General features: G+C 37.7%; 2 protein-coding genes and 2 long non-coding RNA genes across 10 annotated transcripts; 1 reads left to right on the top strand and 3 right to left on the bottom strand.

Moving 5' to 3' along the window:
- Nucleotides 1–12358: 12358 nt before the first annotated feature.
- Nucleotides 12359–14787, bottom strand: LOC110866356. Of its 2 annotated transcripts, XR_002551359.2 has the most exons (4): nucleotides 14732–14787; nucleotides 14324–14380; nucleotides 12547–12777; nucleotides 12359–12436 (listed from the first exon to the last, which is right to left on the bottom strand). It is a non-coding gene; the product is annotated as an uncharacterized LOC110866356 (long non-coding RNA). The 2 variants fall into 2 exon arrangements; XR_002551361.1 differs by lacking the exon at nucleotides 12359–12436 and having other exon boundaries at nucleotides 12491–12777.
- Nucleotides 14788–15593: 806 nt separating this feature from the next.
- Nucleotides 15594–16435, bottom strand: LOC118480610. Its single transcript, XR_004863554.1, has 3 exons — nucleotides 16362–16435; nucleotides 16018–16109; nucleotides 15594–15659 (listed from the first exon to the last, which is right to left on the bottom strand). It is a non-coding gene; the product is annotated as an uncharacterized LOC118480610 (long non-coding RNA).
- Nucleotides 16436–19953: 3518 nt separating this feature from the next.
- LOC110868130 (ATP-dependent DNA helicase DDM1) lies at nucleotides 19954–25726 on the top strand. 4 transcript variants are annotated; one of them, XR_004863552.1, is made up of 16 exons: nucleotides 19954–20085; nucleotides 20201–20284; nucleotides 20998–21258; nucleotides 21333–21422; nucleotides 21888–22234; nucleotides 22323–22512; nucleotides 23013–23188; nucleotides 23277–23334; nucleotides 23417–23606; nucleotides 23761–23856; nucleotides 23942–24036; nucleotides 24405–24524; nucleotides 24624–24756; nucleotides 24887–24985; nucleotides 25068–25172; nucleotides 25258–25726. XR_004863552.1 is itself a non-coding variant. In XM_022117221.2 (16 exons), exons 2-16 carry the CDS (start codon nucleotides 20216–20218, stop codon nucleotides 25498–25500), a joined length of 2259 nt encoding a protein of 752 aa, XP_021972913.1. In that variant the 5' UTR covers nucleotides 19955–20085; nucleotides 20201–20215; the 3' UTR covers nucleotides 25501–25726. The 4 variants fall into 4 exon arrangements, 2 of the variants coding, with proteins under 2 accessions (XP_035831629.1, XP_021972913.1); XM_022117221.2 differs by having other exon boundaries at nucleotides 19955–20085; nucleotides 24624–24743; XR_004863553.1 differs by lacking the exon at nucleotides 25068–25172 and having other exon boundaries at nucleotides 24887–24984; nucleotides 25461–25726.
- Nucleotides 25727–53731: 28005 nt separating this feature from the next.
- LOC110868131 (7-methyl-GTP pyrophosphatase) lies at nucleotides 53732–56250 on the bottom strand. 3 transcript variants are annotated; one of them, XR_002552202.2, is made up of 9 exons: nucleotides 56108–56250; nucleotides 55915–56001; nucleotides 55371–55445; nucleotides 55079–55162; nucleotides 54867–54936; nucleotides 54685–54776; nucleotides 54335–54376; nucleotides 54085–54161; nucleotides 53732–53994 (listed from the first exon to the last, which is right to left on the bottom strand). XR_002552202.2 is itself a non-coding variant. In XM_022117222.2 (9 exons), exons 1-9 carry the CDS (start codon nucleotides 56126–56128, stop codon nucleotides 53917–53919), a joined length of 630 nt encoding a protein of 209 aa, XP_021972914.1. In that variant the 5' UTR covers nucleotides 56129–56249; the 3' UTR covers nucleotides 53732–53916. The 3 variants fall into 3 exon arrangements, 2 of the variants coding, with proteins under 2 accessions (XP_021972914.1, XP_021972915.1); XM_022117222.2 differs by having other exon boundaries at nucleotides 54085–54165; nucleotides 56108–56249; XM_022117223.2 differs by lacking the exon at nucleotides 54335–54376 and having other exon boundaries at nucleotides 54085–54165.
- Between the last annotated feature and the right edge of the window lie 7858 nt (nucleotides 56251–64108).

Here is a 64108-nt window from a genome sequence, read left to right as displayed (position 1 = left end):
ACGTAAGCGACAGACTGGCGTGGCTTCACCTCCACAGCCGACATGCCTGACACACCTGCAAAGGTGCAGCATGTCGTCAGTCTATCCGTCCACCTCCTCCTTCGCTCCTCGGCTATAAATACCAACCCCAAACCAGGTTTGAGGTATCTCTTCACAACTCTCTCACTACTACTACTATCACACTTTGCTTCCCAAGCAAATTACTGATTCTCACGCCGGAGAGTGGTAACAAGGAGCACCCCCCACCCCATCCTCCTTGTTACGAGTCACGGTTTGTTTCCTTGTGCAGGAGATCAACCAGCGGACGATCTAGCCAGCGATCCTCGAGAGGAAGGGATTAACCCTTCTTGACGAGACCAGTGTGTTAACCCTGCCGGTTAACCATTGTTTCATCAAACGGGTTCAGGTCAAAACGGGTCAATTAAACAAAGGGTTGTTTTGGTTTGGGTCAAAACGGGTTAGGGTCGAAACGGGTTAGGGTCGAACGGGTTCGGGTCAGAACGGGTTTCGGGTTGGGTCGGGTTGGGTTGTATTGGGTTGGGTTGGTTTAAACAACAGTTTTTAAAGAAAAAAAACTTGTAGCAGCAGTAGATCTATCTTCACTTCTTTGTATACATGTATAGACGCACAAACACTTCATATACATGTATACACACAGAAACATATACAATTATACATAGTGTATACGGATTTCGGGGAAGATTGGGTTTGGGTTAGAACGGTTATACAATTATACCCGAAATCCATTTTACGAATTGGATTCAGCAGAGAACAGTATTACAATCTTTATGATAAAACCTTAGTTTCTTAATCAAAATTGAAATTGAAATTAGAACATATGTTGAATAGTAATTGGATATAAACAAGCAATCCATTGAGTTCCGATTAAAAAGAATTAGAGATTTAAAAAGCAAATAAATACAAATCAAATTCAAACATACTAAGTGAAAAAGAGTTCCGATTAAAAAGAATTAGAGATTTAAAAAGCAAATAAATACGAATCAAATTCAAACATACTAAGTGAAAAAGAGAAGAACATCGTTTCTGCCGGCGAGCGACGATACTTCATAAGTCATGTGGTTCTAATTCAGTAATCGCTCCACCCAATCTCTCGCATCTGTCAATCTGTTTGGGATTCGTAATTGTCGGCCATTTAGTAATCATTTACACACTAACCAATTACACCGTCGATCTGTTACAACTTCCCACATAGCATCGAAACACCGTCGTTTGATATGTCATCAGGTTTATGGTGTCAGCCATTGGAACACAGAGATACGCAAAAGAGACGAGAGTAGAGGAAAATGTGTAGGTATCTGATTTGGCGGTTTGGTGAGTTTTTTATAAGAATCAATTTGGTGTGATAGTGATGAACTCAGATAAGCGTATGAGAAAAAAGAGAAAACCCTAGGAACTCTTCTAACCCTATCCACCCGTTTCTTTTTTCTTCTGAACTCAATAACCCGTTCCAACCCGTCTCTTCTCACTTCCAAACCCAACATGACCCGTGAATATGATTTTAAAATTTTAGAATTATCCAGTTGGACCCGTTAATCATTAAAAGGAAGCCCAAATCGACCCATAGTAAATTAAAAATGACCCAAATCAACCCATATTTATTCATTCGGGTCATGATTGCCCCATCTAGGAATAACAGAAGATTATAGATTCAGAATTTAAAATACATGAACATAGACATAGGAAAATAATCATCCAGCACATATGATGCTTAGATGATATACTTACTAACTTGACAATGTCCACTTGTTCATCATCAAGAGTTCGGTTTTGTTGAATATATTACGTAAGTTATATGAGTATTACATAGAGTATACTATATCATACATGTCAAGCATGAGGTAGAAGATTAAAGTCTTCATTTAGGCACCTCTAAGTGTCATAGAATTCATACATGAGGTAGGAAGAACGAAGCTTACATTTAAGTACCTCTATTGTTCACCACTACACTTGTTGTTATAACTTATAAACAACAAGGAGGGTCATGAACTTACAAGAAATAATGAAATATGAACATCTAATCTATGGAAAACATCAAGAAGTGGGTGGATTTTTATGAAAGATAGCCCAAGCTAGTCTAACAATCACACATACATCAAGCTTCAAGCTTGGACACTTCTTGTGGCTAAAACCCTAATTAAAACAGAATGTTTGTGAGGTTTTAACCTCTGATTTAACATTTCTCAGTCTTGTTTTTTAAGCCTAACTAATCATAGATGTGGTTATAAGCATTAGGACATAGGTTTGAGATGAGTTAGACTCAAGTTCAACTAAGATTTACATGTTTAAACGAAATCAGAAACAAACAGTCCACTTTGAAGCCTTTTTGACGACATTCCAGGGCTTGGTTTTCCATGGAAAGCCTCTGGAAATGTTCCTAATGTTGTCCCAAGCAAGTGAGAAAAAGAATGGATGAAAAAACGTTAAGAAATAAGAAAGTTATGCAGACTTTTGTAACTTGGTATGAATCTGCTCGAATTCGTGATTAATAGCTGATTAGAGGAAGATTTGAGAGTGTTTTTGATGATTTGCAAACTGTAAAATGCTTGGATTATGTTTGGGTTTTATAGGAAAGTGTTAGGTTAGGTTATGGTTGAGTAATAAATGTTAAAAATGAGTTTAAAACTCAAATAAACACAAATATCCCGCTAAAACGCGCTGAAAAGGGGTGTGGTCGAGGCTGCCAGGTTCATTTTAACGAGTGTATAAATTAAATAAAGGCCGGGTTTGTTCAATAAGAAGGCCGCAGCTCAGCTGGTTGTGCGCGTAGTTGCTGAAATTGGTGATTCGCCCGTGGTCAACAATTTTTGTTTATTTATTTATTTTTTTGTTTCTTTTATAACCTTAAACTTTCAGCAATTGATACAAACAGTCCATGTAAGTTTAAAGTTTCAGAAATTAACTCTAACACCCCTTGACTTTAATTAAAACTCAAGTTTTGTTATTTTTAAAGGAACTAACTTTATAGTTTAAACTAACTAGGTTAGTTTGTATTTACTAACTCTAAAAATTAACGAGACTAACTAGTTTATTATAAAAATTAAACTTTTAAATAGTAAAATTAATTAATTTAATTAATTAAATAAAATCGTATAGGTTAAATAACCATATTTATAAATGAATTTAAATTAGGATAAAAATCTTTAAACGATTATTCATTTCACGAAGCTTTCGAGTTTCGAGAATTAGGATCCGAATTTCATTATTAGATTAACGAGTACCAAGTGTCGATAAAGAATAGAAAATCCTTGAATAATATTTCGTTCAAACGAGAATTTAATTATCAATTGCACATAAGACTAATGTGAATACACGAACATGATTAAAAATAACTTTGCTTTCATTATGATCAATAGTTTCGAATTACAAATGAAACAAAAGTAGATTACAAAGAGAGTACAAGTGTTTAAGTATGGAAAGTACAACACGACTTGCTAAAACAAGAAAGTGCGAAAGTGCGAAGCGTTACAGTCGTAGTCGTTGAGAAACTCTACCCATCAGCGTTGACGCATGTTGAGCTCCTTTTGGCTAAAGATGTGATGAATGCTCTTATGGTCGGTGAAAACCACACACTTAGTACCGTATAGGTAGTGTCGTCATATCTTTAATGCAAAAACAACCGCACCAAGTTTAAGGGCTTGGGTAGTGTAGTTCTTCTTGTGTATCTTGAGATGTCTCAAAACGTAAGTGATAACCTTGTCTCGTTGCATGAGAACACAACCGAGACATTGGTTAGGTGCATCGCAATACACGACGAAATCGTATTTACTATCGGGAAGAACGAAAATAGGAGCATTACAAAGCATATCCTTGATCTGATTTCTGACCTGTTTGCACCAAGTAAGATGGGGTAGTCTCTCCGACGAGACCGGGTAAGATGGGGTATATGTTATGTTACATAATTATCGAAACAATACCATGATCTGATGTCTGACCTGTTTTTGGAAACATGAACCTATTAAAATACATTGACCTTATGAATGGTATGTATATTACAGTATATGAGACGTATGATTGTATATATATATATACATATATATATATATATAACTATATCGAAGAAATCCAAAGGCTATAATGATTGGCAATTTAGGAAGAATCACAAGCATGTGTGTCAATGATAATTCTAGATTTTTTTTTATCATGAACCTCTCGTATACATCTATAATCCCGATATCAAACGTTATTTCATTTGATCATCCGTCTCATAACTCGTGCGACAAGATGAATGACCGGAACCCTTTAAGCTGGGACGCCATCAAAAGTATAAGAATTTCCAATGTGTTACCTTAGATTATTGACACATTAAGAAACCTGTAACTAAAAGTTGTGCTAGGCACAAAACGTATAACTAAAAGTTATGCTCATGAAAGTCATTCTACTATTAAGAATATGAGAGTAACCTACGACTAGATGCACTTACATTAGTATATACGCTGAGAAGGATGAAGGAATGTATGCTTAAAAAATTAGGCATTAAGATGGTGAGACCTGATCTTCCAAAGCACAAGATCATGACATATGCCATGGAATGGAAAGAATGAAAAGAACTAACAGAAAGGAAATTTTGTCTGATTCATAAAAGGAACAAATGGCAACGAAATTCTTGAAGCACTAAATAATTGATATAAATTGTCGTAAGTATACGACAAAATTCTTCGGATAGGTAAGAATGGTACTAGATCTGGCTTCACCAGAATCTGTACCAATTTCTCATTTTAATATGGGACTAGTCAGTAAGAACTGTGATCTAATAACGACGGTCATACCATAAACCATTAGCAATATGGACGAGTTAGCAGATACTTTGACCAATAAGTTGATACCTGGACATAAGGAAGAAGAGCATGGAAAAAGAGGAGTCATATATGTTTCCATTAGGGAAACAAATCATATTCATCAAGATTGTCTGAAACTGACACAGACACCTGAAAACAAAACAAAAACAACCGAAGATCCCAAGAGAAACACGAAGGCATTGTTCTCACAACTTAAGAGACAACAATGATTCCTGAAGTGATTGTTGGTACATTTCTTGTACATGATGTTGACGCTAAAGTATTATTTAACTCTGGTGCAAACCAAAGTTTTATAAATACTAAGCTCGGTCGAGCAATCAATCAATCTCTAACCAAATATAGAAAAGTCTGGAACCCCAACAATGTTCGTGGAGTACTTCAAGAAGGAAAGATGAAACTGCTAGGATACAAACTTAGTGCTACTTTATTTCATATAAACCTCGTTAGATTCGATTTAGTGTTAGAAATAGAATGATTAGCATCCAACATGCTCAAATCTTAAGTGACCGGAATTCAGTTAAGATTCGTAACCAACTGGAAAAGTGATTACAGTCCACGGAGACATGATAGCCAGGCCGACAAAGCTCATCTCTGCAAGGAAACCTACAAAAGCGAGGTATAGTGTATATGATCCCTGTGATCATTTACACAAAGGAAAGAACTGCAAGATATTCCGGTAGTATCGGGATATTCTGATGTTTTTCCCAGAGGATCTACCATGACTGTCACCGATCGTAAAATAGAGCTCAAAATTCACCTCATACCAGGAACAACACCGATTGTTAAAGCACCTTATCGCTTAGCACCAACAGAAACACTCTTGCTAAAGAAGCAATTAGATGCATCGCTGGAAAAATATTTCACACAACATCTCCGTAGGAAGCACCAATATCATTTGTTAAGAAGAAGGGTGAATGGATGCATATGTGTATCGATTATCGGGAAATAAATAATGTTGCAACTAAGAATCGGTACCCATTACCGAGAATTGACGACTTATTCGATCAAATTTGAGGAGCCTGATTATTCGAACTACGCTTAGAATACCATCAACTGAAAGTATAGGTAAATGATATTCCTAAGACTGTTTTCCGAACTAGGAATAATCATTATGAATTTACAATCATGTCTTATAGTCTAACCAAAGCCCCAACTGCATTTATGGACATGATGAATAAGATATGTCGAGTATACTTGGATAAATTTGTAATCATTTTTATAGATTATATACTCATGATGAAGATTATGCCAAACATCTTCATTTGTTTCTAATACTGTTGAGGAAAGAAAAGCTTTATGCTAGACCCCCTTAAGTATGACTTTTGGTTACTAGAAGTAAAATTTCCAGGTCATTCGATTAACCATGAAAGAGTGCATGTGAATCCCGCCGAAAATTTAAGCTATCATCAAGCCCTAAAAACTCCCGCAGAAGTTTCCTAGGATTAGCAAGATACTATCAACGTTATAACCAAGATTTTTCCCGAATAGTAGTTTCGATAACTAGATTGACATAAGGAACTGAAGATTCTTAGTACTATGATGCATGATTTAGAATTAGGAGCAGCTAAAACGAGCACATACTCTCAAGATTAAATTTGTAAATAGATTTAATGGAATAATTAAGAGTACCCAGGAAACAACAATCAAGTAAGATGCTGAAAAATTAATAGGAACAAGGAAGGAATTAGAAAAAGGATTAAAAGACGTGATACAAGAGTTGGAGAAAGATATAAATGGATTTAGAGATTCCATAAAAAGAGAAACTGAGTACTTATTCAAGGAAACTTACGAGAAAGGATTCTCGAAGAAGCTCATAAAACCAAATATATGATGCACCGTGATAGTGATAAGAGGCATCAAGGTTTGAATAAGAATTTCTGCTAGATAGAAATGAAAAAGGATGTAGCAAGTTATGTCTCTGAGTATTTAATTTGTTAGCAAGTTAAAACCGAACATTAGAAACCTTTAGGTTTACCACAACGGTTAGAAATGCCAGTATGAAAATGGGATTGACAACAAATGGATGTTGTTACCAAAACAAACAATAAACTGTAACGACACAATCTGGGTGATTGTTGATCGACTAACCGAGTCAGCTAATTCCTACCAATGAAGGAACCATTAGTATAAAACACTTAGTTAAGTTGTATGTGGACAAAATAGTCTTGTTACATAGATTCCTGTTATCCATTATATCTGATCGAGACAGTCATCTCACATCTCATTTCTGGGAAAGTTTTAAAAAAGCCATTGAAACTTGACTAAATCTAAGTACAACTTATTATGAGCAGGATGAAAGAACAATACAAACGCAGGAAGACATGTTAAGTGCATGTGTGATATATATTGGTAAAAGTAGGACAATCATTTGCCACCCTAAGAATTTTCCAACAAACAAATAGTTATCATACAAGGATTAATTTTGTCTCATTTGAAGCACTTTATGGATGAAAGTGCCACCTAGTATATTAGGCAGAAATAAGAGAAAAGACGACTATTAGGTCATGAGATCGACAAAATTTCATATCGGAGAAAGAATGCTATTAAAAGTTTCTCCATGGAAAGTGGTAGTGCGATTCGGTAAGAAAGGAAAGTTAAGTCCAAGATTTATCGGACCATTTAAGATTATCAAGCAAATTGGATTAGTAGCCTATCAACTATAGTTACCGGAAGAAATGACAGTTCTAATATGATAGATGGTGGCGCTAGGGTTCCGACGAAGGTTTCAGAATCTGATTCGGATGGATGGGTGTTCGGTGAAGAGGGTGAGCTAGTGGTGGTGGTTGTTGTGGGTGCACGTGGTTACGATTTTTCTTTATCCAGTTGAACAAGTCTGTATCCACCATTATCGCCTTTTTTGAATATGAAACCTCCACATCCATGACCAGGGTTGATAAAAATTTAGGGGTTATGGTTTCAGACGAAGATGTAATGGTGTGGGTCGTTGGCGGTAGTCGATGTGGGGTGGAGTGGCAGTGGTGGTGGTGCTTGTTGGTGGTGTTGAGGTCATGGGGATGATGGTTGTTGGTGGTGTCTGGTGATTAAGAAAAGAGAAGTGAGAGAGTGTATGTATTTATGTGATGTGTTTATATGCATACTAGGTTAATGCCCGCGTAATACGCGGGCTTCAACCAAAACTATATTATTTACTTTGAAATGAAATGTTTTGTACAAACACATACATCGGAAGAAAAAAACAGAAAACTATTCAAATGCTTGAAGGCTGATAACATGCTTAGGTGAGCACTACATTATAATCAACATTAGCTCTCCTTAGTTCACCAGCAAGCTTGCCTCCATCCTCCAAACCGAAAAAAAGAAAACTAAAAACAAAAAACAAAAGAAAAAAAACCTAGGGTCTTACAAGTTATCAACCATTTACAACAATACAAAGACTTCTATTTTGTATGTTCAGTATGAGCCCTAACAATCTACTTCTATTTGATGATAACAAAACATAAATTTAACGAAAACGGTAACACAAAGACCACACACTCCCCTGCCAAGATCACTAACTTTGAAAACTTCATTTTTTTTCTTTTATATTAAATCAAACATAGATTTGGGAGTCTTAAAGGTAATCAGACAACATTACTAGTGTTCATATCTACCTCCTATCAGTTACACTCAATGGTTCCAGAACAGTCACCGGAACCCTAGTCGTCATCATCGAAGGGCGCCGTTGGGGTTCGCGCTCGTCACCATGGCCTAAACCACATACAATCAAACATATACCAAAAATAATAATAACCCATATACAAATTGACCAAAAAAAGATGAATTTAAATACCTTTTTTTGAACTTGGGTCGACTTTAAACTTGAAGACCGCAAGGAGACGGTGGTCGTTGACGAATCATCGGAGAAATGGCCCTCATCATCTTCGCCTTTTATGAGTAAAAGATGGCATCTTTCGCCTTTTCTTTACTGTAAATTTACGAATTTAAACACATTCAACAACAAAAACAAAAAGAAAATTCAAAATTGTTATTGAATTATTAAAGGATTATATTTAGCTTTCCAAACAACAGATAGTGTCTATCATCAAAGGCCGCGCATTGCGGCAGCGATACTCTAGTTATTCATAGTTGGCGGCACGCTATATGATTAGCTAATAATGCGTGTATCGACGAATGCGATCTATCTCAATGTAACTTTAATATAAGCACTCCGGTTACAAAAAAAAATGGAAAAAGACCCAAGTAAAAAACAAAAGAAATGAAAAACCAATTATGTAGGAAACAGTACTCGAACATTGGAAGTTCTGGAAGCACAAATTAGGGCAGACCACCACGCCACTCTTTATCTTGTCAATGACTTCACCATAGATGTATATATAAAGATAATTGGTCGGTGGCACTTGATGTGATAGCCACCGACCATGGTTTTTAAGATAGTATATAATATAATATAATATAATTTGACATTAGTCTTTAGACCAAAGAGTTCAATGTTTTTGAATTCCCTTTCTATATCTAGTTTAAACACTACACTTCTAGTGGCAGGAAACACAAGTAAAGGTCATTTGTGCACAGGCCAATGTGTATGTTAATATCTAAGTTTCAGAGGAGTATTTTTGAACTACTGAAGATGGCTTCCATGATAGTAAGCACTCCAGTTTCATTCAGTAGTATGTCCACTATTTTGTATGATAAATATGACCTAGTTTCCTTAATAATATAACTATACTTAATCAACAAACAGTAACTCGAGTAAGTTCACTAAAGGGTAAATGAGTCAACAAAATCAGTTTTAAAACATAAAACAAAGAAAAGAGTCATCTCCTTATTAAGAACTTTATTACAAATAAAGTATTATTTGAATGAATTTCACTTATTTATTCAAAGTACCAGGTTTGCTTGCGGCTTGACTCATGATCCTTGAAGCTCTAAGTTAGGCTGGACTGCTACCATTAGTCCTCCTTGTTCAACTCCAGGGTTGTTTATTCACCTGAAACACAAGAAGAGTTTGAATGACTTATATATAAATTTTGAAATGCTACACTTATTAAGAAAATGCATGTACATTAGTACAGATGGAAACTCAGACCTATGTAACAAACGGATCAATTTGGGATGTGTTTGATCTCAATCGGGTTAAATAGAAAAGGCTAAAAAGAACAGGTCAAAACCAGCTCAGAGATGTTTTTAAAGCATATAATCCTAAATTTGTAAACCATTTTATTCAAAGATTCAGATTATAATCATAACCATATTATTTTTGTAACCCAAGTTGGCGCTTACGTAGCCCGTTCCGACCTATACAAAAAACAACCAATTTCAACCCGTTACCCTTACCATTCCCTGCATATTAGCATCATACCCTGCTGCGGGACCGTCGCGGAATTTGGTTCATGCTGAGCCTGCAGAAGTTATCACGTTATGTATGGAAATGTGGCAAAATAAATTAAATAGCATAAAAGGTAACAATTAACAACATCCAATTAAATATCTCAAGAAATCACCTGGATCGCTAGGCAGAATAGCCCATCCTGGTTGAAAATTAGCAGTGATATAACCAGGAAGAACACCAAGTTGATCACCACCCCATGTAGAACCCAAGATAGGCTCACTCAGCATGTTGATGTTCACACTGTTAGCATAGTATTGTTGTCCTCATACTGGTCCCCATGTACCAGCATAAAGATGAAAACAAACGAATTCATATACAACCGTTATTAGAGATTCAAGATTTGGGGGTTTCAAAATTGTCAAACACCAAGAACGAATCATTCTTCAAGTGCTACGAATGTAACTGAATTAGATTCTTCAACAAATTCAGAGCCTTTGAGAACATATTCATTGCCATTAGCAAGAACAATTAGGTCATCTTCCCAAAGATGATGCCAAACAAACCCATTTTTTTTAGCTCCTGTGGAATATATATACAAAAATAGTGATTAAACCAGTAACTACAAATCAAATGTAACATTCATTACAAAAAAGGTAACCTCTTGCAAGACCAGGAGTACATTGAAGCCATGCATTTCCTCTAAGAACATTAAGCTTTTCAATCACATCTGCAATAACAGTTTCCAAAATCAAAATTAGTGGTTAACTATCTCATCAAAACTCACAATGCATTCATTTGCAAAATAATGTGTATTATGTATACCTCTTAAAAAAGACATTATGGTGATGCGAGAGCAACCTCGATGAAGTGTGGATGTTCAAACTGTCAATCTTACAGTCCTTTCGCCTCTTCTGCTGCCACTCCGGCTCCATTTCCTACACCGGCTATGACTGTCGCTGCTGTTATTCAGGAGACCTTTCACACAGACATTTCATCGAGCACCTTGTATGCAAACTTTTAAAGATAATGAAAATACAACGTGTGACTCAATTCAGCCCCAAAATCATAAGTTTATACAACAAATCATTAAATCCCAATATACACACCTGTATATGATTAAAAACACATCTTTCCATTATTATTTCCTTTTTTATTTAAATATGGTATTGTCAACTTTATCTTTTATAAACTACATTATTACGTATAAAAGATTATACCAAATCATGAAGTCTCACCTTACAAAGTACAAATCAGGCAGCTTTTGTATGCTCCTGCTTGAACATAAACATTTATCCTTCAACCTTAACCTAACTGATCAAAACAAAATACGGTTGGGAAACAAAATTAAATTAATAAGAACAAAAAAAGAGATGACAAATAAGAAATTGAAGTGCTTACCTTTGATTATGTGGATAGTTCTTGATGATATGCAAGAATCGTTCTTGAGCATTTGCAACAATGATTGGGATGAGAGAAGTGGAGAAGATTCGGCTATCATAAAATAATATCATTTAAGTTTAACCTAATCGATGAAACACACTGATTGTTTCAAATCAAAATTTTACAAAGAAGATCTAAAGTAAAACATCAAGAATAAGATTTTGATACCTTTGATTTGGATGGTCTTTGAATATGCTCTGGAAATCTGATCTCGATCTTCAAATAACATTAATCAATACATAACAAAACCGATTAGGGCAAACCATTCAAACTCAAACATAAAAAAAGAAGATCAACGATTCAGACAGTGATTGTTGACTAAGATCCGGAAGAGACAGATTGAGATCCTGGAGGCAGATTAGGGTTTTGTTTAAGGAGAGGAACGATGATTGAGAAATATGGAGAGAGAGTATAATGAAGCGTACAATAGAAGCATTCTCTAATCCTGGTTGAAACGGTAATGCGATTGATTGATGAGAGAGATTAAGAAACTTACCAAAGAAGCTTGATTCAATACTCAATTTAGACCTATGTCACATGTACTTCCACATAGCTGCTGATTTGGCTTAAACCAATGGGTGACAAGTGTCCCCCAATTATTTTGTTTATTATATATATAGACTAGGTTATCACCCGCGAACTTCGCGGGTAGAAAAATTTACTTTATATTAATCGAGTTATGTCATTAAATAAAATAAAAATACATGTTTTCAAACGTAATTTTTTTTATAATTGTTTTGAATTGAAAGTTGTAGTCAATGGGTTGCGAGTAAGGTCAGAAACTTCGGGCAAGAAAAGGAGGCAGAAACTTGCCTCTCTGAACGACCCATGAAACAAAAAAAAAACTTTTCTTTTTTATAATAAAATATACACATGAAGTTGTTCGAACCTGCAAAACAAACTCATTTAATTAAATTTATAAGTTAATTAAAAGTTTAAATTAGAAAATATAAACAACAAAAACTTTATTCATTAAAATATACACATGAAGTTGTTAACCTGAGCTTCACCAACATCTCTGCATCATCGACATCGCAGAGTACATCCAAAATCATTTAACATCCTAAACCTGTAACAATTACCCAGATAAGAGACTTAATCTTCCAAGTACCTCGAATGGTTTGTCGGATCATTCAAAATCCAGTATGTTTAACGCAACTTCACAGCTCTATGAAACAGTCGGCTCTGGATCTTTGGAGAATTCCTCAAATAGAGATATACATTGGTCATCTACAAAAATGGTTTATTAAGGTCAGAAACATCAAGTTTTTCATAAAAGTGTCCCGAGTCAACCCAACACAGCCGTTTTGACCCTAAAAACCATGTTTGACTACCTACCCAATATAGTCCATTTTCCACAAAATATTATTAAAAAGTATAGTAGATTTTAGAAGCATGGTTACCTTATATTTTTGGTTTTAAAAATGTGGCAACTCTCTCTCTAACCTCTTTTCTCTGTATTAAATTATTCTTTTTTCCTTTTCCTTTCAGTTTTTCGTTCAGAATATAATTCAGATTATAACAACCTCTCATTTTTTATACTTAAATGTGAATCTAATTGTTCAAACTTATTTGTCTACAATCAACAAAATCTCATATAACCAGCAATTTCATGCACAATCAAAGGTGTCACAATCAAACACAAACATAATTCAATCTACACATTTCTCAAAACACAATCTCTAACATCACTAACCTGTAGCAATTATTCAAAACCCTAACTAATGTGTTGTGCACTCACTAATATCTGCTACACATGTCTCACTTATTCGTCTTCACAACTTCAAACACATCTTATCTAACACCTTATGCCAATCAACAAAATCTCATATATACATAAACCTTGAATATTACTCAAACACATCTTATTTAATGAATCAAAATAAAAACACATAAACCTTGAATATTACTCAATTTATGACTATTATCCCACAAAACAAAACTTTGTCAACAAATTATACTAACTTAGGCAATGGTAAACCATAAAAATAACAAATTAATTTAGATGATTAGCCTTGCAGAAAACCCAAATCGGGAAAGTTTACCAGAATCGTTAATGAAAAAAATCAGACTCAGATTGGGTTACTCAAGCGGATATTAATCACGAAAAAAATCAGACTCAGATTGCCATTACTTCAAAATTTAAATTTAAAATAATGATTGAATTCAAAATTTAAAATTTAAAATCTGAAAATCAAATCACTAATATCAATCCCGTAAATCAAGCAAACTTATTAGAAAAGTCTAACCTTTCAAATTTAAATTCAATATACAGATTCGAAATTTAAAATCAAACACATTAATGGCAAACTTTCAAATCTAATAAGTTCTGTTCAAACTTATTTGTCTACAATCAACAAAATCTCATATAACCAGCAATTTCATGCACAAACAAAGGTGTCACAATCAAACAGACATAATTCAATCTACACATTTCTCATAACACAATCTCTAACATCACTAACCTGTAGCAATAATTCAAAACCCTAACTAATGTGTTGTGCACTCACTAATATCTGCTACACATGTCTCACTTATTCATCTTCACAACTTCAAACACATCTTATCTAATACCTTATGCCAATTAACAAAATCTCATACATCAATCAGCAATACAATGCACATTCAAAGACCTCACAATCAATTTCAAACATCAATCAATATACAAAATTTCTCAAGGCACAAATTTTAATATCACTAACCTAATGCGCTACTACTCAATAATGTGTCGGTGCCATGAAAAAACATCATAACCTTAACTAATGTGTTAACTTACCAAGGCTCAAGGCTGTATATTTTCCCAATGTTGTTTGTCCGACGCATCGTCACAAATCTAACAACCGAGTCAATCAAATTATTAGTTAAAACCCAATAAACAAAGTATACTAATATCCAATCCCGTAAATCAAGCAAACTTATTAGGAAAGACTAACTTTTCAAATTTAAATTCAATTTACAGATTCGAAATTTAAAATCAAACACATTAATGGCAAACTTTAAAATTTAAATTTAACATAATAATTGACTTCGAAATTGAAAATTTAAAATCAAACACAATAATGGTTTATTCCAAAATTTAAATTTAGAATAATGATTAACTTCAAAATTTAAAATTTAAAATCTGAAAATCAAATCACTAATATCTAATCCCGTAAATCAAGCACACTTATTAGGAAAGTCTAACCTTACCAAGCAAAACCAACCGACATGGTACCAATTTACAGCAATAGCAAGCATATTTTTGTCCAACATAGTTGCACCCAAAAACTCCGGACCATCCAAAATAAATACCTAATGAATCAAAATAAAAGCACATCCCTAAAATTACAAATAATATAGTTAAATCATCTCATAAAAAAACATCAGGATTTCAAAGCTTTCAAAATTTAAAATCAAACACAATAATGGTTTACTTCAAAATTTAAATTTAAAATAATGATTGACTTCAAAATTTAAAATTTAAAATCTGAAAATCAAATCACTAATATCCAATCCCGTAAATCAAGCAAACTTATTAGGAAAGTCTAACCTTTCAAATTTAAATTCAATTTACAGATTCGAAATTTAAAATCAAACACATTAATGAAAAACTTTCAAATTTAAAATAATAATTGATTTCAAAATTTAAAATTTAAAAATTAAATCACTAAGGAAACATACCAAAAATATACGATCATATTCCTCAATCAACTTTAACAACGAATGAGAGTTGTTTTTAGGATCCATAACTGCAAAGGAAGTAACCATTGTTTTAGAAAATATATAATGGTAATATATTTATAGAAACAAAGTCTATTTACAGAAACCGAATCATAATTCCGAATACAAAAATAATCTTTAACAACAGTAATCTGTTTATAGAAACAAAAACAACTTTAAAATTGAAATCAAATGCATCTTTTAAGACATTGACATATGGAAGTTGTTCTCCCCACAATAAGGTTGCAAAATCATATGGCATTTCCTATCAATCGAAACAAAAAAAAAACATATAAGTTGCAGTAACTTATTGTGTGCACAAAACTGAAAACTTAAGAAACATACCAAAAATATAGGATCATAGTTCTCAATCAACTTTAACAACGAAGGAGCGTTGTTTTCATGATCCATAACTGCAATGGAAGTAACCACTGTTTAAAAAAAAATATAACGGTAATCTATTTATAGAAACAAAGTCTATTTACATAAACCGAATCATAATTTCGAATACAAAAATCATCTTTAACAACACTAATCTATTTATAGAAACAAAAACAACTTTAAAAAGAAATTAAAGACATCTTTAAAGAATTAACAATTAACTAAGTACAAAAATCATAACTAAATACAAAAAATTATAACTCACAAAACAAACCATAAGAACTTCAAAAGATAATCACATAAAATTTCAAATTAACACCTAAAGACAAAAATAAAAAAGAAAGACTATACATATCAAAAAACAAACAACACCAACAAAACTGAACTAACCTGTTTTTGGTCGACGAACAATTCGAAAAATATAGGATCATAGTCCTCAATCGACTTTAATAACGAAGGAGCATTGTTTTCATTATCCATAACTGCAAAGGAAGTAACCATTGTTTAAAAAAAATATAACGGTAATCTATTTATAGAAACAAAGTCTATTTACAGAAACCGAATCGTAATTTCGAATACAAAAATCATCTTTAACAACATTAATCTATTTATAGAAACAAAAACAGATTTAAAAAGAAATTAAAGACATCTTTAAAGAATTAAAAACTAATTAAATACAAAAATTATAACTAAAATACAAAAAATTATAACTGACAAAACAGTGCAAGATATACCTTTTCTTCAACTTCTCATAGGAACCCATTCAATAGTTCCTTGTATGGGAAGGAGTCTGAAATAAGCTCTTCACCTAAAATTACAAAACACAAAAAGTTTGTGAGATATGCAACTCGAGTACAAAAACAATAGTCAAAGACTCGAAACATCCCTAAAATTACAAATAATATAGTCAAAGCATCTCATAAAAAACATCAAGATTTCAAAGCATACAAAATTTAAAATCAAACACAATAATGGTTTATTTCAAAATTTAAATTTAAAATAATGATTGACTTCAAAATTTAAAATTTAAAATCTGAAAATCAAATCACTAATATCCAATCCCGTAAATCAAGCAAACTTATTAGGAAAATCTAACCTTTCAAATTTAAATTCAATTTACAGATTCGAAATTTAAAATGAAACACATTAATGGAAAACTTTTAAATTTAAAATTTAAATAGAAACCTTAATTCCGGAAAAATTATCATACTAAAAATAAATCACTAAAATTTAAATTTGAGGTTTCAAAAAAAATCATTAACAAAATTTAAAATTGCTCAAAAATATAAATTTAAAATTTGAATTCCGGAAAATAGAAACCCTAATTCCGGAAAATAATCATACTAAAAATAATTCACTAACGAAATTTAAAATTGATCAAAATTTTAAATTTAAAATTTAAATTCCGGAAATATAAATAGAAACCTTAAAATTTTAAATTTGAGGTTTCAAAAAACGTAACACCATTTATTTATAGAAACAGAAAGCTTAATTCCGCAAAATTATCATACTAAAAATAAATCACTAACGAAATTTAAAATTGCTCAAAATTTAAAATTTAAAATTTAAATTAGAAACCTCAAAATTTAAAATTTAAAATTTGAATTCTGAAAATTATATCACTAACATCCAATGCCATAAATTATCATACTAAATATAAATCACCATTTATTTGCTATAAGTTTAAAACAAAATAAAAAAAGATAAATATCAGTTTACTTAAAATATGATTAGTAATTATAATACACATAAACGTACCAAAAATATCGGGTCATCTTCATCAATAAGCTTTAGAAATGAAGGACTGTTGTGCAAGGGATGCATATATGAAAAATATATATGAAGGTTTTTAAAAAAATAAAACGGTAAAGTATTTATAGAAAAACAATCAATATTCCTAAATCAACAATCAATAAGCTTTAAAAGATAATTTAATCAATTGAGAAACTTCCAAATTCAAAAATAAAAAGAAACGGTTTAAAAAAATAAAAAATATTTATTTTTAGAACCAAAATCAATATTCCGAAGACAAAAACATTATACCGGATGAAAAAAATATCAGACCACTGTAAATCTTCATCAACACAATCAAAAAACATCGGACACAATCAAAACATATCATCATCAACAACAAACTAAAAGACTGTAAATAAAAATATGAGTAACATGAGAACAAAATCAAAACATCAACAAAATATCATTTCATATGATTGGAATCGGATAATGCAAAATCATCATCAACAAACAACCAACAAACAACGAAAAAAAAAAGAAATACCGAACAGAAAGGATAAAATCAAACCTACACAAACTTAAAAAAAAGAAAACAGCTATAACATTTAACTAACCTCTGTTGTTTCACGAATGATCGGAGTCCGATTTTATCCAAGATTTAGGGTTCCACATGAAAAACAAAATCAACAAAAATCAGTAACTTTGATATATGTAGATGATGATAATAAAACCTCTGATCTTGATTTTGTTTGCAAAAAAAAAAAAAAAACAGAAAGATAAATGTTCAATCGCTATATTAAAGATACACAATAGATAAACAACAAATTAAAACAACATACCTTCAATTTTTATGATCAGAGCTACAAAGTTTAGGACAAAGAAGAAGTTAATAACATTCGACACAATCTTTATAAAATCAAGTTTCTATAGAATTGAATAACATAAATAAAGTAGATTTAGGATCGATTGTGTAGATTACAATCGTAAAACAAAGAAATCAGAAACAATAAAATCAAAAACATAGAAACATACCTTTGATTGGTTAATAGGATTGATTTGTGTGAAGAATATGATGTTGCAGAGATTTGGCTATGGTTTAGAATTGAGGATCTTGGTGGTGGTGATAGGAGAGAGGATGCAACTTAGTTTTTTAGGGTTTGTAAAGTGTGTGCAAGAAGAATGAGAAAAAAAAGGAAATATATACTATGACCCGAATTCGAAAAACCCGACCCAACTCAATTCGGATCCCGCCTTTTTTCCTTGGAATCGTGATTGTACAAAGCAAATTGGGATTTCCCTCTTAAACCAAATTGCCACATCAGCCTAGATGGCCAAAGGCAAAGGACACATAGCCCAAATCCATCTCATTTATATATATATATAGATATAGATATTATAAATTAAAATATCTTTATAGGTAAATTACCAAAATATGCTTACTTTCATATGGCAAGTTACCAAAATACCCTTCTATTTAACAAATATTTCTAATGGAGTTAGAGGCGGGGAACAAAATAGGAAAAACATAGTGAACTATCGGAGGAAAATGAGTATTTTTAAAGGATTGAGACAAAATTACTAAAACGACCAAATCAAAGGAAACATCAAGAATAACATTTTGATACCTTTGATTTGGATGGTCTTTGAATATGCTCTGGAAATCTGATATCGATCTTCAAATAACATTAATCAATACATAACAAAACCGATTAGGGCAAACCATTCAAACTTAAACATAAAAAAAGAAGATCAACGATTCAGACAGTACCGTCGATTGTTGACTAAGATCCGGAAGAGACAGATTGAGATCCTGGAGGCAGATTAGGGTTTTGTTTGAGGAGAGGAACGATGATTGAGAAATAGAGAGAGAAAGAGTATAATGAAGCGTACAATAGAAGCATTCTCTAATCCTGGTTGAAATGGTAATGCGATTGATTGATGAGAGAGAGATTAAGAAACTTACCAAAGAAGCTTGATTCAATACTCAATTTAGACTTATGCCACATGGCTGCTGATTTGGCTTAAACCAATAGGTGACAAGTGTCCCCCAATGGTTTTGTTTATTATATATATAGATATTATAAATTAAAATATCTTTATAGGTAAATTACCAAAATATGCTTACTTTCATATGGCAAGTTACCAAAATACCCTTCTATTTAACAAACATTTCTAATGGAGTTAGAGACGAGAAGCAAAATAGGAAAAACATAGTAAACTATCGGAGGAAAATAACTATTTTGAAGGGTTGAGGCAAAATCACTAAAACGACCAAACCAAAAGAAACAAAATGAAAGTTTACTTTTTTTTTTAGTTAAATTATAACAATAAAGATTCAGAAACACTCTTAAATAATAAATGGTTTCGTAGTTTCGTAAAGACAATACAAACTCGTTTTACACAATCCTAAACATTCTCAAATATATCCTAATGAAAATGAAAATTCTAGACCAAAAAAGAAACAAAAGCAAACCGTACCCTATAAACCATTTCTCTCGATTAGCGGGACAAAATATCAAAATTAAAAAAATAACAACGAGCGTGTGTGATGGATGGCACCACTCGTAATTGTACCCTCTTTCCAGGGCAAAAAGGAAATTCCCACTTTCCCGCCCACACCTCGATCAGACAATCCCATTAATAATCCCTCATCTTCCACCTTCAAACCCTCATTTCCACTCTCCATTTCTTCCGGAGCCACTCTCATCCTGCTGCACAAATCAAGTAAGTTCCACTCACTAATCCACTATAATCTCCACTAATTTCATCTATCAATCTATCATTTTCTTCATAAACGTCTTGATCTGTACGTATCCTGTCTTTTTATGTGTTTTTCTAGGGTTTTCAGTGAGAGATGGTGCCGAAAAATGAAGCGACTGAAGAGCCGTTGGCCGATTCTCCGACTTCTGTGCTTGAAGATGAGGTATACTGTTGCTTTCATACTACTTTTGTTGTTTTGTTGATTTTGTTGATTTTGTGTACTGTGCGTTACTCTGTGTGTGTGTTTGTTGTTTATGATTTGTGAAAAAGGAGTAGATTGTTGTGATGTGAGTGTTTGTGCTGTGTAGTAGCTGTGGAGTGTTGAGTGGGTGTAAGCTGTGTAATTTTGAATTTTTAATGGCTACATTTAGGTTTTTTTAGGGTTTAGGGTTTAATGATGTGTTTGTTGAACTGTTTTCTTTTTTCTTACTAATGCTGTATGATTTTGAAGTTAAAGTGTTTTTTACATTTCAGGTTTTTGGTGTTTAGGGTTCAGTGATGTGTTGTTTTAAACATTCTTTGTTTTTACAAATACTGTATAGTTTTTGAATCTAAAGTGCTTAATACATTTTAGGTTTCTTTAGGGTTTAGGGTTTAATGATGTGTTTTTCAAACTGTCTTTATTTTTCTTACAAATGCTGTTTAATTTTGAATTTAAAGTGCTTACATTTTTTATTAGGGTTTAATGGTGTATTTTTCATACTGTCCTGTTTGTTTTTACAAAAAAAAAACAGTAGAAAGATGAGCATTTATAGTGATTTTGTTATGCTCTGCTCCGACATATCAACTGATTGTTTTATTCTCTTTGCTATAGAAGTTTAAAAAGTTATTGTTCTTTAGTTGGATTTTTATAGTGGTTCTTGGTATCTTTTGAAGGACATCTGCAAGGAGAAAGTCGCTGTGAAAGTGGACGAAGAAACATTTCTCGAGGCTAAAAATGGCGACTCTCTTCTCATATCAGATGAAATGGCGGAGGAGGAAAAGAAACTTGAACAACAAAGGCAGCTAGAAGAAGAAAATGAGAAAAAAGAAGAAGCCACATTGAGCGACACACAATTCACTAAACTCGATGAGCTTCTTACTCAGACTCAGCTTTACTCCGAGTTCTTATTGGAAAAAATGGATGACATCACCAACGTATTTTCTTACTTCCCATGTACTTTTATCTTTCGTTCATAATTTTCAAGCTTATAACAGTTTTCGAGTTGCAGAACGGGCTGGCTGAAGATGTTGAAGAAGTAAAGGAGGAGCCGAAGAAAGGTCGTGGCAGAAAAAGAAAGTCTGCATCAGAATACAATACAGTAATGTTTTATCTTGTTTACATATGCATTTTGTATATATTTTTTTCAAGTAAAATGCTATTTTCGTCACTGAGGTTTGACCAGATTTTTTGACTTTGGTCCAAAGTTTTGCTTTTAGCATTTGGATACGAATGGTTTGAAATCTTGCCATTTTCATCTGACTCGTTAACTTCATCCTTTTTCTTCGTTAAGTCAGGGTTATTTTTGTCTTTTTGTTAACTGAAAGGGCGATTTGATCCTTTTCACTTCAAGTAAAAGGCCGAATACATCTTTTAAGTTAACAAAAAAAACAGAAATACCCCTGACTTAACGAAGAAAAATGGATGAAGTTAACAAGTCAAATGAAAATGGCAAGATTTCAAACCATTTGTATCCAAATGCGAAAAAACAAACCTCGGTGACGAAAAATGACATTTTACTCTAATTTTTTTCTTATAATATTAATGTGGTTTCATGCAATATCAGAGGAGGGCCAAGAAAGCTGTAGCGGCGATGCTTACGCGCGATGTTGAAAGCACGCCCACTAAACACACTAATCTTAGTAAGGAAGAGAAAGCCGAAAAAGAGCAGAATGAACTTGTTCCTTTACTAACTGGTGGAAAGTTGAAACCGTATCAAATCAAAGGTGTGAAATGGATGATTTCACTTTGGCAAAATGGGCTTAATGGTATTCTAGCTGATCAAATGGGCCTCGGCAAGACAATACAAACTATCGGTTTTCTTGCACATTTAAAAGGAAAGGGGATGGACGGGCCATACTTGGTTATCGCGCCTCTGTCTACACTGTCAAACTGGTTAAATGAGATATCTAGGTATCACTTTTTTGATCCAATAATGATATTATATTATAACATTCAATAGTCTAAGTTAACTAATAAACTTCTTTCCTTGTCTGTGAAGGTTTGTGCCCTCGGTGAATGCTGTTATCTATCACGGTGATAGGAAGACACGGGACGAAATAAGGAGTAAGAAAATGCCAAAAACCGTAGGAGCGAGTTTCCCTATAGTAATTACCTCATATGAAGTAGCCATGAATGATGCTAAGAAATACTTGAGGCATTACAACTGGAAGTATCTTGTGGTTGATGAGGTAATAGGTTCTCTATGTGCTTCTTTGTTTTAACCAGTTAAAAACTCTATGATGGTATCTAGGGCTGCAAATGAACCAAACGTTCAGCGAACATTTTGTGAACCGTTCGGCGGGAAGTTCGTAATTGAACGAACACGAACAAGAAACATTCATTCGTTTATGAGTGGACATGAACAGAGGCTGCCGCCATGTTCTTTCATTTATGTTTCTGAACGCTTGGTAATGTGTTTGTTTGTGTTGGATGGTTCATTAGTTATTTTACTTTTTATATTTTATTTAAATACTTAAGTATTCCGGAACAAATAAATATTTAATAAGCAAACTGTATTATATATTCTGTTCATAAATGCTTGTTTGTGTATGTTGCCTAAAATTAACAAGGAAGACAAACATGTTCATTTCCTTAACAAATGAACACGAACAAGGTCTTGTTCATGTTCGTTCGGTTCGTTTTGCAGCCCTAATGGTATCTGAACCATCATTTTTCTCATAACTTGCAGGGTCACAGATTGAAAAACTCTAAATGCAAGCTACTGAGAGAACTAAAATGGATGCATGTTGAAAACAAGCTTTTGTTGACCGGCACACCTCTGCAAAACAATTTAGCCGAACTCTGGTCGTTGCTCAACTTCATCTTGCCTGATATTTTCTCATCCCACGAAGAGTTCGAGTCATGGTAAATTATTTCTTTAGTTTATTCCTAAAGTGTTGTTTTGTAATGATTCGTTTGATACGTTATACGTGACATATTTCTTTTACATCAGGTTTGATTTTTCTGGAAAATCCAACACCGAGGAAGCTGAAGAAGGGAGAAAAGCAAAAGTATGTACACGTTAGATACGTAAATCAATCCCTCGTCCTTTTTTACATACAAATTTACAAATTTGATATGCAATTATTGCAGGTGGTAGCAAAATTGCATGCTATATTGCGTCCGTTTTTGCTCAGGAGAATGAAAGAGGATGTTGAGCTTTCGCTTCCCCGCAAGAAAGAGATTATACTTTATGCTCATCTTACCGAGCATCAAAAGAATTTTCAGGACCATTTAGTCAACAAGACACTCGAAGCGTATCTGCGAGAGAAAGTGGACACTGGTATCATATACACATGCTTTTCTTATATATTAATAATAACCTTTTTGACTTTTGACCCAATACCCATAAATCCATGATTCGCGTTTGTGCAATGCGTTCAGGCAAACAAGATTTTATTTTTAGTGGTTAATGTTTGAATTTTGATACTTTGCAGGACGCGGTGTGAAAGGAACGCTTCAAAATGTCATGATTCAGCTCCGGAAAAATTGCAACCATCCTGACCTTTTAGAGGCAGCTTTTGAGGGTTCATGTATGTCATTTTCACTACTAATTATATTCGTATAACTTTTTGAGAAAATTAATAAAATTTATTTGTTTGTAATTATGTTCTACAGGTTTTTATCCGCCTGTAGAAGAGATAGTCGGGCAGTGTGGAAAATTTCAGTTGTTGGAAAGATTGCTGCAAAAGCTGCTTCCTCGAAAACACAAGGTGAACCACATATAACATATTAACCTCAAATATTTGGACACTTTTGATTAGGGCTGCAAACAAACTGAACAAACACGAACAAGGTCTTGTTTGTGTTTCAAGGAAATGCATGTTGTCACGAACAGTTAGTGAATATTTAATGAGATAAATAAAAATTGAAAAACCCCACGCACAAACGGACACAAACAAACACGTTACTGAACTGTCATGAACATAAATGAACGAACACAAACAAACTTCCCGCCGAACGGTTCATGAACTATTCGCTGAAAGTTCAGTTCATTTGCAGCCCTACTTCTGATATTGTAAGTTTTACCATTTCTTTGTTTCTTTTGATCATTAAACTTGTTATTGATTTTGGTAAACAGGTTTTAATCTTCTCTCAGTGGACTAAGGTTCTTGATATAATGCATTACTACTTCAGTGAGAAAGGTATGCCGGTATGCAGAATTGACGGCAGCGTGAAACTGGAGGATAGAAGACAACAAGTACGCGCAACTCAGAGAACTTTTTATTAATAGTTCATTTATTATTTGTTACTTAGAGATTGGTTGATTCGACTTACCATTACAATTATGCAATAACAGATCCAGGACTTTAACGATGTGGACAGCGAGTATAGAATCTTTCTTCTGAGCACTCGGGCTGGTGGGCTGGGAATCAATCTCACTGCAGCGGATACTTGCATATTATATGACAGTGACTGGGTAAACTATTCGGGTTTTTATGTTTACTTGACCCGTTAAACTTTTATAATCCAAATTGACCTGTTTATCTCTGATAACATTTTATATAAGTGCACTCGATACCCTTTTTAACCTTTTGTCATTATTATGCGTTTGGAGTGCAGAACCCTCAAATGGATTTACAGGCAATGGATAGATGTCACAGAATTGGCCAAACGAAGCCCGTTCATGTGTACAGGCTTGCAACTGCTCTATCTTTTGAAGTATGTTTTATTTCAACCGTTTTTTAATTTGCTGTTCTTCTTGTTCTTTGAGTAAACGTCTTATGTCGATTAATATTTGTAGGGTCGGATGCTGAAACGAGCATTCAGTAAGCTAAGGCTTGAGCATGTGGTGATCGGTAAAGGTCAATTTCAGCAGGAAAGAGTTAAAAACAATGAAGTTTTGGATGTATGTATTTGTTTTTTTAAAGTGAAGTACTGATTACCAACTCGTTTGCCTATTTGTTTACTTACAAGGGTTTCGTATTTTATAGGAAGAGGATATGTTGGCGCTTCTGAGAGACGATGACAATCCCGAAGATAAAATGGTGCAGACCGATATAAGTGACGAGGATCTTGAAAAGGTGTTGGATCGAAGTGATTTGATTGCTTCTGGACCCGCAAAGGCGGATGGGAAACCGAACTACGTGGCAAGTACACTTCCGCTTAAAGGCCCTGGTTGGGAGGTGGTGATACCGACTGCCACTGGAGGGATGCTTTCAACTGTCAACAACTAACCAGTTGTTTCCTGTTTCACCCTTTTGGTTTAGGTTTATTTGCTTTACATGGTCCACATTTTTGGGAAAACTTTGGAATGGTGTTTGTTTTGTGTAGTGAGAGATGTGATTTTGGGGTCCATGTAATTGAAACTAAGGGAATTGGCTGAAAGAATGTTATGATCTCTTCTTTCATCTAGGGAGAATGAAGTGACACCTAGTATCTAGTATTTACTTTTGGATGGAAGTTAAATTGGTTGACACTTGATCACTAAAAAAGTTTTATAGACTAAACTACTAAAAGTTGCATTTAATATCGGGTTTTGGTATTTGGAATTGCGACTGGTAAGTTTTAGTTTTTTACTGAGTAAGATCATAAAACGAGTATATTTGACACCCATGGTGAAACTCGTAGATGTGACATGTACCTACAGTATGACCGTATATGTGACACAGTTCTATAGTTCTATGTGAGACTAAGATCGCTAAAACCAATCTAGTATCTGACCCATTGTTATTCTTAATCTTGCATTGTTATCATTGAAGGGTGACAATAACAAAGAAGTTATAATACCTCGGGCCTAGAAGATCAACATTAAGCTATCACAAATATATTCTCACTAACACATGTTTTAGAGTATAGCGTATAGAAAATATTGTGCACTTCCGTTTTCAACTTGTGATTGCATGTTTTAGTGTATTTTGCTGCAGTTTTTTTTCATTAAATTAACATTAACAAAAAGAAAAAAAATGTAAAATATTACATGTTTAATGTGTTATTCAAGTCCTCTATTCAAATTCTGCTCACTACAGTACACACGAGACCAATACATCTTATTTAATGGATGGCCATTAAGTTTCTCTATACCAACAATGACGCATTGCAGATTTACACCACCTAACTTTATAAATGAGACCAATACATTTTTATTAGACAGTGTGGGAGGCCATGAAATGTCGTCAGCAAGGGACGTGGTAAAAAAATACAGGGTAGAAGGGGCTTGAAAAGTGACGTTTAAAAAAAACAACCATCACAATCAACCCAAACAACAAGCAATCACAGTCAACCACATCACCACCCTCATGCCCTCCACGCCTATGAGATTTCCCCCGCCCTTGTCACCACGCCGCCACCACACCATGGGAAGGGATGGTGTGCCGGCATTAGGGAAGCCGCACGCCCACAACATGTGGTTTTATAAATGGCTATTGAGTTTCACTCTACTAACATCAACTCTTTATAGCTAGTCCATCCAGCATAACAAAACACATGGGATCAATCAATCATCTTGTGTAATATCACACTACCTTCTTACCTCTTGTCACTTATAGTTGTGTAACACCCAAATTCCTCTAACGTGTCACTTAGGGGGCGTTTGGTTCACATGAATTCAATGGAATTTAAGGGAATTGGAATTTGAATTCCATCACTTAAGATGTTTGGTTTACAGAATTTGATGGAATTGGAATCTCAATTCCAATCTTCATGTGTTTGGTTGACAATGGAATTAGGCATGAATTCCTTCAAATTCCTTTAAGTAAAGGAATTCAAAATCCTTCCTATATATGAAGAAATTAAAGTAAATTCATTGGAATCTTCAACTGTTTCGACCCATACTGGTTTCGACTCGTACCGTTTTGACGCGAACAATTTCGACCCGTACCGTTTCGACCGTAACGTTTCGACGCGAACCGTTTTGACCCGTACCGTTTCGAATCGAACCGTTTCGGCGCGTACCGTTTCGATGCGAACCGTTTCGACCGTACCGTTTCGACCAATACCGTTTCGAATCGAACCGCTTCGACCCGAACCATTTCGACGCGAACCGTTTCGACCCTTACCGTTTTGACCCGAACTGGTGGTTGTGGGTGCCGGGGTGATGGAATTCAATTCATTTGACAACCAAACACAACAAGAATAGAATTGAGATTCCAATTCCAACAATTTCCAATTCCAATTGGAATGTTTACATTCCAAATCCAATTCCTTAAAATTCTAATTCCTATACAAATTCCAATTCCAAATCATTCCGCGAACCAAACGCCCCCTTAGACTGCGAGGTGTGGGGGCTTGGATTGGGGGCTTGGGTTGATATGTGGCGGAGATGGGCTCCACCAGGCCACCCCAAAAAAAGTGGGGTGTGGGAGCAGCATGGGCTAGCCGGTGTGGGTGGACATGCGAAAATTTATATATTTTTTAATATTTTGACATTTATATATGATAAAATTTAAACTGAATGAACAGTGTTTATTATTATATTAAATTAAAATTAGAATTAGAATTATTTAAAATTAGAATGGAATAGATGAGTTAATGGTACCGGGTACAGGTACCGGTCTCAAATTTACCAAACCGGTGTATTTTCGGTACCGGTTCTGCATAGGTATTAACCGGTTTTTACCCTCAAATACCGGTGCCGTACCAGTACCGAACCGTACCGTACCATACTAGGTATATTCGGTACCAGTACCCACTTTTGGGGATTTCGGTAACGGTATTTTCGGTACCGGTTGGTACCGAGCTCATCAAATCTTGTAGCAACGCATCAATGCAAGTAATTGCATCGTTTAGATTACTTTTCATACACACAGTAAGTAAACTGTATTTCGTTTGAATGAGGTTTTATATACACAACAACTTATTTTGCTTTTTTTTGTCTTTTTCTGTAATGAATGAATTGTAGCATGTAAAATTAACTTGGATATTTAGAATATTGATGAGCAAATCGTATCAAATCCTGTAAACGAACCGGTATGGTATCGGTACCAAATTTACTATATCAAATCATTTTCGGTACCAATTTGGTACCCACCTTTTGGCGTTTTCAGAATCGTTAATTTCGATTCGACACCGGTCTAGCACCATACCTGTGTTTATTATTATATTAAATTAAAATTAGAATTATAATTATTTAAAATTAGAATGGAATAGATGAGCAAATGGTATCGGGTACAGGTACCGGTCTCAAATTTACCAAACCGGTGTATTTTCGTTACCGGTTCTGTATAGGTATTCACCGGTTTTTACCCTCAAATACCGGTGTCGTACCAGTACCGACCAGTACCGAACCGTCCCATACTAGGTATATTCGGTACCGGTACCCACTTTTGGGGATTTCGGTAACGGTATTTTTGGTACCGGTTGGTACCGAGCTCATCAAATTCTGTAGCAATGCATCAATGCAAGTAATTGCACCATTTAGATTACTTTTCATACACACAGTAAGTAAACTGTATTTCGTTTGAATGAGGTTTTATATACACAACAACATATTTTGCTTTTTTTTTTTTATCTTTTTCTGTAATGAATGAATTGTAGCATGTAAAATTAACTTGGATGTTTAGAATATTGATGAGCAAATCGTATCAAATCCTGTAAACGAATCAGTATCGTATCGGTACCAAATTTACTATACCAAATCATTTTCAGTACCAATTTGCTACCTACCTTTTGCCGTTTTCAGAATTGTTAATTTCGGTTCGACACCGGTCTAGCACCATACCTGTATTTATTGATTTTTACCTTCAAATACCATACCGTATTGTACCGAGCATTTTCGGTGCCGGTACCTAATTTCGATGATTTTCCGGATTGGTATTTTCGCTGCCGTTACCGTTACCGAGCTCATTCATATTTTAACGTGTTAGCACCGTAATAACTGAACTGAAAACAACCGAATTTCCAACGTGTAGGACGTGTGGGTCCTATTATTATATATTAGGTTATTTAAAATCGTTTTTTTTATGATGGAGTGACTATCCTTACCACGTCATTTTATTTATGTTTTGATATTCGGTATCTGTTTGCCGTTGCTGACACGCCTTTTGTAGTAATTGGGTCCCGCCGCAACGTGCGGGCGGAAAATAACTAGTTTATAAAATAAAACACACCACTAAATTAATTTAAAAAAAAGTTACATAAAATCTTAATAAATTAAAAAAAAACAACTTAATAAATCCTAAAAAATAAAAAAAAACAACTTAATAAATCCTAAAAAATTAAAAAAACTTCATAATAAATTCTAAAAAAAATTATAAAGTACGATAAATATTAAAGTGGGGAACCCAACGAAATTCCGGGTTCCCATCGTGCCTATACACGATTTTGGCGATCTCCACTCGATCGTCGTGGCTTAGGTCGTCCGCAAGGACACGATCGAAGCATGCTTTAAACCGATCCAGACTTCATAGCCACGCCAGCGGGGTAGCGCCGCTACCCACGCTAGCCCGATGTGGCTAAAGCGACGTTGGTTGGCTTCCCACGCACCAAACCCAAGGCGACACCCCACGTTCTTATACAAATATCATAATAAAATGCCAATCAATAATTACTTTAATCATTACCATATATAAAAGAATTTACAAAATAAACATATTTACAATTACAATTACAATTATCATATTTATGTGTTGTTTGTTAACTTTTGAGTAGGGCTGTAAACGAACCGAATGAACACGATCAAGGCCATGTTCTTGTTTGTTTGTTAAGGAAATTAACACGTTCGTGAACTGTTCACGAACGCATACTGAACATAAGTTTATGTTCGTGTTCGTTTGTTAAGGAAATTCAATTGTTCACGAACAGTTCGTGAACACTTGTCTCGAACACAAACGAACGCAAGCAAATAAAAATGAACGCAAACGAACATTTAACTTGAAAATAAAAAAATGAAAACGTTGTTATCCTTAAACATTGGATATAAGTAGTTAAATACAACCATCAAATGATAAATCAAAACACAAGAAGTCTACCACACCGCGAAACAATTAATAAAGTTTAACTAACTTAGATATAATTATCCCCAAAAATGTCTTAAAATGTCTAAATTTTAGCTAACTTAGAAAAAATAGGGTTTCAAGTTTTCAATATGTTTAGATAAAAGGTTTATTATTTATTATTTTTTTAATATAATCAAACGAACATATTACCGAACGTTCGCGAACACAGTCGAACAAACGAGACCTGTGTTCGTGTTCGTCCGCTAAGCTAACCGAACGAATTTTTTTGTTCGTGTTCGTTCGTTAAGCTAATCGAACGAACATAAACGAACTTCCCGCCGAAGGGTTCATGAATTGTTCGCTAAACGTTCGATTCGTTTACAGTCCTACTCCTGAGCACTCTTTCATATCTTTGCTAATAGCCATTTGGTATTACGTCACAAAAGGAATGTACGTTTGGGCTAACACCCAACAAGCGGTGACAACAATAGCATATGCAGAGGTATTAAACATCAGTTTAAGAGTGGCACACTCAGAGTACTAATTTTAGAGTGAGTATTTTAGGTCCCAATTTTGGCTGGAGAACTTGTGGTGTTGTGGTTCTAGGTAAAGGTGAACATAACCGGGTTTTTTAATACCCAGGTTCGGGTATATACCCAGTTACGGGTATCGCCGAGTGTTGATTTTCCGGGTATTGGCAATACCTGTGTATTAGAATACCCTATTTACGGGTATAAATAAACTCGGTTCCGGGTGCAAGTCGGGTCGGGTATTAGGAGAACCCTATACGGATATAGAAAAAACCTGATTTCGCTGCTGTGTTGACTGTTCCTTTTTTTCAGATTTTTTGTAGTTCTATGTTTCCAACTCCATTTTTGATTTATAAACTTTAACATTAATAACATAAAACTTCCAATATCTTAGAAACTTGGAAATTTAGAACAACATTACATATCATAAAGTGCATGCCCGCAAAAACCCCTGGTATGGGTATTAAAAAACTCGGGTATTGGTAAAACCTAGTGTTGGTTGGTACGGGTATTGATAAAACCCGGTGATGAAACAATGGTTAACCGGGCAGGGTTAACACACTGGTCTCGTCAAGAAGGGTTAATCCCTTCCTCTCGAGGATCGTTGGCTGGATCACCGGTGGTTGATCTCCTGCACAAGGAAACAAGCCGTGACTCGTAACAAGGAGGATGGGGTGAGGGGTGCTCCTTGTTACCACTCTCCAGCGTGAGAATCAGTAGTTTGCTTGGGAAGCAAAGTAAGATAGTAGTAGTAGTGAGAGAGTTGTGAAGAGATACCTCAAACCTGGTTTGGGGTTGGTATTTATAGCCGAGGAGTGAAGGAGGATGATGATGGATGGACTGACGACGTGCTGCACCTTTGCAGGTGTGTCAGGCTTGTCGGTTGTGGAGGTTACGCCACGTCAGTCCATTGCTTACGTAGCTCTGACAGGTAACTGCCATTGGTGCCACTTGCACTGTGGTGTCAGTCCCACTTGTTGAGTGCATAGGACGTGGTGCAAGCCGCATCGCTGCATGCGGTAACGTCTGAAGTTACCGCGTCTCCTACTTGTGATCAAGGAATACGCGAGATGCGGTGCTAGCCGCATCGTCGTCCGCGGAGACTATTTGCCTGCATCCCTTGTCGTGACGAAAATGCCCATATGGTGCGGTGCCAGCCGCACCGTTATGTTCATCTTCTTCTATGCCTAAGGTAAGGCTTTCTTGTATTGATAGAAGTGTTCACTGGATGCGGTGCGAGGCTCCATCGCTGTGAATACTTCCGTTTTCATACACCAGATGTGATGCTATGTCGCATCACTCTACCGTTCTCATGTTCCATGTAAGTCCTCCTTCGTTACTAGATAGATTGGATTCAGCCCTTGTGCCGACGCGTTCTCGCATGGGCACAAGCAGGTTGTTAGCTAGTGGGGGTTTTGATAAGGGTAATGGTCACTCGTGGTCGATGCTGACGCGAGATCTGGGACCATACCCCTTCAAGTCCCCCCAGTCTAGTGTTGCTGCCACATACAAGTTGTATGTGGGAGGAGTACTGGACTATGGTGTTTGGAAGGTAGTTTGGAGTCTGAGAAGATCCTAGACCATGTGTGGTCTTTTCAGTATGTAAATCAAGCTGGAGGTCTGGAAGGGTCATCTGACGCCTTTTCCGTATCGGTGAAGGAATTTCGTCTGATGCGAAATTCTCAGCCGATTTATGTCACCAGGTGGCTTGCCACCTGTTGTTGTGCCGAAGGTCCCTTGGAGACTTTGTTAGTAATGCTGCACAAACTTCGAACCAACCTCTGAGATGGTGGTTTGAAGGTATGCACAGGCTTTCAACCTCTGAGAGGTGGTCTTGTCTTCAAACCAATTGTTGAATTGGTGCATGAAGAAGAAAAGAAACTTTGGATCAATCTCTGAGATCGGGATCAAAAGTAGTTGATGCTTGTAAGTGCTTTGCTCAAGCTCTATGTTCAGCATCTAGTCATGAGATGACAATCCCTTTTTTGTTGGGTTTTTGTGTTCGTCGTCATAGCTCTCTAGTAACCGCACGTCCTTTGCGGTTACCTCGTTGCGTCATTGTTGGCCATGTTTGGTCGAACAATGTAGATTTGTACTATGGGTAAATAAACATGGTCATAGGCAAGGGTATGCCCACCATTGTTTATTCTATGCGGCCCATAGGCGGGCAAACAAAGTCATAAGCAGACTTGTTACCGCTGTTCGGACGCTTGCTGTTCGACAAGGGCTTGTTTAGAGCGCTTATCTGCGTTCTTTCTGGAGCCACTTACCTTCATGCTCCAATACCGAGTTTGCCTTGAAGTAGCTTCGCTCGGTGATGTGGAGTTAGCTTGGCTCTTCCGTAGCAACCATTCTGCGGAAGCTATGGTTATGTCCGTAGCTACTCGTGAGTATCTGCGATTCCCATATTCGCTCGAAGCGGGTGTGTTGCTCGGATGTAGCTCTTGAAGGTTCAGGAGACAGGGTTGCTGATGTGCGCGCGCGTACATTCCCTTCCTTCCTTATGTTAAAGAAGGTGTTCATGTACCCTCTGCGGTTGTGAACCGGACATGAGGGATTTGAAGCTTGAAGAGAATGAAGGCGATGCGGTTTACCTGTGTCTGAGATGCGGTTCAATCCAAAGAACAATGCTGGTTCTGAGCATCTGACACACCTGAACGGGCTCGTGTGTGTCATGTCCGCATACTCCACGTGTGCTCGTGGATAGTGCGGATAGGTATTATACCCCCTTATAGTGTAGAGATATATATTTTTACCCATTTTTAGGGGTATGTTAAAAAACGACATGCGGTATGGGTTATCGTGCGGTATACCAGAGAAACCGCATGCCGCTTATCATTGGATAATGTAGTCGCTTTTTGTTGCATACGTGGCTGATCTCACGTGTGAGTTGGTGGAAGTTGGTGAGATCTTCCTGGCATGTGCTGAAATGAAAGGACGTTTGCACTGCCCGAGGCATTAAATGCACTGTAGCAAAGAGTGTAAACGTCCCTTATGTCAGGCGCGTGGGCGGCCACGCGCGCGTGATAACCGTCAGCGAAAACGGCGCTTGACACGTGGTGTCGCGCGATTCGTTCTTTTTGAACGTGATGATTCGTTTTCTCCCTCCGCATTAATTGCGATGGGTATATAAGGGGAAACCGTTCGTGGTTTCCCCTCACTTGTTCGAAATTTCAAAACTTTGCCGGTGAGAGAAAACTTGTTCTTTGTCTTCTCCGACGATATTTCTTGAAGTTCCGGTGAGGTTTTTAGTTTTTCCACTCACGTTCTTTCATTACCTCGATATTTTCTGATGGCTGAACCATCAAATCCACACAATGTGGAGGGTGAAAACCCAGAGCCATCCTCGCCGGTGGCGGCGGAGGAGGAGGAGGGAGGAAACGCCGGTGGTGGTTGCCCGGTGTTAAGGTGGACCAAGAAGTCTTTTGATCGTCTAATGCTTGACGTTCAAATGCCCCCTGAATATGGGGCAGTCTACCCATCGGAAGGTGACACCGGTGCCGATGCTCCGGCCGGTTATGTGACGATGTGGGCAGATTTTTTTGGTGACTGTAATCTCCGGTTACCGTTGACTGTTTTTGTTGTCGAGGTTTTGGAGTGGTACAAGGTCCACATTTCTCAACTGAGTCCGTTTGGTATGATCCGGATTCGAAATTTTGAATTCACCTTTCGTGCTCTTGGCATAGAGCCCACCGTTGGAGATTTCCGACGGTTTTATCAAATGACGGTGTCCTTGGGGTTCTTTTCTTTCCGTCAGCGAGATGGTAGTCCCAAGCTGATGACTCCTCCCAAGGGGATGACGATGTGGAAGAAGAAGTTCTTTTACATCAAGGCTGCTGCCATTGTTGCAAAGATGACGTTTCGGAATGTGACCGAGACGATCATAGCAGAGACCATTGCGGTCCCAAGTTTGAAAACTGTGGAGTGGTTTCCGCAGTTGCAGACCATTGAGTCTGTGAAGTTGACCAACACACAGTTGTGGGTGTTGCGCATGATGTTGTTAAGGAGGAACAAGAAGTCGAAGCCCGTGGTGCGGGAGAAAAGTGGTGGTACGTACTTTTCATTTGTTTAACTTTCTTATCCTTGTATGCGTTATTGACTTGTGCGTTTGTTATCAGAGGACGCTCCCGTATGGAGGATGTTTGCCCCGGATTTCCAGGGTCAGGTGGAAAAAGTTGTTTGTGCGGATGGCGAGGAGGAGTTTAATGTTATCATCCGAGATAACTTCCGGGTGCCTACTGAAGCCGCATTAGCAGTTGAGTTGCCGCGGGGCAAAGGTATGTTTAGGGATCCTTCATTCTTGTGATAACAATAATGGTTGCACTGACTCACCTCTTGCATGGTTTTCATGCAGGTGATCTTGGGGCCTTAGGGGACCCTGATGCGAAGGGTGTGCCTAAGAGGCAGACGGTGAAAGGCGTGCGCTTTCGCCAAAAGAAAATATCGGAGGTCACTGTTGTGCCTCATTTGGTACCGCAGGCGGCAGGTATCTCTCACTCTTCTTTTCGTAGATACTTGGATTATGTGATAGTATCTGATACCCTTGAGGGTTTGGGTATAGCTGCGGGCTCGCAGTCTGGTGCTGGGAAAAGGCCAGTAGAAGAGACGACTGCTGGTGCCGGTGGACCGAAACGTCGGAGGTTGCAGTCTAAGAGGACTGTTCCGACATCGAAGAAACCTGCGGTTGCTGTTGGTAAGTGTTGTTTAGCTGGTCTCAAGTGTGATGTATAACATGTGTTTTGACAGCTATTTGATTTTGTTTTGCAGAGCTTCAAGATAAGGATTTCTCTATCTTTGATGCTCCAGAGTCACCCCCGCATGATGCGGGTGCGGGTGTGACTCTGGAACCGTCGACACCTCCTGTCAAGGTGGTGCCTGAGTCAACCGTGCGGAAGGATGGTACCGCAGAGAAGGTTGCGACCCAGATATTCGATACCGTTGACTCGTCCAACAATCTGATCTCTCCCAATAAGGGAGATAATTTGAGTGTGCGGTTTGCTGATTCTGGGAAGCAACAGTCTGATGCAGAACCGCAACAAACTGATGTTGAAGCGCGGCAGCATGATGCTGAGCCGCGGAGGTCTCCTGCTGGTGAGAAGGGTACCGGTTCGTCAGCCGGTGGTGCGGGTTATGATGGGCCTCCAATTCAGCCTGGGGAGTCTGAATTGGAGTATTACTACCGCACTTATACCCAGGGTCGAAGCACTGTGTATCACCGACCCCCCTGGACTGTTATGCAGGGGGATGATATTTCTAACGACCCCTCTGCGTGCAAAGAAATTCTGGGTGGTTTGGGCACCCCCTTTGAAGTAGAGCGTGCCCGTGCCGCACCTCGTGAGCTGCGTATAAACTAGCTCTCAACAATGTTAATAGGATCTTCCATTGTGGTGAATGCCATTTTGGAAGATTACAAGGTGTTGGGCCGCCGCGAGGAAGAAGCTGCTCGCATGCGGGCTGAAGCGGAAAAGTTGGTCGAGTCTGCTCGTGCGGGTGCGGAGCAGCTTGAGAAAGATAGGGCTGCTTTTGAGAAGCAGAAACAGACCGCGGAGTGGGCTGCCGCTGCTCAGCTTAAACAGGTTCGTACTCTTGCCAAACTCCTTTCTGATGAACGCAAGAGTTGGAATGAAAAGTTGTCCAATGAGCGTAAGAAGTGGAACGAATCTTGGGCTAAGCAGAATGACACTCTGTTTCGTGCTCGGCAGGAGTTGACGAACGCCAAGGCAGCGAACGTTGCCTTGGGCAAAGAAAAAGCTGCAGCTGAGGCAATTGCGGTTAAGGCGCAGCAGGCAAAGGCCGAGGCCCTGAAGGCGCTTGAAGAGGCCAAGGAAGCCGGGGCGCGTGCTGCAAAGGCCCTTGAGGAGGCCAAAGAGAAGGAGAGCCGTTCTTCTAAGGCTCTTGAAGAGGCGAATGCGGAGCACATTCGTTTGGATAAAGTTGTTGCCAGCCTGCAGGTATATTTCGTTGCCTCTGTTGTATATTTCGTTCATTGTTTTGAAAATGTTTATCGAATAAACTGTTTGCTGTTTTTTGACAGGCTGAGGTTCAGGCCCGGGAGGTCGCGGTTACAGACCTTACTGCCCGCGTGTCGGTTGCGGAGGAGCGGGCTGATGCCGCTGTTGAGGCCAAGGATGCCTTGGTGTCCTCTTTTGACCAGCTGAAGGCTGACCGTGGGTGGTTGCGGACTCACGATATCGCGCGTGTAAGTATCCGTTGCCTTTATATTTGCTTGGATTAGCATCCGAGACTTATGATCCTTTTACTGCAGATTGTTGAGGCTATCATGGATGCCCCTGAGACCGCAGCTGGCTTGGACTTGGTCAAGCAGCGTGCTCGTGACGCTGGTTTTAAAGCTGGTTATAGCCGCTGTATTTCCCATATGAACGTCATGTCTATAGGCGGTGAAATCGAAGAGCGATCCGGCTTTCGGGACGTGGATACCGAGTCGCTTCTTAAAGCGGCCGAAGTCTCCTTTTATGATACGTCCCTTGCCTGTGTAGAGGAACTGGACAATTGTTTAGAGGCTGCGGACTATGTTGATCGCCTGCGGATGCTTTATCCGGATGCGGAAGAGGAAGATCCCGCTGGTGGTGCCGGAGGAGGTGCGGGAACCAGCGGTACAAAATAGGGTTTAGGTTGGCTAGTGTGCCTCCTTTTTGTTTTCCTCTTGTATAGAATAGGAACTTTATGTAAATCCATTAAGCATCACGTGGGTGCTTGAATTTTTTGAATATAAAGTTTTTTGTTCAGTTTGTACAAGTGTTTTTAATTCTTGCATGTCTGAACGTATGTATGTGTAACTTTACCCATTTGTGAATGGGGTCAAGTATACTCCATACCTTTGTCGTATAAGTACGCGTCAATTCTGTTATTTACCGCGTTAGGGTTTTAGAATTGTGTAAGCTTTGTAAAAGCTTATATATCCGGAACTCTACCCATTTGTGAATGGGGTCAAGTGTACTCCATACCTTTGTCGTATGAGTACGCGTCAATTCCATTGTTTGCCTTTTTGGGCTCAGGAATTGTGTAAGATTTGTAAAAGCTTATATATCCGGAACTCTACCCATTTGTGAATGGGGTCAAGTGTACTCCATACCTTTGTCGTATGAGTACGCGTCAATTCCATTGTTTGCCTTTTTGGGCTCAGGAATTGTGTAAGCTTTGTAAAAGCTTATATATCCGGAACTCTACCCATTTGTGAATGGGGTCAAGTGTACTCCATACCTTTGTCGTATGAGTACGCGTCAATTCCATTGTTTGCCTTTTTGGGCTCAGGAATTGTGTTAAGTGTTAACAAAAAACTTGTTTATCCGGCCGGATAAATATGCAAGTCTTTTTGCCTTCTGCTGGCCTATTACAATATTTGTGTGTGGTTACCACTTTGTATGGGTATCGCGAATGAAGATTTTGCCAATCTGTTTTTGGGATACCGCAAAGTGGAACACGCATTTGTAATAGTAGTAACAAACAATAATGTATAAAATTGCTTATTTATTTATTTGCAAATGGCCTGCGGCCCGATAGGTTACATAGAGAAATGTAAGAACATGGCTTACATATAACAGCGTCGAAGCTGTTGTGCATTCCATGTTCGTGCGATAGGTTCGCCTTCTAGCGTTTGTAATTTGTACGCGCCTTTCCCTAAGACCTCTTTGATGAGGTAGGGTCCTTCCCACTTGGGGGCAAGTTTGCCTGGGCGCTCGACATTAGATGCCTCATTGTCGCGTAGGACGTAGTCTCCTGGGTTGAAAGTACAAACGCGGACGCGCGTGTTGTAGTACTTTTCAAGTTTGGATTTATATTTGGCCTCGTTGATGGCAGCGTTTTCGCGCCTTTCTTCGAAGAGGTCCAAATCGATCCTGCGTTCCGTGTTGTTGTCTAGTTTTTCAATTGCCAACATTCTAGGAGATGGAAGACCTACTTCCGCGGGGATCACCGCTTCTGAACCATAGACTAGGCTGAAAGGTGTATCCCCGTTGCTTGTTTTTGGGCTTGTACGGTGAGCCCATAAGATACTTGGGAGTTCATCGACCCAGCCACGCCTGGCCGTTCCCAACCGTGCCTTGATCCCTTCGACTAGGCTTTTATTGATACTCTCAACTTGGCCGTTCCCTTGCGGGTGTGCGACTGATGAGAATATGTGCTCAATATGTAGTTCTTCTAGCCATTTTTGAAATTCGGCGGCAGCGAAGTTGGTGCCGTTATCGGTGACAATGCACATTGGTAAACCGAAACGGCAGATGATGTGTTCCCAAATGAACTTTCTTGTTATCATAGCAGTGGTTGAGGCGAGCGGTTTTGCTTCTACCCATTTTGTGAAGTAATCGACCGCTACTATGATAAATTTAACCGCACCCGGAGCGTTAGGGAAGGGTCCCACAACGTCAATTGCCCATTTCTGAAAGGGCCATGCGGTTGTGTCGGGGACTAAGTTGTTCTTTGGCCGCAAGGTTTTTGGAGCATGACGTTGACAGTCAATGCATTTGCGCAATTCTTTGACGGCGTCCAGGTGCATGCCGGGCCAGTAATACCCGGCATTCATGATTTTGGCCACTACCATGCGCGGTCCAACATGTATGCCACATATGCCCTCGTGTATCTCTCGGATGAGGTATGTGGCATCCTGTGGGTTGACGCATCGCAGGAGTGGCCCGAGGTATGACTTTCGGTATAAGATACCGTCTCCCATTTGATAGTGGCACGCTTTATATTGTAGCTTGCGTGCCTCTGATTTGCTTTCGGGAGTCACACCTGATTGTAGATATGCGATAATAGGTGTCATCCATGATGTTGTACCGTATTGAATGACATTGACTTGGCGTAGGGGTACCGAGGGATTTTGCAGAATTTCGATGCGTATCTCATTTGCCAAGTGTTGGAAGCTGGTAGATGCAAGTTTTGATAGTGCATCTGCGGACTTGTTTTCGCTTCGATTAATATGGCGAATATTGAACGAAGCGAATTTGGATATTAGTTGCAGGGCTTGTTCGAGGTAGAGGATCATGATATCCCCTTTTGCGGCATAGTCGCCGCGTATTTGGCCTGCAACTAACAAGGAATCAACGTGTGCTTCCAGATGTTGCACGCCGATTTTGACTGCTAAACGTAGCCCCGCTAACAGGGCCTCATATTCTGCCTCGTTGTTTGTGCTTTTGAAATCGAGGCGGATTGCATATGTAAGCTCTTGGCCGTCAGGGCTGACGAGTCGCAGACCTGCACCCGCACCTTCCTCGTTGGAGGCACCATCGGTGAATAGTGCCCATGTTTCTGAGGAGGATGGCGTTGGTGCAGGAGTTTGTGCTTCTTCGCATTCTTGGATGCGATTCACCGGTACTTCGGCGGCGAAATCAGCTAAGATCTGGCCTTTAATCGCGGGGCGCGGTTTATAGTGTATCGTGTGCGCGCCCAGCTCGATTGCCCATTTTGCTAATCTCCCAGAGATGTCGGGTTTGGATAGGATCGGGCCGATCCTGTAATTGGTTAGCACTGTGATGACGTGGTTTACGAAGTAGCGTCGTAACCGTCTTGAAGCGTGCACTAATGCTAGCACCAATTTTTCCATTATTGAGTATCTCGTCTCTGGGTCGTTGAGCATCTTGCTGATGTAATAGATGGGTGTTTGAACCCCCTTTCGCTCCACTATCAATACCGCACCCACCGCGTTATCCGCGGCGGATAGGTATAATATGAGTGGCTCATCCTTGCGTGGTGCGGTTAGAGTTGGGAGTTGTATCAAACACTCCTTCATTTCCTGGAAGGCCTGTTCAGCCTCTGCGGTTCACTGGAATTGTTCTTTCTTTGAACAGCTCCGCAGGGTCTTGATGAACGGATAAGACTTAGCTGCATGGTTGGCTAAGAATCTGTTGAGTGCCGCTAGCCTGCCGGCTAGCCGTTGCATATCTTTCATCGATGAAGGCGATGGCATGCGCTCGATCGCCTGGACTTTCTCCGGGTTTACCTTGAATCCATCTTTAGTCACGATGAACCCAAGGAATTTGCCTTCTTCCATTCCAAACAAGCATTTCCCTGGATTGAGCTTTATGTTAACGCTTCGCAGAGTTTGGAATGTTCTTTCAATATCCGTGAGCATGGTATCCTCTTCCATGCTCATGACGACCAGGTCGTCCATGTAAATTTCGACACTTTTGCTTATTTGCCCGCGGAAAGTGTCGTTCATCAACTTTTGATAGGTTGAGCCCGCGTTGCGCAACCCAAACGGCATCTTTGTATAACAGTAATTTCCTGTGGGAGTCCGGAATGCCGTTTTATCTTCATCCTCGACTGCCATTTGTACTTGATGGTACCCTTTGTAGCAATCGAGGAAACACTTCCACCTGAATGGTGCGAGATTATCGACTTTTTCGTCGATTTCTGGAAGCGCGTAACAATCCTTGGGGCAGGCTTTGTTAAGGTCTTTGTAATCGACGCACATGCGCCAGCCCCGGAAGGTTTCTCTACCATGACTTCCCGCAGGATGCCTGCGGAGAGCAGTTCTTCGATCTGCTCTTGCATCGCCTGATTTTTAGCTGACCCAAGGTGGCATTGGCCTTGGATCACTGGCTTAATACCTGGAAAGGTATTCAAGTGATGTTGCGCAATATCACGTGGGACCCCAGTCATGTCTGCGGGTGTCCACGCGAAGATGTCTTGGTTCCTGAAGAGAAGCTGCTTCAGGTGCGCTTTGGTGGTCGGGGATAAGGCGTGACCCAATGTGACCTTTTGTTCTGGGTATCTCGCGTTGAGAACCCATTTTTCTGGTTGGTCGTTGGGAGTGGGCTTTGCGACCTTGGTCGGACGTACTTCGTCCGACATCATGACGTCCCTGCGGGCATAGATTATCGTGACCCCCGATTCGGTTAGGAAACCAACCGCAGAGTGGGGGACGGATGTAATCATATTGAAATCTCCTTGGGATTCTCTCCCGAGGAGTACGTCATATCTGGAGGTGTGAGGTAAAACCATGAAGTTTACCTCTTCTATCCTTGTGCGATTTCCGTTGGAAAGACGCACAGGAAAAGTAATTTGGCCCAGGGGAAAGACAGTTTCCCCTGCGAACCCAGCCAATGGGTAATCTACTGCTTGCAACCGATCTTTGTCCTCCTGGTCGAACTGGTTGAAGCATTGTTCGTAGATTATATCAGAAGTACTGCCCGGGTCAATGAATAGACTCTCGGTGCAGTAGTGTGCCAGTTGGCCTGAAATAACGACGGCGCGCCTATCGCGCGGTCCGCCTCAGACTTTTGGAAAGACGACTTGCTCGTCTTTCCAGTCATTGTCCGGCCTTCTCGCCGCTTTGCGCGGCCTGCCTTTGCCTCCGTGGATCATGTGGGTGGAAGCCACGTGCATGGTTCTCTTCCCGGAGGAGGTACCTTCGCCATGAGGGGTGATGCGCTTGTTGGGTTTTTGCCCACCTGGCAAAAGGTGTTGCAGTTTCCCCTCCTTTAAGGCCCGCTCAATCTCCAGCCGGAGACTGATGCAGTTGTTGGTGGTGTGGCCCGAGTCCTTGTGGTACTCACAGTAGAGTGTGAGGTCCTGATTTTTCTTTGACTTCATTGGTTGGGCCGGTCGCAAGAACTGTGGGTCCGCAAGGAGGACCTCACTTGGCGACATGGTGATCTCGGTCCAATTGCGGTCCCGAGAATCTTTTTTTGATGCCCGACTGTCTCGGGCGGGGTTGTAGTTCCTTGGGTCGAACGTGTTGGTTCGCGGGAAATACGGTTTGGAAATATCACGATTTCCAACGTCCCGGTTGCGTTTATTGTTACGCTTGGACCCTTGGTGGGACGTTTCGGCTTGGGGCTTTGCCTTTGCCACGTGCGGTTCGAGTGACCGCTGTGTCTGGGCGTATGTCTTGACCGTGGTCATGACATCCTCCCATTTTTTGGGCAAGCCCTCCTTGCCAGAGATAGTCATGATCATCTCTCTGTCTTTGACGGCCCGGATGAAGTGGTTTCGTGCCATCTGGTCTGCCACGTCACCTATATCTAGGCACTCTTTATTGTAACGGACGACGAATGCCTCGAGGGATTCATCGTCCCTTCGCCAGATGTTCATGACGTCCAACGAATCACGTTCGTGGCGTCGCTGCTGGCTAAAATGGGCGAGGAACTTGGTACGCAAGTCCTCGAATGAATCCAGTGATCCCACTGGCAAAGAATCGAACCACGCCCTGGCCAGGCCCGTAAGGGTCTGGGGGAAAAAATTACACCAAGTGGGTTCATCCCACTGGCCGTTGATGCCCGCGCCCATGAAGATGTTCATGTGGTCGTCCGGGTCGGTCGAACCACTGTATTTCCCAACGTTGAATGGGAACTTTGTCGTGGTGACATGGGCCGCGTCGGGAGGTTGATCGCCTCCTGTCCTCGCCATGGGGGCCAAGGCGGGTATGCACCGGTCCTCTGGTGTGGGACCCGTATGAGGAATCGTCCTCGTTGAGGGTGTGGACCGAACAGTAAGACGATCCGCGGTCTTCACGTCGGCTTCTTGAAGCCGGACGTGAATGTACCCTGCCGTCGTATTGTAAAATACGATCAGCAGGGGTGTGCGGTGCTGGGGTAGGCCCAGCTCGTATATTCGCTTCCGTACAAGCGCGGTTGTATGCCGCTGTCAGCAGGGCTGCCTGCTGCTCGTACCAGGTATGAACGTCCATGCCTGGTGGGATCACAGATGCGAACTGTGATAAGTCATGTCCAAACGTAAAGGAGGGACCCCTTTGTGTGGACGTGCCGATGTGTCCGGGTTGGGAGGTCGGGGCATTGACCCCTACCAGAGGTGGGAATGGGGGATTTTGGTTATCCGCAGTGTTGTTTTGGTGATCAGTCATGATTTTGAGAGAGGGAAAAAGGATAGATGAGAAAATGCTAAGAGTAGCGGTGGGCGCCAATCATGAAACAATGGTTAACCGGGCAGGGTTAACACACTGGTCTCGTCAAGAAGGGTTAATCCCTTCCTCTCGAGGATCGTTGGCTGGATCACCGGTGGTTGATCTCCTGCACAAGGAAACAAGCCGTGACTCGTAACAAGGAGGATGGGGTGGGGGGTGCTCCTTGTTACCACTCTCCGGCGTGAGAATCAGTAGTTTGCTTGGGAAGCAAAGTAAGATAGTAGTAGTAGTGAGAGAGTTGTGAAGAGATACCTCAAACCTGGTTTGGGGTTGGTATTTATAGCCGAGGAGTGAAGGAGGATGATGATGGATGGACTGACGACGTGCTGCACCTTTGCAGGTGTGTCAGGCTTGTCGGTTGTGGAGGTTACGCCACGTCAGTCCATTGCTTACGTAGCTCTGACAGGTAACTGCCATTGGTGCCACTTGCACTATGGTGTCAGTCCCACTTGTTGAGTGCATAGGACGCGGTGCAAGCCGCATCGCTGCATGCGGTAACGTCTGAAGTTACCGCGTCTCCTACTTGTGATCAAGGAATACGCGAGATGCGGTGCTAGCCGCATCGTCGTCCGCGGAGACTATTTGCCTGCATCCCTTGTCGTGACGAAAATGCCCATATGGTGCGGTGCCAGCCGCACCGTTATGTTCATCTTCTTCTATGCCTAAGGTAAGGCTTTCTTGTATTGATAGAAGTGTTCACTGGATGCGGTGCGAGGCCGCATCGCTGTGAATACTTCCGTTTTCATACACCAGATGTGATGCTATGTCGCATCACTCTACCGTTCTCATGTTCCATGTAAGTCCTCCTTCGTTACTAGATAGATTGGATTCAGCCCTTGTGCCGACGCGTTCTCGCATGGGCACAAGCAGGTTGTTAGCTAGTGGGGGTTTTGATAAGGGTAATGGTCACTCGTGGTCGATGCTGACGCGAGATCTGGGACCATACCCCTTCACCCGGGTACAAAACAGATTGAAAAAAAACTTGGGTTTGGGTTTTCACGACGTATACCATATCCTTGGGTTTACAATACCCGATTTTTAAAAATCCCGGGTCTAGATATTTTTTCCGGGTTTGGGTTTTTTTGTGCACCAAAAGTTCTAGGTGGCACAGTCAGAGAAAGAGTAGATCTTGAGAGATAGTGGCGGCGAAGAGAGAGGAGGGAGGGGGGGATGCTTCCATTTCATAAGTTGAAAACCATAACTAAGTTACCGTTGCTTGCCCAACTTGATGCTGATACAAACTTGCTATGGATCACTGATGATCAAGTTGCCACAAACCGGAGTTACCATTGACCACAATTAGTACTAAGGGGGGAGTGGGTGGTCATCACTTGCAAAAATTCCATCACTCATAACATCCAATCAAGTTCCACCATGTCATCAACCATTATTCCATCACTCACAACCTTTTTTTAGACTACAAGGTATGGTGATGGACCATCCTTGGAGGATGATCCGCCACGTAGGCGACACGTCATAGTCCTCCCAAGGATGGATCATCCTCCAAAACTAGGGGGCATGGGAGGATGGTCCTAGTCATCATCCTCCACCACTTTTATGTTTTTTTTTATTTTTTTTAATCTTCAACTTTTTTTTAACATTTAACAAATAAAGTAACAAAATATTTTCATTAATATTAAAAAACATTACCTAAACTTAAAAAAAATAAACTTAAAAAAAATTAAACTTAAAAAAAATAAATTAAAAAAAAAACATAAACTTAGAAACCTAAAGTTAAACAAAAAACTTAAAAATATCCTAACATATTAAAATAAGCTACTAGTCGTCGTCTTCCATGTGGTGGGCGGGTTCGTTTTGAGCGTTGTTCCAAATGTACTCCACCAAGTCCGCTTGTAGGTTGTGATGTGTGTACTCGTTACGTAGAGCGAAGGCGTTCAAATCTTGTTCTTCCTCACTAACTGGAACAGAATTTCCAGTAGACGCGTTTTCGTCGTACTCGCATATCGCTCTCCCTTCGTCTTCAATGATCATGTTATGAAGGATGATACAAGCGTACATAATGTGTCGTAACCTCCTTGGTGTTTGTGAACGTGCTGGAATAGAAATGATGTGCCATTTTTTTTTGTAGAACACCAAAAGCCCGTTCAATATCTTTTCTTGCGCCCTCTTGAAACTTTGCAAACTTTTTTCTTTTGTCGTCGGTCGGGTGCGGGATAGTTTTAACGATTGTCGAGTACGTTTATATCCCATCGGCTAGGTAGTAACCTCGCCTGTACTCCACCCCTGAAACCGTAAAGCTTGTGTCTGGACCTGTACCCGCCACTACATCATCAAAAATCTGTGACTGGTATATGATGTTGAGGTCATTGAGCGAACCAGGTAGACCAAAAAAAGCATGCCATATCCAGAGATCCTGTGACGCAACAGCCTCTAGAATGATAGTCGGATGTCCCTGATCTCCCCTAGTATACTGACCTTGCCATGCAACTGGGCAGTTCTGCCACTGCCAGTGCATGCAATCAATGCTCCCGAGCATTCCTGGGAAACCATGTCTCTGTTCGTGCGCTTGATATAATTTTTGAACGTCGTTTGCGTTCGGTTTCCGCAGGTATCGCTTGCTATACAATTTGACAACCCATTGGCAAAACTTGTGCAAACATCGACGTGCGGTTCTTTCAAACATCCTAATGTACTCGTCTAATGCATCGGGTGCGAAAACCGTATGCAAGTTGGCGAATGGCCGACATACATTTTTGTAAATTACTGAAACCCCTTTGTCCCCTAGCGTCGTTTCGCAATGTAAAAAACGGATCAGACTGAGCCATGTCGTCTGCAACACGTAAAAACAGTGGACGACTCATGCGGAAATGACGTCGAAAAATCTCGGCTGGGTACACGGGTTCGTCGGCAAAATAATCGGCTACTAGTTTATCGTGGCCGGCTATAAATTTAGAACAAAACATAAATGAAATTAATTATAAAATACATTTTAAAATCTATATAAAACATAAGGAAAAAAAAGTAAAATACCTTCTTGGTCTCGGTTATATTTTGCTCGTCTAGTTAGCCGTTGGGACGACCCTTCATCGGCCGCCATGAACACCTGAGCCGCGTTCATAATCATGTTGTGCATAATAGCATCCTCTTCCGAAGATGATGAATACCACTCGGACGAAGACGATGAAGACATAGAAGAAATTGAAGAAATGGAAGAAACGGGTGAAGCCATGATAATTTTTTAGCGAGAGATGGGGTGGTAGCGGGTAAAAAATGGTACAAAATATGATGATTTTTTATAAAAAGGGAAGAGTGGTTTATAAAATGTGAGAGAGATGGGGTGGTAGTGGGTGAAAAGTTGTGAAAAAAGGGGTTAAAGATGTGAGTATTTATAAAAATGGAAGTGAAATGGGGTGTTTTTTAAATTATAGCCGTTTGAAATTTTGTTTTTTTTTTTTAATTTTCAACGGTCAAAAAGGTGGGGGGCCCACCATTATTGCTTCGTCGCAAACGGCTAGAAGCCGACGGAGAGGACGGGACGGGATGGGGACGGCACGGTGTTTGGACCGTCGCCGACCCGCGACGCACCGGGGCCGCACCCCATACCGTGTAGCCTTAGTGGCAATAGTCATCACTCATAACACCCAACCATAAACCCTCACACCCCCTCATATCCAATTATCACATAATACCCCATAATGCGTGAATTTAAACACGAGTTAAAGAACATCACGCGTTATCATTTTGGTGGCGGTGATCATCTACATTCTCCACGCGTTGAACATAGGTCATCACGGAACATCACGTGTTACACCTTGATGCGGGCCCAAGTGTGGAAGAGCGGTCTATTTTGTATTTGGAGGCCCAAGATCGTGTAACAAAAGGGGCTTCACTAAAATGGCTCTATTTTGGGCTACGGTGGTCCGTTTTGGGCGTGCGACCAGGCGAAACGAACGTGTGAACGAGCTCCATCTTGCTGCAAACGCCTACGGCGGTTTGGGTCATCGTCCGGGCCAAAAAACCCTATTTTTTATTAGTTATTTGGATTTTTATGTTTTTTGAACTATTTTGGGCATTTTGTTTTAGGCCGTGTGTTTGGCCCGTTGTCTTTTTTAGGCCCATTTCGAATTTCGGTCTCTATTTATATGTTGCTCAAGCTAATGAAAAGTTCAGACTTGAATTTTGACACAACCAGTTTTTTCACTTTAAATTCCGTGCCTTTTGGGTAGAATCTTGGGGGTTGGGGAAGAACACACGGGTATTCTTTGAATCAACGTGTTTGATCTTCGTTTCCGTATCACGCGCTACACCACACCCCCACTGCCCTAATGACTAAAAGTTGTTAACTAGTAGTAACTTACTAAAGTCACGAAAGAAAAACACTAAAACAATAAATTGGGACTGTGGTAATTTTCTACAAGAAAGTACAAAAGTAAATTCCAACTACACGTAATTATTCCATATATAAATAAGTAACTTTTTGATGCATTACCACTTATACCTTGTGTTTTGGGAGTTTTCCAAAAAAAAAAAACTTAATTTTTTACTTGTAACCCAAAGATTTTTAATTTTTGTAATTTTAACCCTACATAATTTGTTTTTTTAACATTGACCCAAAACTAAACTTGATTTTTTTACTTTTAACTCAAAGGTTTTTAGCTTTTGCAATTTTAACCTTACATAATTTGTTTTTTTAACTTTAACCCAAAACTTTTCATTATTTGCAATTTAACTTCACAACTTTTGTCACTTATACTTCTCATTTTTGGCAAATTTTCGTTTAACGTATAGATCTAATTTTTTCGACTTAATACAACGCAACGTACGAGTGTGGTTCAACATTTTTATGTTTTGTTTCAAATTTTGCAAGTTAAAATGACGCAACGTGCATGTGTGGTTCAACGTTTTTTACCTTTATTTTTTCATGTTTGACAGGTTCGTCGCAACACGCAGATCCTAGGTCGAGTCAGTGTTGGTGGTCGATGACGGTTGTGTGACATTAGTACTATTTGACACCGTTTTACGCCCCGCCGCAACGCGGGGTGTGCTTTGGAGGGTTTTCTAAAGAAAAAATGAATATGCATATGGTTGTCGTGAACTTGGCTTTTGGGGTTTTCCAAAAAAAATTTAATTTTTTTCTTTTCACCAAAAAGTATTTCATAAATTACTTTTAACCCAAAACTATTTGTTTTTTTTACTTTTAACCCAAAACTTTTTATCTTTTGCAATCTATCCTCGCAACTTTTTTTACCTTCAACTTTGGTCCTTTATAGTTTTCATTTTCCGCAAATTTTTCGCTTTATGCTTGGTTCTAAATTTTGTGACTTAAAACATTGCAACGTGCGTCTTTGGTTTAACGTTTTTACGTTTCGTTCTAAATTTTGCGAGTTAACACGACGCAACGTGCGTGTGTGGGTGAACGTTTTTACATCGTCTATCTTTTCCCCGTTTGACAGGTTTAACATAATGTGTGGGTCCTAAATCGACTTAGTTATAACTAAAGAATCCCCGCCGCACTGCGACGGGTCTCAATTCTAGTTCACTCTAAATTCTAATTTAAAAATTTCTTTACAAAAGTACATTTATGTAGATGAATATTAAACATAACCCTACAACCCTATAATCAATCAATTTGACAATGTTTAATTTTCTTCCAACTAAAATGGTGTATGAATGAACATGAAAACAAACTAAAGCCTACAAACTCACTCAGCTTTCATTCATCCAATTATTGTGTGCATAATAATAACTCTCTCTTATCACCATCCTTGCACTGGCCATCGACAATTAGGATCCGGTCGCCACGATGAAGATCGTACGGTCATCCTGTCCGCCTTTGTGTCACCGCCTCCAGCTTTCTTCAAGGAGAACAATTTACTTACAAACCGCCAAGCTCGGCTCATGTTCTGGTGACCGCACTGATTGTTGTCGGATTCATCGTCATCAACGAGTCGCATTGAACTAGAGAGCTTCTCGTATCTGGTGTTGGGTCGATTTCGGTCGAAAGAGAATGATCTCATTCTCTTTTGGTCAAAACTTGTAGCCAAATCACCCATTTGTTTTTCTTAAGAGTCTAAGGTTGTGTAGTCAAGGGGAATGGAATATGTTACTTCAACTTTTGACTTTTCAAATAATCTTGTTGAGTTGTTGGATTGGAAGCATGCCAGTGAGATACGTCACTTCTGTCAATTTTAATTAATTAATTTGGGCGGGTTATTGTTGAAAGTGGAATTCATAGTCGGAAAGCCATCAGAATATGACACGTGATGCATGCACAAGGGTATATGTGTCCGCAATAATCTTGCACAAATGTAATTTAATTACGTACGCAACCTATATTAACGAGTATTTCATTAGACGGGGAGTTGAGTTATCTCCAAGATAACTTTAAATATATTTTCAAATGTTATATAACTAGCGGGATGCCCTCGTGCTTCGCGGTAGGTTTTCAGACAGTATCGATACGGTTCGTTATGGTACATGTATGATATCAACACTCGATATAACTTACAATGCCAAAGTATACTTTATTGCGAATACAACTCTATGTTCAACGAATTTTACACTGCCACGTCGAGAAAACGATAAAAACGAATAAACTATCGGCACCAATGTTGTTTGGTTGGTATATTTTCGGTTTGTAACATTAAAATATAAATGTACTATATTTGTCCTGTTCGAATAGGATTTTATCGAATCGTAGATAATTATTTAGTTAAGCCAAAAGATATAAAAAAATATGTGCAAAAGGGAAATGATAAAAGAATTAAAATTCTAGATTAAAAGAAAAAGTAAAATATAGTTCGGGTGTTATTGTTTATCAAATACTTCTCTTTGATTATATATTATATAAAGAAAATATAAGTTTACCCATACATCTGTTTTTAATATTTATTTAACACCTGTCTTAAATTTCATAAAAGATAATGAAATTTACAAATACAATATATTGGTATTGGTGGATCCATGATTTTTTTTCTACTGGGCTCATTTTTTTATCGGTGCTTGAATTTCGGTCAACTCAACGTTAGAATTTTCGGGTCGGGTCGGGCTTTATCAGCTTTTTGTTTCTATGATGCTTCTTAGCATTCCTATCCCAAATAACGTGAGGATGCGTTGTGCAAGATTCATTGTCTGCGTGAGGTTCATCACTACCACCAAATGTGGACTTATATCACATACTAGGTGGTATCTTTTTCACCATCCTATCTAAATGCAACTAAAAGTAATGGTTACTTTTTAAAAAACTATTAGGTGCATATAAAGTTGAATGAGCAGTTCTTAGATCATGATAAATGTTGTGCTATCATCAAAACAAGCAAATAGGGATATGCACAACTTGTTGGCTGCTACTTATATGTCTAAAAAAATACCCCACCATTAAAGATCAGATACCTTTGAAATAGGTTTTAATATAAGACAAGGACTGGAGGTGTAAGTATCAACTAAATTAGAAATCAAATAAACAGAAATAAAATCGTATCAACACATACTTTTTACCAATTGCAAACGCAACAATCATAGAATATATCTAAACAATAAGTCTGAATTTAATACGCCTAATTTACTATCACACAAATTGTTTTTTGTTTTTTTTGTTCAGATGAACAAATTTTGTTTCTGATTATCAAAAATTAGTGAGTATATAAACAAATAAAAGCATATTAAAAGAATAAAATACAAACTATTGAAACAAATTAAAGAGGTGTCACACCCCGATTTCCACGTGTTTTACCGGTGGGCCCGGTGGAGGATTAACGTGACGTAGTTGGCAACAGTATAGTCAAACCACACAATATTTAAATGCACAGCGGAAGCATAAAGATAAATTGTATTTCAACCATCGATTGTAATATCCAAGTATCACGAATAGTCGAAATAAATCCACAGGGGATCAAAATAAAAATAAAATATTGTTCAACAGATATTGGCATCCCAAGCTTGCGAGACTCTAACGATGCTAAGGAGTGGCCAGCCTATTTCGTACAGAACCTGCATTTAATTTTTTTGAGGAAAATACGTCAGTTTACACTGGTAAATACATTCAACTGACACTTTTGTAAAAATGTTTAATAAAATTGATTTGAATGCACAAGGCACAAACTCTTTATAACTTGGGATAATTTATCAATTAAATCTTGTAAAACGTGGTTCTGTCCATAATTGGCTCTAAGGTCGGTTAAAACACTCAACAGTGCTTCTGTCCACGTTTTCTGCATCTGGGGGGCTGACGCGGCCCGCGTAAGAGATCACTTAACTCTTACGCGGGTCGCCTGAATCCATCCGTCAGAGCCCATATCTTTACTAACAATGCGGCCCGCGTAAGATCCTTTGATTCTTTAACGCGGCCCGCCTGAGACTTGTTTTTCAAGATTTTCAAATCTTTTTAATTATTGCACTTGGCCTTTGGGTTTCGAAGGGGTAACTTTGCGTTTTAGGCCTCGTTTATTTACGAATAAGGGCCTCGGAACTTTTACCCAACTTATTAACCCTTGGTTAATCTATTATTTCCCGAAAAGTCATAACTTTCAATGTTGGACGCTTTTAACCCTTTTTTACGAATTCAATCATAACTTTCTCGTTTTAAAACGGAACTTCGCGAAATTTATGTCGTACATTCTAGTGAGCGTATTTTACTGTTACAAAGTCTCGGGTTCGTTAAAGGGTCACTCAGAGGTATAACTTAAACATGTTGACACATTTAACCCCTGTAGTTTGTAATCTCTCACTTTCTTCCGCATTTCGTTCCGTACGATCCATGATTTATTCGTTTGAAGGTACGAGCATCATTTAGGGTTATTATACAGTATATTTATCCCTCGTTGACATTCTGAACCCTCGGATTCACATACTTTCAATGTTTGTCAACATTAGTCATTATTTAATATTTAATACCACGTGTAAATTTATGGCACGTGTCAATACATTATTGGACGCAAAACTTCGAGGTGTTACAAGAGGGAGGAGACTGGTGTTCGCAGGTCTGATGATGTGTTCAAGCTTTTTATTTTTTTAGTTTAACCCTAAAAAAAGGGAACTGATATGGGTTTTGCAAAAAGAACAAAAAAAAATACAAATGATAAGTGATGCTAGAATCGAACTCGACATGTTGAGGTTCGAAACAACACGTTTTACCAATTGAACACAAGACAATTTTGTTTATGGGTTCACTCATAATTTATTTATGGGTTTCTATTGTGTTTTCTATATAGGTTTTCCCTAAAAACTACAAATCGAATGGGTTCCTGGGAACCTGGTGTTCTAGCGTAGATCCGCCATTGGTTCATGAAACCGTATGTGTAAAAATGTCAAGAGTAAAGGTGTACATCAAAGAAAAACTTGGTGGCAAAATTTAAAATTACAAAGCTTGATGGCAAAACAAAAAAGTAAAAAAAAAAAAAAACTGATGCTAATGAATTATATATATAATAATAAGTACGCAACCTATGTTTATAATTATGTGCAAACATAATTACGCACACTATATGAACATGTAACCGTTTTTTTTTTTTTTAAATTAACAATGATACATAGGTTATTCCAATTTTATTTCCCCAAACCCTTTTGTTTTATGTTGACGTCGCATCCCTACTAGATCAACGTCCCGTAATCCTTGGTATCATTCACAAGTTAAGCCCCCGTTTGTATTACACACACTACACTTTGGGATGAATTGACTCGCTTACTTTTCATTAAATCTTTTGACTTAAGTAATTTGACACGTTAGAGATTAAAACATAACCCAAAACGGTCCATTTATCATCTCTAACAAAATACATCTGTTTATCCTTTACATACATGCACAAGTTTCACACAAATGCTTTTATAAGGGGGGTGAGGGTGGTCACTAGTGATAGAATTTCATCACTCACAAGCACCCAATCAAGTTCCGCCATGTCATCAACCATTTTTCCATCACTCACAACCTTTTTTGGTGGCAATGGTCATCACTAACAACACCAAACAATAAACCCCCACACCCCCTCGCATCCATTTATCACGCTCAAGCCACAACGCGTTGATTTTATCACGGTCTTGATGTATCACGCGTTGAAAAAGTAGGTGGCGGTGGGAATTGTTCTTGTATCACGCATTGAATTTGTGTATCACGGTGCTATAACGCACCCCCCCCCCCCCCCCCTCTAAGTAGATGTAAATGCTATAATAATAAAAATAGAGTGACCATTCTTAAAATCTTGATATGTAGTCAGTAGATATGATTAATGCAACAAATTTTAGCAAGTAGAATGCAAAATCATAAGTGAATGAATTAGATGGTATTATTCATATTCCATGGCCACCTTAGAATAAATGTGGCTCGGAGAATTTAAAAGTCTTGCACTCGGGCAGCTAAGACTGGAGAGATTCCTCGAGTAACTTCTGGGTGAGAGATTTTGAAAGTCCCATAACTCCGTCAGGAGTTCCAATCTACAAACGAGGCAATCGGGGATTAAAAACAATAAAAGTTGTATATTCTATGATGTACGTGTTGATGGAGTTTGATAGGAAGATACTTACCACAGTGTCAACAAAGGGAGCCGTTAGTGGATGCTCGAGCATCAATCCTCCAGCAACATTAAGCGTTACCCCATCATCTATCTACCACACCAACCAAATCAACCGACATATATACATACATACGTATGGTGAACATCATTACAGAACACTAAATTCTTAAGGTATTTTACTCTTTAAGATAGTTTGTTAACAGTTAAATACTGCATTTTCAAGGAACAAAGGAGTGAGTATTGTTTTCTTTTTACATTACCAATCTATCGATGACCTCCTCTGGTATATCATGAAAATAAACCTGCACAACAAACAACAAGTATCAGCATGGTTAGGAATTCAAGAGTCTACATTCTTATGAAATAGCCCATTTTTGTTTCGGTTGTATGACCCAAATAGTAAGTTTAACCGTCAAGCAAGTACAATTTGTCGTAAAAAAACCGATTGTTGATATTTTATTGCAAGAGGTGGCAATTTCAACCTGATAACTTATAAACGCATCGATTTGGTTGTACTTTATCTCAAACCAGTGAAAAAAAGTGAACGGGTCAAATGGGTCGAACCAGGTGACATCATCGAGAGATGATGATGATGCAGAAAAAGGAATACCTCTGATTTATCCCATCCTTGTTTTCTGCTCCCCGTTGAAAGGTTGGTTACGACTACAGATCCTACAACGACTGCACAACCTCCCGAATATCCTGAGAAAGATGACAAAACAATCGACGTACGTTTGAATCACATCAACATTTTAGAGTAAAAGTAGTTGGTAAGAAGCAAACTGAGCAAACCTTTGACAAAATGCCGCGCTTCTTCTTTGCTCGATGGTTTTTCCCGAATCATCCCTTCATACACCACCACCTCAAATTAAATCAAAATACCATTAAGTTTTATGCGTGTATTCTTGATGAACAAATTGAGTGCAAATTGCCTTCAGATATATTATTACGATCTTATTTCGCAATAAAGTAGCAATGAAAGAAGAGACAGGAATAGAGCATACTGTGTCGGCTGTTAGTAGCAGTGTGGGGTGTGCATTTTCCTCCTTATGACCTTGAATTCCAAGCCGTGAAACGATGGCGTCGGCCTGATTAGTTTGAAATAAACGTAGTCCATAAATATGAAAAAAAAAACACGGCTTCATTTTTACAAGATCAAACCAATATATATTGTAAAGGCTCATTTTGTATTGTTGTATAAGTTTAAAAAGGAAAACTTTTCACATAAAGCGCGACAATACAAGCTCCGTGCAGCAGGAATCATTAGAGCATGATGATAGATAGATAAGAATGTACCTTTGCCTCGGCTAGAGCCAACACCAGATCCTCTGGCTTTTCCCTCCTGATACTCATCTCATCAATGTCTGCAGCCTAAATAAATAAATCACAAACCAAAATCAATCATCTAAATCCCCAAATACTGATGAAAACAGTTTACTTGGGTGTAAACGAATCGAACGGACATGAACAATTAAACAAACATGGTTTTTCTTGTTCGTGTGCATCTTCGTTTAAGTTTGTTTTTTAACTGTAAAATAAACAAACGATTCACAGACGCAAACGAACTGAACATAGATGGACGAACATAACCGAACTAACACCAACTAAAAGTAAAGGTGAAATTCAATATGCTGGGCTAAAAAATTTATAGAACTACTATAAATTGTAACAAGTGATATTTTAACTTCATAAAACTAGACTAAATTGTTTGTAATGAGCCTAATTCTTTTTTAATAAATATACAAACAAACATAAATAATTCTACATGAACGAACAAAAAGCCACAAATAGTCATCAAACTGTATAACAATTAGTTAGTGTATATCTCATCATGACTCACCATAACTGTGAAATCAAAGCCCATCTCCTGTAAGATTTTTCTACGAGCCATTGAAGAAGAACCCAGTATTATCTTGGCATCTTTCAGCTTCATATTAATAACAAAATCAACATTAAATTCAGTATAATAGGTATTATTAAACTATTAAATATTAATCATCACTTTTTTTTTACAGGTAAGAAGAGTATCAGACCTGAAATTTAGGGTTCGCCATTGAAGTTTCTGTTTCTGTTTCTTCCTCACAGTCGAATGTGAAGGATAAAATGTAAACGAGTGGACCCAACTGGCGGCAAAACTTGTTTATCTTTCACTTGTTCGCGAATAGGGAAGAGTATATTACCCGTTCGGTACCAAACCGGTACTCATATCGAAAAACAGAAAAAGTGGATACCGACACCAGTACAGTACCGATACTTACCGGTGTTTTACCCGTAAATACCGGTACCGTACCGATACCAAAAAAAGGAGAAAGTGGGTACCGGTACCAAATATACCCGGTTCGGTTTTGCACCGATTCCCAGTACCAAATGTTCATCTCTATTCGTGAATGCTCTCTTGACTATCTTTCACCTTTCAATTTTGTCATTTATTTTTATAATAACTAGTGGGGTATTCTCGAGTACAATGCGACGAGAACTCAGTATATGTATAAAACATAAAAGACTGATGTTTACAATTAGGGATGAGCAAATGGTACCGTGTATCGGTACCGGTACCGAATTTACAGAACCGGGTACTTTTTCGGTACCGACTTTTGATATTTTTGGTATCGGTATTTACCGGTTTTTACACTAAAATACAAGTACCGTATCGGTACCGAACCGGGTACTTTTTCGGTACCGACTTTTGACATTTTCGGTATCGATATTTACCAGTTTTTACACTAAAATACAAGTACCGTATCGGTACCGAACCGTACCGTACTAGGTATATTCGGTACCGGTAACAGTACCCACTTTGGGGGATTTTCGGTACCAAACGGGTACCATGCTCATCCCTATTTACAATAGTGTCTACGTTGCCAAATAAAGTAACTAAATAAAAAGTTGTGAGTTACAAATTTACGTTGCCGAATGGTATCCCTTTTGTACGGGTAACGAAAAAATTTCTAAACTGACTTATGGGTAACGATGTTATTTGGGTTGTATTAGTACCAATTTTGTTTGATAAAAAACGTATCTAGGCATTTGGCACACATGGTGACATTTCTATCATCTTCAAAACATTATTGTAGTGTTGATTCTGTACTTGTTCAATGATGAACCGGACTGATACAGACCAAACATTGGTCCTGGTATCGGTTATTTGAACTGGGATTCATTTTTATGGTTTCGATCGATGTAAAATACATGTCGGTATCCTTTTGGACATATCCCGACTTTATTTTGGGTTTCTCTTTCCCGTGCTATAACGAGAACCGGTATCATAATGAACGGAACCGATGTAAACCGAATTCCCATGACGTAGCATGTGGAACCCCACTAATTTATATTATCATTGACGATGAACACCCAATATGATAAAAAAAAAACCATTCAACCGCTTGTGAACTCACCACCACTACCAAAGTATGATTGTTAGTGAAACTTTACCCTAAATTGAGAAGCACTCTCATTAGTCGATCCACCAACCGATCCCACTCGACCACAACTTCACTTGAGACGGGCGTTAAAGGTGTTATTGGGTCATCAAGTTAAGAATTGATGAACATATGATTTTAAACCTGAAACTCTTACATGGACGACTTTGGTTAAATTTGACTAATTATGCAATAATTTACAAAATGATAAGATGATTATATAGTCTAGTGACATATTGGTGGTGGGATAACGCTTACGGACCATTAGGTCCTGGGTTCGATTTCCCTAAGGGGGTTTTTCACAGATTTATTGGGTTTACTCCTGAATTGGTGTATAGGCATTATGGCCTAGTGGAGATAGATATGACCGGGTGGTTCCGCTCATAGTACGATGATCCAAATTTGTCGTAGTTAATGATAGTGTTTCCTCATATTATTGGGTTTCCTCATAGTTAATGATCCAAATTTGTCGTTCAAAAAAAAAAAAAAATCAAATCAGGATGTAGTAGTAAGTTGGGAATTTGCTATTGTCACGATTTTGGTAGTGATAGTGTTTCCTCAAACGGGTATGTAGGGGTGTGTACGGTTCGGTTTTTGGGAAAATCAAAACCGTAACCGAAAGTTCGGTTTTCGATTTTTGAGAACTGTTGGTTTTAGCATCGGTTCGGTTCGGATTTTCGGTTTTGAAACAAGTTACGTTAGATTCAAAAATAAAAAGTATATTTCAAAGTTTAAGAATTTTAAATGTTTACATTTAAGCTAATATATTTAGTTAATTAATATCGTTCACATAAACTTAACGTTCTAATTTATTTCTAATGTTTCTCTAAAGTTTTTATTAAGATGTTTTTTATAATACTTTGAAAATCATTTAATTTTTATATTAATTTTTTGTTAATTCTTGTAAACAATAGATAAATCATTTCAATGATAAATAAACATGTTAATGTTCTTATTAAAAATATTTAGCAATCAAGAATCAAATTAAGAATTCTTAGTAGCATTTGTTAAACACTTAAACCTAAACATGAAAACATATGGATTTGGCCTACTATTATAACCTATCGGTTCGGTTATTGAAAATGGTTATCCGAAAACCGAACTGGAATTTTTGGTTGTTAAAAATCCGAAAACCAAACCGTTGGTTTTTGTTTCGGTTCGGTTATTTTAGTTCGGTTTTTTCGATTATTTTGATTTTCTGCTTCTGCTCACCCTATGGATATTCATTCAAAATCCCATTCCATTCTATTTCATTAATATATATTACACAATAATATATATTACACAATTTGTATCCATATGACTAATATGTTAACTTATGAGTTGTGACCATGTATAAGTAGCCTACTTGGATGTAGGGTCATAATAAGTCAATGACTAGCTTGAAGCGAGATCAACTCTAACCAACATAGAAACTAGTCAACTACAAATATGGGAATCACACATACATACCCAAATATGTAAACATTAAGAAAACTAAGTGTCATGCTGGTTACACACAAAACCAACTTATTTTTTAAAGTTTTTAAAATGAGACAAGTTTACGCCTTTATTGGCATGAGATCGAATATAAGATAGCTTTATAATTTTTCTCGGCTACGGTATCAGATGATATCCAGCCTGATCATCTGAAATATACATACCCATTCACTATTATTTTTGTTTTTATATTAACAATTTCCTTGGGTAAAAAATTAAATAGTGTGAAATGTATTTGAGAATATCATATACGTAATTTTTTTAACACATTACTGAAATGTATTTGTGAATATTAAATACGTAATTTATAAAATATAATAGGAATATCTGATACGGTAAAGGGTACTGTACAAATTCCCTTATCGTACATTACGTACGCTACAATCTCAGCCGTCCGATCATCTTCCCGCAATGAAAATCGCATGTTTTTTTTTGTAATAATTTCGCATGTGATAAATTTGATAAAATAGCATGTGTTTTTTTATAACAATTTCGCATGTGTTAATTCAATTTCGCATATGATAATTTTGATGAAATAGAAGGTTGTTTTTTTGTAACAATTTCGCATGTGGTAATTCAATTTCGCATGTGATAATTTTGATGAAATAGCAAGTTGTTTTTTTGTAACAATTTCGCATGTGGTAATTCAATTTCGCATGTGATAATTTTAATGAAATAGCATGTTGTTTTTTGTAACAATTTCGCATGCGTAATTTTTGATGAAATCGCATGTTAAAAAACCAACATGCGAAATTGTTACAAAAAAACAACATGCGAATTTCAATGCGGGAAGATGATCGGACGGCTGAGATTGTAGCGTACGTAATGTACGATAAGCGCATTTGTACGTTAACCAGCCCCTATCTGATACCCGACAAGTAATGGTCTAACATATACCTAACGGGTATTATGCCAAGTATGAGACACGATTTTATAACCGGGTATGTGACTGAAATTATCAATACACATTTCACTGTCATTCCTAAGATGAGCGCCATAGACACCCACAGTCACCCAGGATGGAGATTCCCTTATCGTTGTAATTAAAAACTTTTTCACCGCCCCACCTTCCAATGCCACCCATCGCCTACATCCTAAATGTAAGTAAAGATACTAATGAGCTACGTTTATCGAGTCTTGTTATAAGTTCTCTACCAAACCTCACCATTGACGTAGTACCTAGTCGTCTTTACTAAGGCTAGTGGGGGTGGACACGTGATGGCAGTTTATCATGCGTGGAAGTTTATCAAATTCCACCGCCACCATGAAGTTCAACGAGTGATGTGATTGTTTCCGTGAATTTTTCACGCGTGAAAAATGGATGGATGTGAGGGGTGTGAGGGTTTATTGTTGGGTGTTGTGAGTGATGACCATTGCCACTAAAAAAAGTTGTGAGTGATGGAAAAATGATTGATGACATAACGGAATTTGATTGGGTGTTGTGAGTGATGAGTGATGACCACCTCCACCCCCTAATATACAAGTACACATTGAGTCAGACAAATGATGATAATCATAAAACACATAAAAAAACATCTTTGTATTGAAACATTCTTCTATAAACCTCTCTAAATATTTTGTTCCTTACGATTGTATGTTGTGATCCAATAAAAAATGACATATGCAAACATAATATCTTAAAGTAATGCCTACCACGAATAGATTTTTCGTCTTTGTCTTTACATCTTTTATGTGATATTGCACTTATTTTACCTGGTACTTTTATTCTTCATATATCCTTCATATATTTGTATCCGTATCTTTTAAAACCACGCAGGGATATTCCTTTAGTCATGAGAACCTTACATGGTAAATCTCTATGTATCGGGGGTTGTTAGTCGAAACATTCATACTATAGTTGGTTTTGTGATGATCATATTTGTCGGTATAGATACAAGAGTCTATAACAACTTTTTCATGTAGATTTACATATCATGGTGTTGTTTTTTCGTATTAATGAAATTTATAAAATTCTAATTTAAATAGTAGACATGATTCAACAAGTCATATATGCACGTTATAAAAAAAGAAAGAATAAAAGAAAAAGAAAAAAAATAAGATCCCCGTAGAGGAGACAATAAGAAGTAGGAGTTGTCTTGAATCAAGATCTTTAACTTTTCACAAAGTACACAAGACTCTTGTTTGGGGTTTCTCCCATAAAACCCCATATTGCACTTTTCTATCTCTCTCTTGTCTTTTTTTTTTTTTTGAACGGCCGACAGAAAATTTTATTAATAGTAGCAAGATGCTACAAACCAAAATACAACGTTTATCACCAAACAAAACAAACCAAAAACTTTACATCAAATCATAGCATCTAGTTTGAACCGACACCAATCCTCCCAAGATAAAGCCCCCACTTTTGAACGATTCTTCACCCATAGGAACGCCAACGATTTGATTTCCTCCATAGACTTCGAAACATTTGGTACCTCCTGTCGGAATACGGCATCTCTCTCTTGTCTTCTTCATCAAACCTCCCTTTTTCTTTAAACTCATTTTGTTACACTTCTTTAACATCATATAGGGCCCTCAAACCACCTCTCACTATCTCATTGTTTCTAGAGAGAGAAATAAGAAAAAAAAAACATGTATTCATTAATTCATGTTGTTGTTTCTCCTTTTGAGAATCATGTTTTTTAGCACTTCAAAATTCTCATCCATACGAGGATGCTTCTCTCAACATTCATAGTAGAAGATCTTTGTAGTAACCCAAACATTTACTTTGGTTATTATCAATGACATATTTGATTAGGTTGGATTACATGTAAAAAGGGAGAAAAATAAGTGATCTTAATTAAAAGAAAAGGTAATTTAAAATGAGTCATGAGCTAGGCGGATTTAGGTTAAGGGTACCAATGTCACATGACCTCGATTAAACCTTTTATGATGTGTTAATGCATAATTTCAAGCAATAAAACGGTAATTAATCCCAAAAGAAGGATAAATGGCAAGATTCATTTTAAAATTGTTGTAGACTTTTAGTATAAGTTAACTAATAACATTGTTTATGTAATTCCCTTTTGTGTACATTTTAATCTTAAAGTGTACATTATATTGGAATTTTCATCAAATTCGATGTTCGACCAAGTAATAAAATTCCTTAGACATCCGAATACTAAAAACACCTTAACCCTAGTAAAACAATTTATGGATATTGAAATTTGGGTTAACAAATACAACTTTTATAGTGAAATATATATATATATCTTTAAGCATAGACGGTGTGGCGTTCTTCACCTCACAGACATCGACTTGGCTTCATCGTGGCACGAAAACCTAAAAACAGTACATTACGAACGATCTAATAAAGTTACACATACCTATATAATGTTAAGAAAATCTGAAATTACTAGATGGACTCGACCAGCCGACCATAAATTTAACGTCAAATTTTAAACTCAAACTGATCATAAACAAGATTTCTGCAAAATACAATCTTTTTGTAAAATGAGTGATCTCGGTCAACCAGACACACTGTTTGAGAAACTAAAGTAGTTTAATGATGAAGGAGTGTTGGTGAGTTGGATATTATAGGTCCCACATTGCGGCTACGAAAGAATGCATGGGCTAATAATCATCATATGCATGCATTTAGTAAATCGAAAACACTACCATCAACGATAATCCACGTGCAATCTTCATGACGTTGGTTTAAGTTTTACATGCATGCATGCAAATCACTTCAGACCGGACCTTCTTAATCATTTTCTTTTCTTTTATAATTTGTATTTTTATCTTAGTTGATAAAATAATGAACTATATGATGTTTGCTATAGAAAATCATATATACTAGGTTTTTTTAAGTGGGACGTTGCGGCAAAATGAGCGTTATTTTAAAATGAAGGTTGTTGTTTAGAAAATCAAATCGTGATAATTGGTTCAGTTTATCATCGTAACGTTTTACAAGATCAAATAAATATTATGTTTTGAATACAAATCCGTTTTTAACAAATTTTATACTCGTATGCCGAGAAAAAAATTAAGCAAAATTACATAATTAGGTTTTAAAAAAAAAATAATGAAATAACCAACTCCATCACCTTATATTGTTTGAATATATTTCTACAAAGAGTTAATTGCCAAAATCGTTCCTGAGGTTTGGGCACGTTTGCCATTTTCGTTCAAAATGACACTTTTGTATCAAATTGCCCCCAACGTTTGTAACTTTTTGCCATTTTCATCCAAACTACTAACTTAGATTATTTTTTCTGTTAAGTTGAAGATATTTGGATGAAACTGGCAAATATAAAACCACAGAGATGATTTTGGCAATTTACTCAAACTCTTTTAAATTTCATTTATTTAATTAACTAGGTTAAAACCCCGTGTATTACACGGGTTGAATAAAATAAATATAGTTAATAATAAAGATTAAAATATTATAATATAAATTTTGTGACAACATATTGTTGATTTTTTTAATAAAAGTTATAAAATTGAATAATAAAATCTGAAAGAGAGTGAAATAAGAGGGAAAATAAATCTTCGGCTAACCAAATTATAACATATGATGCAAAATAATAATAATAATGATAATAACAACAACAAAAACATTGTAAATAAAATAAATTACCTCTGGAATATAAAAGAAAACCGTCACCTTAAGAATTTTCACAAAATTATTATGAAATTTATAAATTAATCAAATAAATTCAGTTAGGAAATATCTAATATAGCTTCTAATAAGTTAATGCCACATCACACATCATTTAGTTTATTTATTTCTTTTTAATATTTGAGGGCGTGTCACCGAAATAATATATGGAATTTGTGTGAAATATATATAAACAAAACAAAATATTTTTGTGTTACACGGGAATAGGTATTATAAAAACCGTAGCCATCCTTTAATTTTTGTGTAGCATATCTGTAAACACATTTTTAAATTATGTTAAATTCATTGCATAAGATATCTCACCTATGCAACGCATCCTCTCAGTTTCATAAGATTACAAATTCAATGTCATGATTTTATATCATCATCTTTATAAAAGCCAAATTCATATATAAAGAATGCATAAAATAAAAAAAAAACCTTATCTATAATTATATGTAAAGAATGCATAAAATAAAAAAAAACTTATCTATAGTTATAATTTATCACTTATCAATTACAAAACATATAAATAATAT

This window comes from Helianthus annuus, chromosome 7 (genome assembly GCF_002127325.2).
Source record: "Helianthus annuus cultivar XRQ/B chromosome 7, HanXRQr2.0-SUNRISE, whole genome shotgun sequence".
In the NCBI taxonomy this organism is placed as follows: Eukaryota; Viridiplantae; Streptophyta; class Magnoliopsida; order Asterales; family Asteraceae; genus Helianthus; species Helianthus annuus.
The sequence above is the reverse complement of the archived record's forward strand: the minus strand, read 5'-3'. Positions and strand labels throughout refer to the sequence as shown.

What these genes read in the sequence shown, in the direction of transcription:
- LOC110868130 (XM_022117221.2), top strand. Translation starts at nt 20,216, where the DNA reads ATGGTGCCGAAAAATGAAGCGACTGAAGAGCCGTTGGCCGATTCTCCG. An exon ending in TGGTTAAATGAGATATCTAG is followed by an intron (nt 22,235 to 22,322) that starts GTATCACTTTTT and finishes TTGTCTGTGAAG; the next exon opens with GTTTGTGCCCTCGGTGAATG. An exon ending in AAGAAGGGAGAAAAGCAAAA is followed by an intron (nt 23,335 to 23,416) that starts GTATGTACACGT and finishes CAATTATTGCAG; the next exon opens with GTGGTAGCAAAATTGCATGC.
- LOC110868131 (XM_022117222.2), bottom strand. Translation starts at nt 56,128, where the DNA reads ATGGCGAACCCTAAATTTCAG. An exon ending in AAGGATGGGATAAATCAGAG is followed by an intron (nt 54,377 to 54,684) that starts GTATTCCTTTTT and finishes TTTGTTGTGCAG; the next exon opens with GTTTATTTTCATGATATACC. An exon ending in AGGAGGTCATCGATAGATTG is followed by an intron (nt 54,166 to 54,334) that starts GTAATGTAAAAA and finishes TTGGTGTGGTAG; the next exon opens with ATAGATGATGGGGTAACGCT.